The following is a 70,673-nucleotide window of genomic DNA, read 5'->3' on the forward strand; positions in this document are numbered from 1 at the left end:
AATGTTTTAATCGTTGCTATGGGAACGACATCTTCAATGCACGTTCTAATGAACTCGCACACCGAATCAGCGTATTCGTCAATGTTGTTGTCTGACGCAATACGAAACATGTCCCAGTCCACGTGATGGAAGCAGTCTTGGAGTGTGGAGTCAGCTTGGTCGGACCAGCGTTGGACAGACCTCAGCGTGGGAGCCTCTTGTTTTAGTTTCTGTCTGTAGGCAGGGATCAACAAAATTGAGTCGTGGTCAGCTTTTCCGAAAGGGGGGCGTGGCAGGGCCTTATATGCGTCGCGGAAGTTAGAGTAACAATGATCCAAGGTCTTTCCACCCCTGGTTGCGCAATCAATATGCTGATAAAATTTAGGGAGTCTTGTACATGTAGACTATAGCCTGTTTTAGAGAAATGTAATCATCAAATATTGTAAGAGCTTTCATTGTCTGCTTATATGCAGTTATGACTTGGTGTACAGGGAGAATACTGTAAGAATGGCCCATGTTCAAAATTCTGTCGCTGTACATTTCAAAAGTGCTGAACAAATAGTTATATTGACGACGTCCATCCTAGGTCTCTCATTGTCTTAATCTAAATTACAGATATCCTGTAGTCCACTCGTTGTCCCCTTATGCCATAGTTTGTACATCTCAATTGTCAGTAGAAACCACATTTGTTTAAGCAAGTCAGCCATATCAGCTATGTTTTTTAAAAAGGATTCTCTCCATGGTGCTGAAAAGAAAGCTCTGCTATTGGGACAGCTTTATGTCGACCCTAACAGTTTGTGGGCACCGTTTGTTAAATTTATAGTGCAATTAATGTATTGTTTAGCGTTGTGTTGTGTAGTGGCTTTGCTGGCATTCATCTAAAACATTTTGGGGAAGTTTTCCCCACCAAGATGTACATGCTGCAATCACCACTGGGTGGGTGAATTATAACACATCAACCCTGTTACCTATAGATAGACAGTCTAGACATGTTTAAACTATTTACATGTGTTTGGTAAGCTTGCATTCCATTCCCCCTGTCACATGGGGATCTATGGTTGATTCTAGATGAAATAGTCAACTCTGTTACAGTCAACCCTGTCACTTTATTTGACACTTAATAGGCACTTACTATAGTATGTATTTGTTACTTTGAGATGGAAAACATGTTTTTTATTAAGTTGAACATGTGCTCCTTATGACAGAATGTTAGAATTAGGTGAAATATAAAGTTACACCCCCCAAAAGGTACTCAATTGGTACTGAACTGGAGGAGTACTGAACTGGAGGTGGGAGAGCTAACGATGCTTCTACTGTTGCTCTCTCCTCAGATTCTTAGAGAAGCTATTTCAATCTGATATTTCTCCTATGGTCTAAAATAGATGTGTATAGAGGACTCCTCTCTAATATAACATGTCACACATTGTATCAAACTGATGGAATGTTAGGTGTCTCATTGAAAGTCTAACATCTACCATGACTACTGGATGTTTCAATTCTAATAAATAACAAAACAATCCACACCGTAACAACAATATTGCTTTTTTACTAAATGCTTTTATCAAAGAATAAAACTTTGCAAACAAAAAGGACATCATCAAACATCACTGGCCTGACTTGAGCAGCTCTGTCCGGGGATGGAGCCAGCAACTTAGCTGCTACCGGTCCGGTCCAGGCTACCTGCAGACCTCCTCCCAGACCTCCTTTTCAGCACCTCCCCTTAACAGGAGAGGTGGTGGAAATGATCAGAGTTGCATTCAACTTTATTAAAGATGAGAAACTCTGGTCTGTGGAGCCACTGGTCTGAGGGGAGGACTTCTGTTGAAACCATTTCCATTTTTGGGATATTTTCTAGGACTGTAGAGGTGGTGATCAGAGATGAATTTAACTTGAATAAAGATGAGAGTCTCTGTTCTTGGGAGGAGGGTCACTGACCTTCGATGGTTTGTTGCCTGATAAAGAGGATACTTGCTGGCTTGAGGAGACTATAATGTTTTGAGGAAGAAATGTGGCTTGATGACTTAAAGAGGAGGAATTATTGGGCGACACTTTTAATTACCAACGTAACCTCAGTGGAACTGTGGCTTCATCGAGTTCCAGCTCTAGGCAGACAGCACGTCAGGAAGGCTGTAAGACATCACAGAGACAGGTAAGTATCTATATATTTACATGTGTGTTGCATGTACACTAAACCCTCACATTTGGATAATGTCACTTTTTAAAGTGATGACATGTATATTAACAGTGTAAAACATGAATAGATGTTTAAACATTCTTTACCTCATCCTAATTTTCTTCCAGATGCTTGGCTTTTTCTTTGTCTTGGATATTCGCTCTGATGTTTCAACCTCTTCTGGAGCTTCTAGCTTCTGGCTGTCTGGCCCCCCCTGATGGTTCTCTGGCCCCTCCTGCTGGTTCTCTGAACTCCCCTCCTGGTTCTCTGCCCATGCCTGTTGCCTCCTTGGCCTTTCCTGGTGGCCATCAGCAGATCCAGTGGGCTCTTGGCTTACTCGTTGGCCATTGGCCCACCCGGGCAACTCCTGACCGTGGTTGTAATCGTGGCTGTGTTGGGTGGTTAGACACCGGGTGTTGATTTGAGCATCAGCCTCCAGATTCATCTGCTCCAGGTAGTTTTCCTTCCTCTTCTCCCTCTCTCTCTCTGCCCGGGTCATGGTGGATGTTAGCCTTGTGTGTCCAGGGATGGCTGGGAGGGGAGAAGAAGTAGAGTTTACATTCAACTTAGTAGATCTGGTATCAACTTAAATGTAATGGACACAGGGAATGAAGAATAGAAAACACAATTGGATCTCAATTATTCTTTACTCTTTTCAGTTGAGCAAGGCATGGAATTTGTCAATAAAGTGCAATAATTCCCATCCCGAATTGACCTGGCCCTAAGTTGAACATGAGTCCAGAATGGCACCTATTCTTTGTATAGTGCCAGGGCATATGTGATCGCTTAGCGCCGCATGGCCACTAGTAGCCCCCGGATCCCCCCAAAACACGTTTTTGTGTGTGTGTTTTTAGGAACTCTTTCTGGGTCTCTACTTAGTCTTGAGAGTTAGACTAGTAGATGACACAAGGTACCATTTAAAAACGTGGTTGTTATCAGCAGTATTTTTCTTGTTATGTCAGTCAGTCACTCAATGAGCCATGTCAGCTAACATATTCTTTGGACAGTAGTTTTATATTGAAACAATGATGCAACATGATGACTGGTGTGGAACAAATGTGTGTAGAGGAGACTAAAGAGGATAATGTCATAAGTAGAGGGAAAACAGGTCTTACCTATGTGGACGATCTTATGGCCCTCCTCAGCCTCTCTCTGATACGTTCTCTCTATCTTTCTGAGGTTCCTCTTCTCCCATTTTTTATTCACCCAGCCCACAGCTCTCCTTCGGATACTTTTATCAGGTGAGAGCATGTCCTCCTTGTCATCTTCCTTCTCCTCCTCCTCTAAGTCACCCCTCTTGTACTCAAGGATCTCCCTTCTTTCCTCTTCCACCATCTCCTCTCTTTTTTTTGCCTGTATTATTTCTTCTCTCTCTCTGATTAAAGATAAAAGGCATTTAATGGCTTTCTTTCGCTCCTCCTCTCTCTCTTCCTCTCTCTGCCTCTCCTCCTCTCTTAGTCTCAACATTTCTTTCTGTCTAGCAATTTCAATCTCTCGTTTTTTATCCTGCTCCTCTTGTTGTCTTGCCCTCTCCTGTTTTCTTTCCATCTCCAGCCGTCTTTCCTCCTTCTCCCTCCTGATTTGTTGTCCTCTTTCTATGTGTTCTCGTTCCCCCTTCAACACTTCTAACCTCCTCTCTTTACGCCTATTGAAGACTTCCCGTGCTTTTGCTTTAACATTAACTACTACATGTTTCTTCATGCTTACTTCCTTTCCTCTCTCTTCTCTTTCCCTGTACTCTTCCTCTGCTTCCTTAATCACTTCCTGCTTTTCTTCCATCTCTCTCTCCTGTTCTATCTCCAGTTCATTCTGTCCCTCAATTTCCCCCAAAATATTTTTCTGCCCTTCCTTTCTTCTTCCTGCTTCCTCCCTTTCTCTCATAATCATCTTTTCTTTCTCCATCTCTTTCTGTTGCTGATCTTTTAATTCCATCTCTCTCTGATTGTCATTGTCTTTCTCCCTTTCTTTCTCCTTCTCCATTTGTTTCTGTCTCTCCTCTTGTTGTTGTCGTCTGTGTATCTCTTCTATCTCTCTCTGTCTCTTGTTCTCCCTCTCTCTTCCCTCCTCCATGTCAATTTGCTTCTGTTTCCATATATTTTCTTCTTCTTGATCTCTCTCAAACATTATCTTTCTCTCCTCTTGTTGTTGTCGTCTTTCTTTCTCTCCAATCTCTCTCTGTCTCTCTTTCTCTTCGATCGCTCTCTGTCTCTCTTCTTCTCTTTCTTTCTCTTCCATCTCTATTTTCTTCTGTTTACATCTTTCTTCTTCATTCTCTCTTTCAATCTCTTTCTGTCTCTCTTCTTCTCTTCCGATATGTTTTTGTCTCTTTTCCATGATCTTTCTTTTGATCTCTCTCTGTCTCTCTTTCTCATTCTCTTGTACTTCCTCTTCCATCTCTTTTTGCTTCTGTTTACACATTTCTTCATCATTCTCTCTTTTGATCTCTCTCTGTCTCTCTTCTTCTCTTTCTTCCTCTTCCATCTCTATTTGCTTCTGTTTAAATAGTTGTTCTTCATTCTCTCTTTCAATCTCTTTCTGTCTCACTTCTCTTTCCATGTTTTTCTGTCTCTTCTCCATTCTCTTTCTTTTGATCTCTCTCTGTCTCTCTTTCTCCCTCTCTCGTTCTTCCTCTTCCATCTCTATTTGCTTCTGTTTACATCTTTCTTCTTCGTGCTCTCTTTCAATCTCTTTCTGTCTCTCTTCTTCTCTTTCAATATGTTTTTGTCTCTTTTCCATTATCTTTCTTTTGATCTCTCTCTGTCTCTCTTTCTCCCTCTCTCGTTCTTCCTCTTCCATCTCTATTTGCTTCTGTTTACATCTTTCTTCTTCGTGCTCTCTTTCAATCTCTCTCTGTCTCTCTTCTTCTCTTTCAATATGTTTTTGTCTCTTTTCCATTATCTTTCTTTTGATCTCTCTCTGTCTCTCTTTCTCCCTCTCTCGTTCTTCCTCTTCCATCTCTATTTGCTTCTGTTTACATCTTTCTTCTTCACGCTCTCTTTCAATCTCTCTCTGTCTCTCTTCTTCTCTTTCTTTCTCTTCCATCTCTATTTTCTTCTGTTTACATCTTTCTTCTTCGTGCTCTCTTTCAATCTCTTTCTGTCTCTCTTCTTCTCTTTCGATATGTTTTTGTCTCTTTTCCATTATCTTTCTTTTGATCTCTCTCTGTCTCTCTTTCTCCCTCTCTCGTTCTTCCTCTTCCATCTCTATTTGCTTCTGTTTACATCTTTCTTCTTCAATCTCTCTTTGAATCTCTCTCTGTCTCTCTTCTTCTCTTTCCATAATTTTCTGTCTCTTCTCCATTCTCTTCCTTTTGATCTCTCTCTGTCTCTCTTTCTCCCTTTCTCGTTCTTCCTCTTCCATCTCTATTTGCTTCTGTTTACATCTTTCTTCTTCAATCTCTCTTTCAATCTCTCTCTGTCTCTCTTCTTCTCTTTCCATAATTTTCTGTCTCTTCTCCATTCTCTTCCTTTTGATCTGTCTCTGTCTCTCTTTCTCCCTCTCTCTTTCTTCCTCTTCCATCTCTATGTGCTTCTGTTTGCGTCTCTCCTCTTCTTCTTCTCTCTCCATCTCCTTCTTCTTCTCATCTTCTTCTTGTCTCTGTTTTGGTATTTTCTCCATTCTCTTTCTTTCTACCTCTTTCTGTTTGTTGTGCTCACCCTCCATCTTCTCCTCCATGTCCATTTGGTTCTGTTTCCATTTATATTTGTCTGTTTCCATATTTTCTAATTCTATCTGCTGTTCCTTGATTTTCTTGAAGACTTCCTCCAATTCAGACGTATTTTTGTCATTGATGAGGGCTGTCTCCATCTCCATCTCTCTCTCCATTCTATTTTTCAACTCCTCTTCACTTCGTCTCCAATCATTTTCTCTCTCTCTGTCTCTATCAAATGTTCTCTCTGGTTCAGTCTCGTCTTTCAATCTAATCTCTTCTTTCATTCTCACAACCTCTCTGTCTAACACTAGTACATTTTGGTTAACCTGTTTCACTCTCTCATTCTGTCTTCTAAACGCTTCTTTCGCTCTTTCAAATTTGATTTTGTATTGAATCTCTTTTGTTGTCATATCTTCTTTCAGTCTCTCAACCTCTCTCTCTAACTCTTTTACCTTTTCGTTGACCAGTTTGACTTTCTCATTCTCTGCAATACGCATGTCTCTTTCTCTTTCAAATATGATTTCCTTCTCAATCTCTTTCAATCTCTCAATCTCTCGTTCTAATGATTTTATTGTTTCTTCTGCCTGTTCCACTTTCTTCTTCATTTCTTGTCTTTCCAATTCTGCTTTTCTCTTCCTTTCCATCTCCCTTTCTCTCTCTTTTTCCCTCTCTCTTTCCCTCTCTCTTCCTGTTTCAATAGGTTTGTTGTTCCAGGCCAGTCTTGGTCGCTGCTCCTCCATGACTTTCTGCCATAGCCTCAATCTCTCAATCTCTTGCTTCATTTTAAAAGGTTAAATTAGTGATAATCTATTACCAAGACATACTTTCAAAGGATTTGCAGAGAATGATACACAGAAATACAATCTAGAGCTAGGTAATTGAATCAAACACTGGACAACATCAATAGCAGGGTCATGTTGATCAATTCATCTGGACAATTCATTGTCAATTAATGTATTGACATGGTTTGAAAAAATTATGAGACATTTTATGGAATCAATTATGTCCAAAATGTGTACAAATACAAACACACAACCTTCTTGCCCATTCAGTTAGGGGTTTGAGAAATTCCTGTTACAATTTGTGTGATGTTACAACAATGTTGCCTCTGATGTTTATGCTTGTAGAAATTACTCCTACAAATGATGCTTCACTAATGCAACTATTTACAACCTGCACAGATACAGTTATCAACAACAACAACAGTAATGACGTTAATAAGGAAGTGGATATTCAACCGGCAGAAGAAAGGCATAGGGGTTGAGATAAATGAAGGTTAGGTTCAGGACCTAGGGTTGGGTTAAGGTAAAGGTTAGGTATAGTTTCAGTGAGGTTAAGGTAAGGGTTAAGGAAAGGAATAAAAGTTAACATTGGGTTAGCGTACCGCTGTCTGCCACTATTCATTTTCAGCTGGGTAAATATACACTGCCTTTTAATAATAACAATGACATGTCTTACGTGGGCCAGTTGTAGGTCCACCATCAGTAGATCCAGCAGTTGTTTGAGTCTGTGGATCTCCTGCAGTTTTCTCTGGTACTCCATTGCTTCTGTGGCTCTATCTGCTTCCCTCTGTCTCTCTGCTTCCCTCTGTCTCTCTGCTTCTCTCTGTCTCTCTGCCTCCCTCTGTCTCTCTGCCTCCCTCTGTCTCTCTGCTTCTCTCTGTCTCTCTGCCTCTCTCTCTGCATCTCTCTCTCTCTCTGCCTCTCTATGGCTCTCTTCCTCTCTCTGGCTCTCTGCCTCCCTCTGGCTCTCTGCCTCCCTCTGGCTTTCTGCCTCCCTCAGTCTCAGGATCCCAGCCTTCCACTCTTTCATGATACCCCTTTCTACTCTTCTTCTCCTCCTTTCGTCTTTTAAAAGGGCTCGGAGATGGTCTGTCTCAGACTCTAATTGTTCAATGATCTTGTCCTTCTCTGTTCCACCATTCCTCTTCTTCTTTTCCTCCTCCCAGAGGCACACTTGAAGTCTGCCCATCTCCTTCTTCTGATTTCGGATCGTTCGATCCTTCCCCATCAACTCAAGCATGTGGGCTTCCTTCTCTGTATAGGTCTTCTTCTCTTCTCTCGGGAAGTAAACCTCCATCTCTGCCTGCTTGTAGCTGGGAGCAAAGGAATGTCAACACATTATTTAGGAAGTGAACTCAGACAATTTACTACAATATTAAAATAATAATTTAACTTCTGCTCAATTAATAATACTTTAATACTTTAATAATAATCAATTAATACTTTAATAACACAAATCACACAACTGTGACTTACAGTACGTGAATGTGATGAGTTGACTGTCCATGATGGCCAGAGGTGGGTAATGTGTCACTCTGGTCCAGGGCGTTACGTACAGCTTGCAGACACTGAGCCTTCCTTCAGCAAGCCGCACATAATGCCCTGGACCAGAGCTAGGTTATGTGATGAATGACTTACAGACTGTTCCACATGATAGGAGGGGGTAAGAAGACAGTCCCAGTAGGAGACGGAGATCGTCCAGAAGAAGAAGAGGTGTCCATCTCCTCAGAGACTGCAGGAAAGGTCTACACGTTTTATTTCTGGAAAATAAAGAGATGCCTTCGTTCAGCAACAATGTGTGTTTCTATGTTTCTGTCACTAGATGGTGCCATTGTACACAACATTTACTCACCAGGTCAGTGAATTCAGAAACAGTCTTCAGAGTTGAGTCCTCAAGCTCTAGCCTACAACCCATCATGCATCAGCACAACTAATATAATAATATCTCATCACAGTACACCTGGATTGTGTTCACAAAGTGTTTCAGGGTAGGAGTGCTGATCTAGGATCAGGTTGCCTCCTGTCCATCAAAATGTATTCAGTTTATTTTAAAAGACCAAACTGATTATTAATCAGCACTCCTTCTATGAGACTTTGTGAATATGAGCCTTTGTGAAAGAACCTTTCTGGCATATGGTGGCTAGACAGTACACAGACAATTCAGATAGTCCGACAGACAGACAGAAGAGTAGATACAGATGGAGTGATTGATAGCAACAGAAATAACGAAGCGGATGGTTAATGTATTGTAAACTTTTGTAAATATTTGACTCACCTCAAATCACACGTGTCAAACCTCCGTTTTAGTGTTGAACCGAATAATATCCTCGGCATTAACTTTCTCTGGTCTGGAGCTGTATTGTTGCGTCATTTGGAACGCTTGAGCGTCATAATCCGTTCACCGCGCCTGCTTGATTGACAGCTAGGGGTTCTCCTGCGCATCAGTGTCCAAAAGTCGATAATGTTTAGCTACTCATAATTGATAAAGTCATTTATAACTATTTTCACTTGACTTTTATTTCGTGTATTTTTGCCTAAGGTTATTTTGAATTATATGTTGTGTGATTTGTCTTTGTATGGGCCTAAAGTTCAATGAAATACAAACAGCAACCATAGCCTACAAACATTTCCCACACAAATACAAATGTGGGTGTTTAGTGAGAACACAAAATAACATTACAGCCATAACTGTACAAACAAACATACAATCACAACTCTCTCCCCACTATTTATTGTTTCTGCAGTGAGGATTCACCCCCTTTAGATAATGATGTTGTAATTTATCTACAGAAAAACGTTGTTCTGAGCTCAACAAGCAGTAGTAGCAGTTTGCAAATCATAGAGCCAGATGAATGGCTCTTTCACCGATGCAATTCGGTTCCCGAGGTTCAACAAAAAGATCCGTTCAAAACAGCCGTTCGTTCGTGAACGACACATCACCACACTGTAGTTCTCCACCATTTCGTATCGTGAGCTGGAGGAGCGTTCGTCCAACTTCTCATCCAAGTAAATGGCAGAGGCGCATCATCCATCCGCTGAAATCCCAAGGGACTGGGAGGATAGTTCACGATGCAACAAGCGTTTGGGGAGGACATTCATTGTAACGCAATGACTGTTTTTAAATTCTTGAGGGACTCTTGCTCCAGGGGAAATCTCAGCAGTGATGTCTCTGCTGTGCGTCAGAGGTGGGATCTTTTCCTTCTTCACTATGCTTATTATACTGTACATATCGGTCACATTAATGACATTGCACTCAGGAAAGTTTTCTGTAGGCTATTGGGGAGATGCGCATAGCCCGTTGAGTTGTCACGTTCCAGTCCAAACATGACCTGGGAAGTGAGAAGGGAGCTATTCTATAACACATGTAGATGACATGTTGTCTTTATATGTAGATTATATTTTGGTTTTATATTTCATATTTGATTGATGATTAGGCCTATAACTTTTGATTCCACTTTGGCTACCTTGCACCATATTGTCCTCTCTTGCTATATCTTAAACTTTATGCCCTTGTGCAGATCTTCTCTCTAAACAATATTCATGATAGTTTGAATGAGTTGAGTAAACTACACTGTTGTTAGCTTCTCAGTCTGTACTGTACTGTCCCTGGAAGACTCTCCACATAGTTCTCCTAGATCCAGTCCACTTTGTTCCACTGGTCAACTAATCATCCAAACCTCTGATTAGTGAATCAGGTGTGCTGGTGGTGGAATACATGATATGAGCTGGTTAGGGGGAGGACAGGTTTGAGAAGGGAAAGACGAAATGGACTTTTCTGACCAACATCCCTTTGACAGCCTGTCTGGCCAAAACTTAAAACGGACTCTAACCTTAACCTTAACATTAACCAAACCCTTAAGCCTTAAAGGTAGTCTCATCAGTCATCAGACTGTAGTTTCTCCCTGTGTGTCCAGTAAACCTCCTCTCATCATGGGTGTGATTCAGCCTGTAGTTTCTCCCTGTGTGTCCAGTAAACCTCCTCTCATCATGGGTATGATTCAGACTCTAGTTTCTCCCTGTGTGTCCAGTAAACCTCCTCTCATCATGGGTGTGATTCAGACTGTAGTTTCTCCCTGTGTGTCCAGTAAACCTCCTCTCATCATGGGTGTGATTCAGACTGTAGTTTCTCCCTGTGTTTCTCCCTGTGTGTCCAGTAAACCTCCTCTTATCATGGGTGGGATTTAGACTGTAGTTTCTCCCTGTGTGTCCAGTAAACCTCCTCTTATCATGGGTGGGATTCAGACTGTAGTTTCTCCCTGTGTGTCCAGTAAACCTCCTCTCATCATGGGTGTGATTCAGACTGTAGTTTCTCCCTGTGTGTCCAGTAAACCTCCTCTCATCATGGGTGTGATTCAGACTGTAGTTTCTCCCTGTGTATCCAGTAAACCTCCTCTCATCATGGGTGTGATTCAGACTGTAGTTTCTCCCTGTGTGTCCAGTAAACCTCTCATCATGGGTGTGATTCAGACTGTAGTTTCTCCCTGTGTGTCCAGTAAACCTCCTCTCATCATGGGTGTGATTCAGCCTGTAGTTTCTCTCTGTGTGTCCAGGAAACCTCCTCTCATCATGGGTGTGATTCAGCCTGTAGTTTCTCTCTGTGTGTCCAGTAAACCTCCTCTCATCATGGGTGTGATTCAGCCTGTAGTTTCTCTCTGTGTGTCCAGTAAACCTCTCATCATGGGTGTGATTCAGACTGTAGTTTCTCCCTGTGTGTCCAGTAAACCTCCTCTCATCATGGGTGTGATTCAGCCTGTAGTTTCTCCCTGTGTGTCCAGTAAACCTCCTCTAATCATGGGTGGGATTCAGGCTGAAGCTGGAGAGGCCAGTAGCAACCAGCCCGACCACTTTATTACTAGTTGGGGATGGATAGTATCTCTAGAGGTACAGTAGGGCATTTCCATGTGAAAGGATTGTCTATTAGGTATTTGTTGTGAAATTGTTAGATATTACTTGTTAAATATTACTGCACTGTCGGAACTAGAAGCACAAGCATTTCGCTACAGTCACAATAACATCTACTAACCATGTGTTGTGACCAATACAATTTGATTTTGATTTGAGCACCAATTATAATGTTCATAAGAGCATGTGTAATTGGGTGTTAAATGTAATTCTAGATACATTTTTCAACCAGTGAAGGCTTTGATTTCTGGGTAAACAGATGGAAAAGGGATCTTAGAAAACATCACCAGAAAAAGTCTTAAAAGGTCCAATATCAGAACTACATAAAACCAGAATCATGTTGACATAAAGACCCCTGACTACTATTATCAACACTTACATTTGGGTTTGGAGAAATCGTTTTGGTAATATTGTCTTGTGCCTTGTAATTCCGTTACCAAAACCCCACATAACTTCAAGATATTTTCACATTTGTCTTTGTGAGGAGGGGGGATAATGAAAGTTCACAGAAGTAACAAGTAGTGGTGGAGCTAACAATTAGTTCTAGTGATTTTTCTGATGTGTATTTTGTTTGTGAATTATTAAGTGATTACAACTCATAATTCCGTTGCCAAATTGGTCGCTGCATCAAAACCAAGTATCCATTATAACTCTATTGTTGCATTACATCTCCACATTTCATATTCCAGTATCAAAAAAATAAAAGGTCTGAGGTTAAAATACTATCACCACACATCTACACATTCACATTATATATAACTCACTGTACTATCAGTGTCAATTTGGAAAAAGCTATACATTACTGAAGGCCTGTGCTAAACGGTGCTACAACCATTATATTATAAACTACTAACATGTAAGCTATCAGACTGAGATAAACTAGCCTAGAGCTAGCTAGTGCTTAGCCAAGCTAAATATGGTTAGCATCAAGCTAGCGAACTGTTAAATGCTATTTTTGTAGAAATATCAACAAATTTTATCGAGACATCACATATTTACATATATTACCTGAACTAAACTGAGTCTTTGATAGAAAATAAAACAAATAGGATCTAAAACGTTGTTGAAAAAAATTACAGAAAGTTCAGACGCTATCTTGATCCCTTCTCTTACATGTAAACCATTAGCAACCTAGCCAACCTCCATTACTTACAATGGGGAAAATACCAACCAGTTTATCACTCTGTTAAAACTCCCTTCAATTGCCTTCAAACGTGACCAAACTCATGGACTATGTAGTTAACCATGTTACCTCAATATGCTGAGAGTCATATTGCACTTTTGCACATTTCGTAACTGAATTAATAGGGTAAAATGATGAGACGGAGAAACGTTATTAGTTTTCAGTAGTAGGCATTCTCCAAGATTGAAGAAGAAACCTCTAAGACCTCACGATCTCACTAACGTTCCCCATTGACGTCACAGCTCCCCCTAGCAGCAGTAATCATATACATTACTTTAAATGCAAATACCTGGGAGGCCTAGAAAATGATACAAGGGATGGATCCATCACATAACAAATGAAATAAAACATAAAGAATATGACCATACATATTTGTGTGTGGCACATATACACATGGCATATGCTTGGGTGCCACCTTGACATCTCTGATCTGCTGCCTCAGTGGTGGAAAAAGTACTCAATAGTCATACTTGAGTAAAAGTAAAGATACCTTAATAGAAAATGACCCAAGTAAAAGTGAGAGTCACCCAGTGAAATACTACTTGAGTAAAAGTCTAAAAGTACTTGGTTTTAAATGTTTTTGGTTTTAAATGTTTTAAATGAAGTATCAAAAGTAAATGGAATATCTCAAATGTAGTATCAAGTATCAAAAGTACAAGTGTAAACCATTTCAAATTCCTTATATTAAGCAAACCAGATGGTACAAATGTCTTTTCTTTTTAAAATGTATTTGCGGATAGCCAGGGGCACACTCCAACACTCAGATATAATTTACAAACGAAGCCTCTGTGTTTAGTGAGTCCGCCAGATCAGAGGTAGTAGGGGTGACCAGGGATGTTCTCTGTTTAGTGAGTCCTCCAGATCAGAGGCAGTAGGGGTGACCAGGGATGTTCTCTGTTTAGTGAGTCCTCCAGATCAGAGGCAGTAGGGGTGACCAGGGATGTTCTCTGTTTAGTGAGTCCACCAGATCAGAGGCAGTAGGGGTGACCAGGGATGTTCTCTGTTTAGTGAGTCCTCCAGATCAGAGGCAGTAGGGGTGACCAGGGATGTTCTCTGTTTAGTGAGTCCTCCAGATCAGAGGCAGTAGGGATGACCAGGGATGTTCTCTGTTTAGTGAGTCCTCCAGATCAGAGGCAGTAGGGGTGACCAGGGATGTTCTCTGTTTAGTGAGTCCACCAGATCAGAGGCAGTAGGGGTGACCAGGGATGTTCTCTGTTTAGTGAGTCCACCAGATCAGAGGCAGTAGGGGTGACCAGGGATGTTCTCTGTTTAGTGAGTCCTCCAGATCAGAGGCAGTAGGGGTGACCAGGGATGTTCTCTGTTTAGTGAGTCCACCAGATCAGAGGCAGTAGGGGTGACCAGGGATGTTCTCTGTTTAGTGAGTCCTCCAGATCAGAGGCAGTAAGGGTGACCAGGGATGTTCTCTTGATAATTGTGTAAATTGGACCATTTTCCTGTCAAAATGTAACAAGTACTTTTTGATGTCAGGGAAAATGTCTGGAGTAAAAAGTACATTATTTTCTTTAGGAATGTAGGGAAGTAAAAGTAAAAGTTGGCAACAATATAAATAGTAAAACACAGTACAGATACAAAAGCGACTTAAGAAGTACTTTAAAGTAGTTGTACTTAAGTACTTTATACCACTGGCTATCTTCAATAAATGAATGCTAGAACATTGGTAGCCAGGATTAGCTGTTTGTATCTAGTCTCTTAATAATTGCATAACGGTGCAAGTTAGACACGTTATCTTTTGTTTACATGTGAGCATGTCTTTTTCTGTCAATGTTGAGTGATCACACATGCCTCAGCACACTTAGGAGGTTACTTTGCCTGCTTGGTAATGTGGGCTAAAAGTGGGGATGTTTCATATTATTTCAGATCATCTTAACTCCCCACCACCAATGAACCATTTATTTTATTACAGAAAACCACTGAACCACCACTGCAATATAGACCTACACTAAGAACAAGGTGCTTTCTACAACCTAAAAGGATTATTCCTCTGTCCCCATAGGAGAACCCTTTTTGGTTCCAGGTAGAACCCCTTCTGTGCCGAGGTAGAACACTTTTGGGCTCCATTCCACAGAGGGTTCTACCTGGAACCAAAAAATATTTTCCTTTGGTGACAGCCAAGAACCCTGTTGGAACCCCTTTTTAGAAGAGTGTCCTCAACAAGTTCAACCTGTTAAGTTTACACCATTTCATTCTGTCCTCAAACTGCTGATTGATATTCAAGATAACATGCAACATAGCACCACCACCGTTGAAGGTTTTCATCAACCTCTTAAATAGCAGTGTTCCAAGATCCTCCACCAGGGGTGACTGTAGTATCCTCAAACGGACAGAAAGGAGACACAAGAGGCCCCCCACACTCATTTTAGATCCCAAGGGGTCTTTATTTTCATACTGGATGTTCTCAACCTCATCACTATCTCCTTTGTCATCTTCCATTCATGGCATTTCAACATTAAAACAGAGGGGCACATCACACTCATGTCTTTTTTTGGAACTCAAACCACACACACTATTATAGCATCCTGTTTACATTTCTCACATTGTAGGTGTCCGGCTGAGGCCCTGGATGGACCATATTGCAATGAGATGGGCACAGGGGTATGTACAGTTGATGAAGGGAGTTTACATACACCTTAGCCAAATACATTTAAACATAGTTTTTCACAATTCGTGACATTTAATCCAAGTAAAGATTCCCTGTCTTAGGTCAGTTAGGATCACCACTTTCTTTTAAGAATGTGAAATGTCAGAATAATAGGACAGAGAATGATTTATTTCAGCTTTTATTTCTTTCATCACATTCCTAGTGGGTCAGAAGTTTAAATACACTCAATTAGTATTTGGTTGCATTCCCTTTAAATTGTTTAACTTGGGTCAAACGTTTCAGGTGGCCTTCCACAAGCTTCCCACAATAAATTCGGTGAATTTTAGAAAAAAAATTGTTTCATCAGACCAGAGGACATTTCTCCAAAAAGTACGATCTTTGTCTACATGTGCAGTTGCAAACCGTTGTCTGGCTTTTCTATGGTGGTTTTGGAGCAGTGGCTTCTTCCTTGCTGAGGGCCTTTCAGGTTATGTCGATATAGGACTCGTTTTACTGTGGATAAAGATATTTTTGTACCGGTTTCCTCCAGCTACGTCACAAGGTCCTTTGCTGTTGTTCTGGGATTGATTTGCACTTTTTGCACCAAAGTACGTTCATCTCTAGGAGACAGAGCACGTCTCCTTCCTGAGCAGTATGACAGCTGCGTGGTGCCATGGTGTTTATACTTGCGTACTATTGTGTGTACAGATGAATGTGGTACCTTCAGGCGTTTGGAACTTGCTCCCAAGGATGAACCAGACTTGTGGGGGTCTACAATTTTTCCTGAGGTCTTGGCTGATTTCTTTCGATTTTCCCCATGATGTCAAACAAAGAGGCACTGAGTTTTAAGGTATGCCTTGAAATACAGTGCCTTGCGAAAGTATTCGGCCCCCTTGAACTTTGAAGACCTTTTGCCACATTTCAGGCTTCAAACATAAAGATATAAAACTGTATTTTTTTGTGAAGAATCAACAACAAGTGGGACACAATCATGAAGTGGAACGACATTTATTGGATATTTCAAACTTTAAAAAAAAATCAAAAACTGAAAAATTGGGCGTGCAAAATTATTCAGCCCCTTTACTTTCAGTGCAGCAAACTCTCTCCAGAAGTACAGTGAGGATCTCTGAATGATCCAATGTTGACCTAAATGACTAATGATGATAAATACAATCCACCTGTGTGTAATCAAGTCTCCGTATAAATGCACCTGCACTGTGATAGTCTCAGAGGTCCGTTAAAAGCGCAGAGAGCATCATGAAGAACAAGGAACACACCAGGCAGGTCCGAGATACTGTTGTGAAGAAGTTTATAGCCGTATTTGGATACAAAAAGATTTCCCAAGCTTTAAACATCCCAAGGAGCACTGTGCAAGCGATAATATTGAATTGGAACGAGTATCAGACCACTGCAAATCTACCAAGACCTGGCCGTCCCTCTAAACTTTCAGCTCATACAAGGAGAAGACTGATCAGAGATGCAGCCAAGAGGCCCGTGATCACTCTGGATGAACTGCAGAGATCTACAGCTGAGGTGGGAGACTCTGTCCATAGGACAACAATCAGTCGTATATTGCACAAATCTGGCCTTTATGGAAGAGTGGCAAGAAGAAAGCCATTTCTTAAAGATATCCATAAAAAGTGTTGTTTAAAGTTTGCCACAAGCCACCTGGGAGACACACCAAACATGTGGAAGAAGGTGCTCTGGTCAGATGAAACCAAAATTGAACTTTTTGGCAACAATGCAAATCGTTATTTTTTGCGTAAAAGCAACACAGCTGAACACACCATCCCCACTGTCAAACATGGTGGTGGCAGCATCATGGTTTGGGCCTGCTTTTCTTCAGCAGGGACAGGGAAGATGGTTAAAATTGACGGGAAGATGGATGGAGCCAAATACAGGACCATTCTGGAAGAAAACCTAATGGAGTCTGCAAAAGACCTGAGACTGGGACGGAGATTTGTCTTCCAACAAGACAATGATCCAAAACATAAAGCAAAATCTACAATGGAATGGTTCAAAAATAAACATATCCAGGTGTTAGAATGGCCAAGTCAAAGTCCAGACCTGAATCCAATCGAGAATCTGTGGAAAGAACTGAAAACTGCTGTTCACAAATGCTCTCCATCCAACCTCACTGAGCTCGAGCTGTTTTGCAAGGAGGAATGGGAAAAAATGTCAATCTCTCGATGTGCAAAACTGATAGAGACATACCCCAAGCTGCTTACAGCTGTAATCGCAGCAAAAGGTGGCGCTACAAAGTATTAACTTAAGGGGGCTGAATAATTTTGCACGCCCAATTTTTCAGTTTTTGATTTGTTAAAAAAGTTTGAAATATCCATTAAATGTTGTTCCACTTCATGATTGTGTCCCACTTGTTGTTGATTCTTCACCAAAAAATGCAGTTTTATATCTTTATGTTTGAAGCCTGAAATGTGGCAAAAGGTCGCAAAGTTCAAGGAGGCCGAATACTTTCGCAAGGCACTGTACATCCACAGGTACACATCCAATTGCCTCAAATGATGTCAATTAGCCTATCAGAAGCTTCTAAAGCCATGACATCATTTTCTGGAATTTTCCAAGCTGTTTAAATGCACATTAAACTTAGTTTATGTAATCTTCTGACCCACTGAAATTGTGATACAGTTAATCATAAGTGAAATAATCTGTCGGCACATTTTTTGGGAAAAAATAACTTTAGATGTCCTAAACATCTTGCCAAAACTATAGTTTGTTAACAAGAAATTTGTGGAGTGGTTGAAAAATTAGTTTTAACGACTCCAACCTAAGTGTATGTAAACTACTGACTTCAACTGTATGTACAGTCCTTTCTAGTGTGGCGGCAAATGAGTTGAACAGGAGAAGAGGATGAGGTTGGTGGTGGAGGATGAGCAGTGGGGGTGGTGGGTAGAACAGCTGCAGTGACGTTGATTGGTTGCTCTGGCTCATCACTTGTTGACTAAAAGAAAGAAAGATTTAGACATTTGTTGGACATTGCCATAGTTCAACAGCTGAAAAGCCTTCATTAACATACTCCCAGAGATAGAAAGACATCCAGAATTCACTGAATGCAGGAGGTGTGGTGGTGGTAGGGATGGTAGGTGTGATAGGTGTGGGGATGGTAGCGATGGTAGGTGTGGTGATTGTAGGTGTGGTGATTGTAGGTATGGTAGGTGTGATTATGGTAGATGTGATGATGGTAGGTGTGGTGATGGTAGGTGAGGTGATTGTAGGTGTGGTGACGGTAGGTGTTGTGAAGGTAGGTATGGTAGGTGTGGTTATGGTAGATGTGATGATGGTAGGTGTGGTGATGGTAGGTGAGATAGTTGTGTTAGTTTTGGTAGGTTGGTGTGGTGGTTGTGGTGATTAGGGTTGGGAGGTATCCATATTTTCATATTGTCATACCATCCTTCTCTCATACCGGGATTTACAGTATTACCGGCATAGCACATGAGGGGGTGCTAAAAACACAAGAAAAACCTATTGCCCTCTATTTCCAGAATGCTAACAAATTAGCACAAACTGATAGTAAATTCCCAAAGACACTGTTAGCTAAATGCTAACAACTGAAAACGAACAAACTAATTGCAAAGCAGTGGAGGCTGCTGAGGGGAAGACAGCTCATAATAATGTCTGGAATGAAGTCAATTGAGTGGTATCAAACACATGGAAACATCTTTAATGTGGTTGATACCACTCCATTGACTCCATTCCAACCATTATTATGAGCCGTCGTCTCCTCAGCAGCTTCCACTGTTGCAAAGAAAGGCAAATCCAGCTCATAAAGTGATGTAAGGGATAATCAACGAGGGACTATGAGTTCTATGGTAAATAATGAACACTGTGGAACTGACCTTCCATGGACTTGCATTATTTTCCAGAGAACCATAAAGCCCTGAGTTGATTATCCCTTTTATACCATGGCTATAATTTAACACATTTGCCGGTAGAAATGTGTTCAACATCCATTGAAGTAGCTAGCAAGTTTACTAGATAGCAACAGTAGTTGCCTTGGTAACAAACCAACATACTTGCTAGTTTAGATAACCAAACCATCAGTCCTAGCTTGCTATTATGAAAACCTAATTCAACAACACCAATAATGTTTTCAATTTGACTTCATTTGTAATGTCCAAAAGTCCAAACGTAATTACCGTGGATTGGAGGGAAGAGGTCTGTGAACCAATATCAGTTTGTTGTATTCATAAACGTGGAAGCTACTGAAGTTTTAGGGAAGCATTTTTCAGGTAAAGTCCATTCAAATTCATTAAAAATACAAAAAGTTATTTATATTTATTAGTGGGATGAGGTTCCTGAACCAATGATAGTTGTTTGTATTCATTAAAGTAATATGGGGTGGAAGCTATTGGCGTTTTAAGAAAGTATCTTTACTGTAAAGTCAATTTAAGTTGGTAGAATATCACCAAAGTCAAGAAATACAAAAGTAATTGCTATTGATTACAGGGATGACGTCCCTGAACCAATCACAGTTAGTTTAACTCATGAATGTCACATGGGGTGGAATCTATTGACATGTTAAAGTATTATTCATGCAAATTTAATGAATGTTTGTAAAAAAGTATCCAAAGTCAACAAATACAACACAAATTGCTGTTGATTGGAGGGATGACGTCCCTGAACCAATAACAGTTGGTTGTTTTCATGAAAGTCTAATGGGGTGGAAGATATTGATTTTGAGATATGTATACTGTAGATAAGAAAGTAATACTAAGTGTATGTTGTGTAGTAAGCTGTTAGGAGCCCATGTGCCTCACCCTAATAATGTTGTCCCTTTCTCCTCTCATAACTTAGCCTACTGCTCTGACTTGATGGTGCACATGTAGACTATAGCCTGTTTTAGAGATATGTAATCATCAAATATTGTAAGAGCTTTCATTGTCTGCTTATATGCAGTTATGACTTGGTGTACAGGGAGAATACTGTAAGAATGGCCCATGTTCAAAATTCTGTCGCTGTACATTTCAAAAGTGCTGAACAAATGGTTATATTGACGACGTTCATCCTAGCTCTCTCATTGTCTTAATCTAAATTACAGATATCCTGTAGTCCACTCGTTATCCCCTTGTGCCATAGTTTGTACATCTCAATTGTCAGTAGAAACCACATTTGTTTAAGCAAGTCAGCCATATCAGCTATGTTTTTTAAAGGATTCTCTCCATGGTGCTGAAATGAAAGCTCTGCTGTTGGGACAGCTTTATGTCGACCCTAACAGTTTGTGGGCACCGTTTGTTAAAGTTATAGTGCAATTAATGTATTGTTTAGTGTTGTGTTGTGTAATGGCTTTGCTGGTATTCATCTAAAACATTTTGGGGGAGTTTTCCCCACCAAGATGTACATGCTGCAATCACCACTGGGTGGGTGAATTACAACACACCAACCCTGTTACCTATAGATAGACAGTCTAGACATGTTTAAACTATTTACATGTGTTTGGTAAGCTTGCATTCCATTCCCCCTGTCACATGGGGATCTATGGTTGATTCTAGATGAAATAGTCAACTCTGTTACAGTCAACCCTGTCACTTTATTTGGCACTTAATAGGCACTTACTATAGTATGTATTTGTTACTTTGAGATGGAAAACATGTTTTATATTAAGTTGAACATGTGCTCTTTATGGCAGAATGTTAGAATTAGGTGAAATATAAAGTTACACTCCCCAAAAGGTACTCAATTGGTGGAATGACCCGAGTACTGAACTGGAGGTGGGAGAGCTAACGATGCTTCTACTGTTGCTCTCTCCTCAGATTCTTAGAGAAGCTATTTCAATCTGATATTTCTCCTATGGTCTAAAATAGATGTGTATAGAGGACTCCTCTCTAATATAACATGTCACACATTGTATCAAACTGATGGAATGTTAGGTGTCTCATTGAAAGTCTAACATCTACCATGACTACTGGATGTTTCAATTCTAATAAATAACAAAACAATCCACACCGTAACAACAATATTGCTTTTTTACTAAATGCTTTTATTAAAGAATAAAACTTTGCAAACAAAAAGGACATCATCAAACATCACTGGCCTGACTTGAGCAGCTCTGCCCGGGGATGGAGCCAGCAACTTAGCTGCTACCGGTCCGGTCCAGGCTACCTGCAGACCTCCTCCCAGACCTCCTTTTCAGCACCTCCCCTTAACAGGAGAGGTGGTGGAAATGATCAGAGTTGCATTCAACTTGAATAAAGATGAGAAACTCTGGTCTGTGGAGCCACTGGTCTGAGGGGAGGACTTCTGTTGAAACCATTTCCATTTTTGGGATATTTTCTAGGACTGTAGAGGAGGTAAGCAGAGATGAATTTAACTTGGATACAGATGAGAGTCTCTGTTCTTGGGAGGAGGGTCACTGACCTTCGATGGTTTGTTGCCTGATAAAGAGGATACTTGCTGGCTTGAGGAGACTATAATGTTTTGAGGAGGACATGTGGCTCGATGACTTAAAGAGGAGGAGGAATTATTGGGCGACACTTTTAATTACCAACGTAACCTCAGTGGAACTGTGGCTTCATCGAGTTCCAGCTCTAGGCAGACAGCACGTCAGGAAGGCTGTAAGACATCACAGAGACAGGTAAGTATCTATATATTTACATGTGTGTTGCATGTACACTAAACCCTCACAGTTGGATAATGTCACTTTTTAAAGTGATGACATGTATATTAACAGTGTAAAACATGAATAGATGTTTAAACATTCTTTACCTCATCCTAATTTTCTTCCAGATGCTTGGCTTTTTCTTTGTCTTGGAGATTGGCTCTGATGTTTCAGCCTCTTCTGGAGCTTCTAGCTGCTGGCTGTCTGGCCCCTCCTGCTGGTTCTCTGAACTCCCCTCCTGGTTCTCTGCCCATGCCTGTTGCCTCCTTGGCCTTTCCTGGTGGCCATCAGCAGATCCAGTGGGCTCTTGGCTTACTTGTTGGCCATTGGCCCACCCGGGCAACTCCTGACCGTGGTTGTAATCGTGGCTGTGTTGGGTGGTTAGACACCGGTTGTTGATTTGAGCATCAGCCTCCAGATTCATCTGATCCAGGTAGTTTTCCTTCATCCTCTCCCTCTCCTCCTTCAGTTGTTGATGAGTCTGTTTTTTAAGCAGGGACCGCTCTCTCCACTGCTTATTGAAATCCTCCATCTTCTTCCTTCTCTCTTCTGCCTTCAGCAGCTCCTTCCTCTTCTCCCTCTCTCTCTCTGCCCGGGTCATGGTGGATGTTAGCCTTGTGTGTCCAGGGATGGCTGGGAGGGGAGAAGAAGTAGAGTTTACATTCATCTTAGTGGATCTGGTATCAACTTAAATGTAATGGACACAGGGAATGAAGAATAGAAAACACAATTGGATCTCAATGATTCTTTACTCTTTTCAGTTGAGCAAGGCATGGAATTTGTCAATAAAGTGCAATAATTCCCATCCCGAATTGACCTGGCCCTAAGTTGAACATGAGTCCAGAATGGCACCTATTCTTTGTATAGTGCCAGGGCATATGTGATCACTTAGGGCCCCATGGCCACTAGTAGCCCCCGGATCCCCCCAAAACATGTTTTTGTGTGTGTGTTTTTAGGAACTCTTTCTGGGTCTCTACTTAGTCTTGAGAGTTAGACTAGTAGATGACACAAGGTACCATTTAAAAACGTGGTTGTTATCAGCAGTATTTTTCTTGTTATGTCAGTCAGTCACTCAATGAGCCATGTCAGCTAACATATTCTTTGGACAGTAGTTTTATATTGAAACAATGATGCAACATGATGACTGGTGTGGAACGTATGTGTGTAGAGGAGACTAAAGAGGATGATGTCATAAGTAGAGGGAAAACAGGTCTTACCTATGTGGACGATCTTATGGCCCTCCTCAGCCTCTCTCTGATACGTTCTCTCTATCTTTCTGATGTTCCTCTTCTCCCACTTCTTGTTCACCCAGCCCACAGCTCTCCTTCGGATACTTTTATCGGGTGGGAGAATGTCCTCCTTGTCATCTTCCTTTTCCTCCTCCTCTAAGTCACCCCTCTTGTACTCAAGGATCTCCCTTCTTTCCTCTTCCACCATCTCTCTTTTTTTTGCCTGTATTATTTCTTCTCTCTCTCTGATTAAAGATAAAAGGCATTTAATGGCTTTCTTTCTCTCCTCTCTCTCTTCCTCTCTCTGCCTCTCCTCCTCTCTTAGTCTCAACATTTCTTTCTGTCTAGCAATTTCAATCTCTCGTTTTTTATCCTGCTCCTCTTGTTGTCTTGCCCTCTCCTGTTTTCTTTCCATCTCCAGCCGTCTTTCCTCCTTCTCCCTCCTGATTTGTTGTCCTCTTTCTATGTGTTCTCGTTCCCCCTTCAACACTTCTAACCTCCTCTCTTTACGCCTATTGAAGACTTCCCGTGCTTTTGCTTTAACATTAACTACTACATGTTTCTTCATGCTTACTTCCTTTCCTCTCTCTTCTCTTTCCCTGTACTCTTCCTCTGCTTCCTTAATCACTTCCTGCTTTTCTTCCATCTCTCTCTCCTGTTCTATCTCCAGTTCATTCTGTCCCTCAATTTCCCCCAAAATATTTTTCTGCCCTTCCTTTCTTCTTCCTGCTTCCTCCCTTTCTCTCATAATCATCTTTTCTTTCTCCATCTCTTTCTGTTGCTGATCTTTTAATTCCATCTCTCTCTGATTGTCATTGTCTTTCTCCCTTTCTTTCTCCTTCTCCTTTTGTTTCTGTCTCTCCTCTTGTTGTTGTCGTCTGTGTATCTCTTCTATCTCTCTCTGTCTCTTGTTCTCCCTCTCTCTTCCCTCCTCCATGTCAATTTGCTTCTGTTTCCATATATTTTCTTCTTCTTGATCTCTCTCAAACATTATCTTTCTCTCCTCTTGTTGTCGTCTTTCTTTCTCTCCAATCTCTCTCTGTCTCTCTTTCTCTTCGATCGCTCTCTGTCTCTCTTCTTCTCTTTCTTCCTCTTCCATCTCTATTTGCTTCTGTTTAAATAGTTGTTCTTCATTCTCTCTTTCAATCTCTTTATGTCTCTCTTCTTCTCTTTCTTTCTCTTCCATCTCTATTTTCTTCTGTTTACATCTTTCTTCTTCATTCTCTCTTTCAATCTCTTTCTGTCTCTCTTCTTCTCTTCCGATATGTTTTTGTCTCTTTTCCATGATCTTTCTTTTGATCTCTCTCTGTCTCTCTTTCTCCTTCTCTTGTACTTCCTCTTCCATCTCTTTTTGCTTCTGTTTAAACATTTCTTCATCATTCTCTCTTTTGATCTCTCTCTGTCTCTCTTCTTCTCTTTCTTCCTCTTCCATCTCTATTTGCTTCTGTTTAAATAGTTGTTCTTCATTCTCTCTTTCAATCTCTTTCTGTCTCACTTCTCTTTCCATGTTTTTCTGTCTCTTCTCCATTCTCTTTCTTTTGATCTCTTTCTGTCTCTCTTTCTCCCTCTCTCGTTCTTCCTCTTCCATCTCTATTTGCTTCTGTTTACATCTTTCTTCTTCGTGCTCTCTTTCAATCTCTTTCTGTCTCTCTTCTTCTCTTTCGATATATTTTTGTCTCTTTTCCATTATCTTTCTTTTGATCTCTCTCTGTCTCTCTTTCTCCCTCTCTCGTTCTTCCTCTTCCATCTCTATTTGCTTCTGTTTACATCTTTCTTCTTCGTGCTCTCTTTCAATCTCTCTCTGTCTCTCTTCTTCTCTTTCTTTCTCTTCCATCTCTATTTGCTTCTGTTTACATCTTTCTTCTTCGTGCTCTCTTTCAATCTCTTTCTGTCTCTCTTCTTCTCTTTCGATATGTTTTTGTCTCTTTTCCATTATCTTTCTTTTGATCTCTCTCTGTCTCTCTTTCTCCCTCTCTCTTTCTTCCTCTTCCATCTCTATTTGCTTCTGTTTACATCTTTCTTCTTCAATCTCTCTTTGAATCTCTCTCTGTCTCTCTTCTTCTCTTTCCATAATTTTCTGTCTCTTCTCCATTCTCTTCCTTTTGATCTCTCTCTGTCTCTCTTTCTCCCTTTCTCGTTCTTCCTCTTCCATCTCTATTTGCTTCTGTTTACATCTTTCTTCTTCAATCTCTCTTTCAATCTCTCTCTGTCTCTCTTCTTCTCTTTCCATAATTTTCTGTCTCTTCTCCATTCTCTTCCTTTTGATCTCTCTCTGTCTCTCTTTCTCCCTCTCTCTTTCTTCCTCTTCCATCTCTATGTGCTTCTGTTTGCGTCTCTCCTCTTCTTCTTCTCTCTCCATCTCCTTCTTCTTCTCATCTTCTTCTTGTCTCTGTTTTGGTATTTTCTCCATTCTCTTTCTTTCTACCTCTTTCTGGTTGTTGTGCTCACCCTCCATCTTCTCCTCCATGTCCATTTGGTTCTGTTTCCATTTATATTTGTCTGTTTCCATATTTTCTAATTCTATCTGCTGTTCCTTGATTTTCTTGAAGACTTCCTCCAATTCAGACGTCTTTTTGTCATTGATGAGGGCTGTCTCCATCTCCATCTCTCTCTCAACTCTATTTTTCAACTCCTCTTCACTTCGTCTCCAATCATTTTCTCTCTCTCTGTCTCTATCAAATGTTCTCTCTGGTTCAGTCTCGTTTTTCAATCTAATCTCTTCTTTCATTCTCACAACCTCTCTGTCTAACACTAGTACATTTTGGTTAACCTGTTTCACTCTCTCATTCTGTCTTCTAAATGCTTCTTTCGCTCTTTCAAATTTGATTTTGTATTGAATCTCTTTTGTTGTCATATCTTCTTTCAGTCTCTCAACCTCTCTCTCTAACTCTTTTACCTTTTCGTTGACCAGTTTGACTTTCTCATTCTCTGCAATACGCACGTCTCTTTCTCTTTCAAATATGATTTCCTTCTCAATCTCTTTCAATCTCTCAATCTCTCGTTCTAATGATTTTATCGTTTCTTCTGCCTGTTCCACTTTCTTCTTCATTTCTTGTCTTTCCAATTCTGCTTTATTCTCACTTTCCATCTCCCTTTCTCTCTCTTTTTCCCTCTCTCTTTCCCTCTCTCTTCCTGTTTCAATAGGTTTGTTGTTCCAGGCCAGTCTTGGTCGCTGCTCCTCCATGACTTTCTGCCATAGCCTCAATCTCTCAATCTCTTGCTTCATTTTAAAAGGTTAAATTAGTGATAATCTATTACCAAGACATACTTTCAAAGGATTTGCAGAGAATGATACACAGAAATACAATCTAGAGCTAGGTAATTGAATCAAACACTGGACAACATCAATAGCAGGGTCATGTTGATCAATTCATCTGGACAATTCATTGTCAATTAATGTATTGACATGGTTTGAAAAAATTATGAGACATTTTATGGAATCAATTATGTCCAAAATGTGTACAAATACAAACACACAACCTTCTTGCCCATTCAGTTAGGGGTTTGAGAAATTCCTGTTACAATTTGTGTGATGTTACAACAATGTTGCCTCTGATGTTTATGCTTGTAGAAATTACTCCTACAAATGATGCTTCACTAATGCAACTATTTACAACCTGCACAGATACAGTTATCAACAACAACAACAGTAATGACGTTAATAAGGAAGTGTATATTCAACCGGCAGAAGAAAGGCATAGGGGTTGAGATAAATGAAGGTTAGGTTCAGGACCTAGGGTTGGGTTAAGGTAAAGGTTAGGTATAGTTTCAGTGAGGTTAAGGTAAGGGTTAAGGAAAGGAATAAAAGTTAACATTGGGTTAGCGTACCGCTGTCTGCCACTATTCATTTTCAGCTGGGTAAATATACACTGCCTTTTAATAATAACAATGACATGTCTTACGTGGGCCAGTTGTAGGTCCACCATCAGTAGATCCAGCAGTTGTTTGAGTCTGTGGATCTCCTGCAGTTTTCTCTGGTACTCCATTGCTTCTGTGGCTCTCTCTGCTTCCCTCTGTCTCTCTGCTTCTCTCTGTCTCTCTGCTTCTCTCTGTCTCTCTGCCTCTCTCTGTCTCTCTGCCTCCCTCTGTCTCTCTGCCTCCCTCTGTCTCTCTGCTTCTCTCTGTCTCTCTGCTTCTCTCTGTCTCTCTGCCTCTCTCTCTGCATCTCTCTCTCTCTCTGCCTCTCTCTGGCTCTCTTCCTCTCTCTGGCTCTCTGCCTCCCTCTGGCTCTCTGCCTCCCTCTGGCTCTCTGCCTCCCTCAGTCTCAGGATCTCAGCCTTCCACTCTTTCATGATACCCCTTTCTACTCTTCTTCTCCTCTTTTCGTCTTTTAAAAGGGCTCTGAGATGGTCTGTCTCAGACTCTAATTGTTCAATGATCTTGTCCTTCTCTGTTCCACCATTCCTCTTCTTTTTTTCCTCCTCCCAGAGGCACACTTGGAGTCTGTCCATCTCCTTCTTCTGATTTCGGATCGTTCGATCCTTCCCCATCAACTCAAGCATGTGGGCTTCCTTCTCTGTATAGGTCTTCTTCTCTTCTCTCGGGAAGTAAACCTCCATCTCTGCCTGCTTGTAGCTGGGAGCAAAGGAATGTCAACACATTATTTAGGAAGTGAACTCAGACAATTTACTACAATATTAAAATAATAATTTAACTTCTGCTCAATTAATAATACTTTAATACTTTAATAATAATCAATTAATACTTTAATAACACAAATCACACAACTGTGACTTACAGTACGTGAATGTGATGAGTTGACTGTCCATGATGGCCAGAGGTGGGTAATGTGTCACTCTGGTCCAGGGCGTTACGTACAGCTTGCAGACACTGAGCCTTCCTTCAGCAAGCCGCACATAATGCCCTGGACCAGAGCTAGGTTATGTGATGAAGGACTTACAGACTGTTCCACATGATAGGAGGGGGTAAGAAGACAGTCCCAGTAGGAGACGGAGATCGTCCAGAAGAAGAAGAGGTGTCCATCTCGTCAGAGACTGCAGGAAAGGTCTACACGTTTTATTTCTGGAAAATAAAGAGATGCCTTCGTTCAGCAACAATGTGTGTTTCTATGTTTCTGTCACTAGATGGTGCCATTGTACACAACATTTACTCACCAGGTCAGTGAATTCAGAAACAGTCTTCAGAGTTGAGTCCTCAAGCTCTAGCCTACAACCCATCATGCATCAGCACAACTAATATAATAATATCTCATCACAGTACACCTGAATTGTGTTCACAAAGTGTTTCAGGGTAGGAGTGCTGATCTAGGATCAGGTCGCCTCCTGTCCATCAAAATGTATTCAGTTTAATTTAAAAGACCAAACTGATTATTGATCAGCACTCCTTCTATGAGACTTTGTGAATATGAGCCTATGTGAAAGAACCTTTCTGGCATATGGTGGCTAGACAGTACACAGACAATTCAGATAGTCCGACAGACAGACAGAAGAGTAGATACAGATGGAGTGATTGATAGCAACAGAAATAACGAAGCGGATGGTTAATGTATTGTAAACTTTTGTAAATATTTGACTCACCTCAAATCACACGTGTCAAACCTCAGTTTTAGTGTTGAACCGAATAATATCCTCGGCATTAACTTTCTCTGGTCTGGAGCTGTATTGTTGCGTCATTTGGAACGCTTGAGCGTCATAATCCGTTCACCGCGCCTGCTTGATTGACAGCTAGGGGTTCTCCTGCGCATCAGTGTCCAAAAGTCGATAATGTTTAGCTACTCATAATTGATAAAGTCATTTATAACTATTTTCACTTGACTTTTATTTCGTGTATTTTTGCCTAAGGTTATTTTGAATTCTATGTTGTGTGATTTGTCTTTGTATGGGCCTAAAGTTCAATGAAATACAAACAGCAACCATAGCCTACAAACATTTCCCACACAAATACAAATGTGGGTGTTTAGTGAGAACACAAAATAATAACATTACAGCCATAACTGTACAAACAAACATACAATCACAACTCTCTCCCCACTATTTATTGTTTCTGCAGTGAGGATTCACCCCCTTTAGAGAATGATGTTGTAATTTATCTACAGAAAAACGTTGTTCTGAGCTCAACAAGCAGTAGTAGCAGTTTGCAAATCATAGAGCCAGATGAATGGCTCTTTCACCGATGCAATTCGGTTCCCGAGGTTCAACAAAAAGATCCGTTCAAAAAGAGCCGTTCGTTCGTGAACGACACATCACCACACTGTAGTTCTCCACCATTTCGTATCGTGAGCTGGAGGAGCGTTCGTCCAACTTCTCATCCAAGTAAATGGCAGCGGCGCATCATCCATCCGATGAACTCCCAAGGGACTGGGAGGATAGTTCACGATGCAACAAGCGTTTGGGGAGGACATCCATTGTAACGCAATTACTGTTTTTAAATTCTTGAGGGATTCTTGCTCCAGGGGAAATCTCAGCAGTGATGTCTCTGCTGTGCGTCAGAGGTGGGATCTTTTCCTTCTTCACTATGCTTATTATACTGTACATATCGGTCACATTAATGACATTGCACTCAGGAAAATTTTCTGTAGGCTATTGGGGAGATGCGCATAGCCCGTTGAGTTGTCACGTTCCAGTCCAAACATGACCTGGGATGTGAGAAGGGAGCTATTCTATAACACATGTAGATGACATGTTGTCTTTATATGTAGATTATATTTTGGTTTTATATTTCATATTTGATTGATGATTAGGCCTATAACTTTTGATTCCACTTTGGCAACCTTGCACCATATTGTCCTCTCTTGCTATATCTTAAACTTTATGCCCTTGTGCAGATCTTCTCTCTAAACAATAGTCATGATAGTTTGAATGAGTTGAGTAAACTACACTGTTGTTAGCTTCTCAGTCTGTACTGTACTGTCCCTGGAAGACTCTCCACATAGTTCACCTAGATCCAGTCCACTTTGTACCACTGGTCAACTAATCATCCAAACCTCTGATTAGTGAATCAGGTGTGCTGGTGGTGGAATACATGATATGAGCTGGTTAGGGGGAGGACAGGTTTGAGAAGGGAAAGACGAAATTGACTTTTCTGACCAACATCCCATTGACAGCCCATCTGGCCAAAACTTAAAACGGACTCTAACCTTAACCCTAACATGAACCCTAACATGAACCCTGACATGAACCCTAACATTAACCCTAACATTAACCAAACCCTTAAGCCTTAAAGGTAGTCTCATCAGTCATCAGACTGTAGTTTCTCCCTGTGTGTCCAGTAAACCTCCTCTCATCATGGGTGTGATTCAGACTGTAGTTTCTCCCTGTGTGTCCAGTAAACCTCCTCTCATCATGGGTGTGATTCAGCCTGTTGTTTCTCCCTGTGTGTCCAGTAAACCTCCTCTCATCATGGGTGTGATTCAGACTGTAGTTTCTCCCTGTGTGTCCAGTAAACCTCCTCTCATCATGGGTGGGATTCAGACTGTAGTTTCTCCCTGTGTGTCCAGTAAACCTCCTCTCATCGTGGGTGGGATTCAGACTGCAGTTTCTCTCTGTATGTCCAGTAAACCTCCTCTCATCATGGGTGGGATTCAGACTGTAGTTTCTCCCTGTGTGTCCAGTAAACCTCCTCTCATCATGGGTGGGATTCAGACTGTAGTTTCTCCCTGTATGTCCAGTAAACCTCCTCTCATCATGGGTGTGATTCAACCTGAAGCTGGAGAGGCCAGTAGCAACCAGCCCGACCACTTTATTACTAGTTGGGGATGGATAGTATCTCTAGAGGTACAGTAGGGCATTTCCATGTGAAAGGATTGTCTATTAGGTATTTGTTGTGAAATGGTTAGATATTACTTGTTAGATAATACTGCACTGTCGGAACTAGAAGCACAAGCATTTCGCTACAGTCACAATAACATCTACTAACCATGTGTTGTGACGAGTAAAATTAGATTTGATTTGAGCACCAATTATAATTTTCATAAGAGCATGTGTAATTTGGGTGTGAAATGAAATCTAAGAGTGTATATTTTTGGTAAATGTAATTCTAGATACATTTTTCAACCAGTGAAGGCTTTGATTTCTGGGTAAACAGATGGAAAAGGGATCTTAGAAAAGATTAGCAGAAAAAGTCTTAAGAGGTCCAATATCAGAACTACATAAAAACAGAATCATGTTGACATAAAGACCCCTGACTACTAATATCAACACTTACATTTGGGTTTGGAGAAATCGTTTTGGTAATATTGTCTTGTGCCTTGTAATTCCGTTACCAAAAACCCACATAACTTCAAGATATTTTCACATTTGTCTTTGTGAGGAGGGGGGATAATGAAAGTTCACAGAAGTAACAAGTAGTGGTGGAGCTAACAATTAGTTCTAGTGATTTTTCTGATGTGTATTTTGTTTGTGAATTATTAAGTGATTACAACTCATAATTCCGTTGCCAAATTGGTCGCTGCATCAAAACCAAGTATCCATTACAACTCTATTGTTGCATTACATCTCCACATTTCATATTCCAGTATCAAAAAAATAAAAGGTCTGAGGTTAAAATACTATCACCACACATCTACACATTCACATTATATATAACTCACTGTACTATCAGTGTCAATTTGGAAAAAGCTATACATTACTGGAGGCCTGTGCTAAACGGTGCTACAACCATTATATTATAAACCACTAACATGTAAGCTGATGTTGACTGAAATCAACTAACCTAGAGCTAGCTAGCGCTTAGCCACGCTAAATATGGTTAGCATCAAGCTAGAGAACTGTTAAATGCTATTTTTGTAGAAATATCAACACATTTTATCGAGACATCACATATTTACATATATTACCTGAACTAAACTGAGTCTTTGATAGAAAATAAAACAAATAGGATCTAAAACTTTGTTGAAACAAAGTACAGAAAGTTCAGACGCCATCTTGTTCCCTTCTCTTACATGTAAACCATTAGCAACCTAGCCAACCTCCATTACTTACAATGGGAAAATACCAACCGGTTTATCACTCTGTTAAAACTCCCTTCAATTGCCTTCAAATGTGACCAAACTCATGGACTATGTAGTTAACCATGTTACCTCAATGTACTGATAGTCATATTGGACTTTTGCACATTACGTAACTGAATTAATAGGGTAAAATGATGAGACGGAGAAATGTTATTAGTTTTCAGTAGTAGGCATTCTCCAAGATTGAAGAAGAAACCTCTAAGACCTCACGATCTCACTAACGCCCCCCATTGACGTCACAGCTCCCCCTAGCAGCAGTAATCATATACATTACTTTAAATGCAAATACCTGGGAGGCCTAGAAAATGATACAAGGGATGGATCCATCAGATAACAAATGAAATAAAACATAAAGAATATGACCATACAAATTTGTGTGTTGCACATATACACATGGCATATGCTTGGGTGCCACCTTGACATCTCTGATCTGCTTGCCTCAGTGGTGGAAAAAGTACTCAATTGTCATACTTGAGTAAAAGTAAAGATACCTTAATAGAAAATGACCCAAGTAAAAGTGAGAGTCACCCAGTGAAATACTACTTGAGTAAAAGTAAAGATACCTTAATAGAAAATGACCCAAGTAAAAGTGAGAGTCCCCCAGTGAAATACTACTTGAGTAAAAGTCTAAAAGTATTTCATTTTAAATATACTGAAGTATCAAAAGTAAAAGTACATTTAAAAATCCTTATATTAATCAAACCAGACGGTACAATTTTCTTTTTTTAAAATGTATTTGCTGATAGCCAGAGGAACACTCCAACACTCAGATATAATTTACAAACGAAGCTTCTGTGTTTAGTGAGTCCTCCAGATCAGAGGCAGTAGGGATGACCAGGGATGTTCTCTGTTTAGTGAGTCCTCCAGATCAGAGGCAGTAGGGATGACCAGGGATGTTCTCTGTTTAGTGAGTCCTCCAGATCAGAGGCAGTAGGGGTGACCAGGGATGTTCTCTGTTTAGTGAGTCCTCCAGATCAGAGGCAGTGCTAAAAGTGTTTCATATTATTTCAGATCATCTTAACTCCCCACCACCAATGAACCATTTATTTTATTACAGAAAACCACTGAACCACCACTGCAATATAGACCTACACTAAGAACAAGGTGCTTTCTACAACCTAAAAGGATTATTCCTCTGTCCCCATAGGAGAACCCTTTTTGGTTCCAGGTAGAACCCCTTCTGTGTCTAGGTAGAACACTTTTGGGCTCCATTCCACAGAGGGTTCTACCTGGAACCAAAAAATATTTTCCTTTGGTGACAGCCAAGAACCCTGTTGGAACCCCTTTTTAGAAGAGTGTCCTCAACAAGTTCAACCTGTTAAGTTTACACCATTTCATTCTGTCCTCAAACTGCTGATTGGTATTCAAGATAACATGCAACATAGCACCACCACCGTTGAAGGTTTTCATCAACCTCTTAAATAGCAGTGTTCCAAGATCCTCCACCAGGGGTGACTGTAGTATCCTCAAATGGACAGAAAGGAGACACAAGAGGGCCCCCACACTCATTTTAGATCCCAAGGGGTCTTTATTTTCATACTGGATGTTCTCAACCTCATCACTATCTCCTTTGTCATCTTCCATTCATGGCATTTCAACATTAAAACAGAGGGGCACATCACACTCATGTCTTTTTTTGGAACTCAAACCACACACACACTATTATAGCATCTTGTTTACATTTCTCACATTGTAGGCATCCAGCTGAGGCCCTGGATGGACCATATTGCAATGAGATGGGCACAGGGGTATGTACAGTTAATGTCGGGAGTTTACACACACCTTAGCCAAATACATTTAAACAGAGTTTTTCACAATTCCTGACATTTAATCCAAGTAAAGATTCCCCGTCTTAGGTCAGTTAAGATCACCACTTTCTTTTAAGAATGTGAATTGTCAGAATAATAGGACAGAGAATGATTTATTTCAGCTTTTATTTCTTTCATCACATTCCTAGTGGGTCATAAGTTTAAATACACTCAATTAGTATTTAGTAGCATTCCCTTTAAATTGTTTAACTTGTGTCAAACGTTTTGGGTAGCCTTCCACAAGCTTCCCACAATAAATTTGGTGAATTTTAGATTTTTTTTTGTTTCATCAGACCAGAGGACATTTCTCCAAAAAGTACGATCTTTGTCTACATGTGCAGTTGCAAACCATTGTCTGGCTTTTCTATGGTGGTTTTGGAGCAGTGGCTTCTTCCTTGCTGAGGGCCTTTCAGGTTATGTCGACTCGTTTTACTGTGGATAAAGATATTTCTGTACCTGTTTCCTCCAGCTACGTCACAAGGTCCTTTGCTGTTGTTCTGGGATTGATTTTCACTTTTTGCACCAAAGTACGTTCATCTCTAGGAGACAGAACGCGTCTCCTTCCTGAGTGGTATGACAGCTGCGTGGTCCCATGGTGTTTATACTTGCGTACTATTGTTTGTACAGATGAATGTGGTACCTTCAGGCGTTTGGAACTTGCTCCCAAGGATGAACCAGACTTGTGGAGGTCTACAATTGTTTTTCCTGAGGTCTTGGCTGATTTCTTTCGATTTTCTCATGATGTCAAGCAAAGAGGCACTGAGTTTTTAAGGTATGCCTTGAAATATATCCACAGGTACACCTCCAATTGCCTCAAATTATGTCAATTAGCCTATCAGAAGCTTCTAAAGCCATGACATCATTTTCTGGAATTTTCCAAGCTGTTTAAATGCACATTAAACTTAGTTTATGTAAACTTCTGACCCACTGAAATTGTGATACAGTTAATCATAAGTGAAATAATCTGTTGGCACATTTTTGGGGAAAAAATAACTTTAGATGTCCTAAACATCTTGCCAAAACTATAGTTTGTTAACAAGAAATGTGTGGAGTGGTTGAAAAATTAGTTTTAACGACCTAAGTGTATGTAAACTTCCGACATCAACTGTATGCACTAGTCCTTTCTAGTGGGGCGACAAATGAGTTGAACAGGAGAAGAGGATGAGGTTGGTGGTGGAGGAAGAGCAGTGGGGGTGGTGGGTAGAACAGCTGCAGTGACGTTGATTGGTTGCTCTGGCTCATCACTTGTTGACTAAAAGAAAGAAAGATTTAGACATTTGTTGGACATTGCCATAGTTCAACAGCTGAAAAGCCTTCATTAACATACTCCCAGAGATAGAAAGACATCCAGTATTCACTGAATGAAGGAGCCTATTTACAATTTCATTCATCAATTAAATAAATGATACTATAGTACATTCAATGACGTTATTATTGTAGACTATAGGCTACTCCTGTATCTACCTTCTACAATACCGTCATCATTGAATGAAGCAGCATACCCATCCACATTTATAATGGTAGTTGTGGTGTTGGTAGGGATGGTAAGTGTGATAGGTCTGGTGATGGTAGGGATACTAGGTGTAATGATGGTAGGTGTGGTGATGGTAGGTGTGGTGACAGTAGGTGTTGTGATGGTAGGTGTGGTTATGGTAGATATGATGATGGTATTTGTGGTGATGGTATGTATGATGGTAGGTGTGATAGGTGTGGTGATGGTAGGTATGGTGGGTGTGGTGATGGTAGGTGTGATGGTAGGTATGGTGATGGTAGGTATGGTGATGGTAGGTGTGGTGATGGTAGGTGTGATGTAGGTGTGACAGCTGTGGTAGGTAGGTGTGATAGTTGTGGTAGGTAGATAGGTAGGTGTGGTGATGGTAGGTGAGGTAGCTGTGGTGATGGTAGGTGTAGTGATGGTAGGTGTGATAGGTGTGGTGATGGATGGTTTGGTGAAGGTAGGTATGGTAGGTGTGGTGATGGTCGGTGTGGTAGGTGTGGTGGTAGTTGTAGTAGGTACATTTGGTAAGTGTGGTGATGATAGATATGGTAGGTATGGTGATGATAGGTGTGGTAGTTTGGGTAGGTAGTTGTGGTAGGTAGGTGGGGTAGGTTTGATGATAGTAGAAGTGATAGTTGTGGTATTTGTGGATTGTAGGTGTGTTGATGGTAGGTGTGATAGTTGTGGTAGGTCGATGTGGTAGTTGTGGTAGGTAGGTGTGGTAGTTGTGTTAGGTAGGTGTGGCAGTTTTGGTAGGTAGGTGTGGTCGTTGTGGTACATACGTGTGGTGGTTGTGTTAGGTAGGTTAGGTGATGGTATGGTTTTGTAGTTGTGGTGATGATAGGTGTGGTATGTGTGGTAGTTGTGTTAGTTTTGGTAGGTTGGTGTGGTGGTTGTGGTACATAGGCATGGTAGTTGTGGTAGTTGTGATAAGTAGGTGTGGTAGTTGTGATAGCTAGTTGTGGTGATTAGGCTTGGGCAGTATCCAGATTTTCATATTGTCATACCATCCTTCTCTCATACCGGGGTTTACAGTATTACCGGCATAGCACATGAGGGGGTGCTAAAAACACAAGAAAAACCTATTGCACTCTATTACCAGAATGCTAACAAATTAGCACAAACTGATAACAGATTCACATAGACGCTGTTAGCTAAATGCTAACAACTGAAAACGAACAAACTAATTGCAAAGCAGTGGAGGCTGCTGAGGGGAAGACAGCTCATAATAATGTCTGGAATGAAGTCAATTGAGTGGTATCAAACACATGGAAACCACATCTTTATTATGAGCCGTCGTCTCCTCAGCAGCTTCCACTGTTGCAAAGAAAGGCAAATCCAGCTCATAAAGTGATGTAAGGGATAATCAACGAGGGACTATGAGTTCTATGGTAAATAATGAACACTGTGGAACTGACTTTCCATGGACTTGCATTATTTTCCAGAGAACCATAAAGCCCTGAGGTGATTATCCCTTTTATACCATGGCTATAATTTAACACATTTGCCGGTAGAAATGTGTTCAACATCCATTGAAGTAGCTAGCAAGTTTACTAGATAGCTACAGTAGTTGCCTTGGTAACAAACCAACATACTTGCTAGTTTAGATAACCAAACCATCAGTCCTAGATTGCTATTATGAAATGATCAAAAGTCCAAACGTGATTCATTAAAAAAATATAAAGTAAAAAAAAAAATACAGAAAGTGATTGACGTTTATTAGTGGGATGAGGTTCCTGAACCAATGATAGCCAGCAGCATACCACCCTGCATACCACTGCTGGCTTGCTTCTGAAGTTAAGCAGGGTTGGTCTAGGTCAGTCCCTGGATGGGAGACCAGATGCTGTTGGAGGGCCAGTAGGAGGCACTCTTTCCTAAAAGAGTAAAAAAATATCCCAATACGCCAGGACACTGCCCTGTGTAGGGTGTTGTCTTTTGGCTGGGATGTTAAACAGGTGTCCTGACTCTCTGAGGTCATTAAAGATCCCATGACACTGATCGTAAGAGTAAAGGTGTTAACCCCGGTGTCCTGGCTAAATTCCCAATCTGTCCCTCAAACCATCTCAGTGACTTAATAATCCCCAGTTTACAATTGGCTCATTCATCCCCTCCTCTCCCCTGTAACTATTCCCCAGGTCGGTGCTGTAAATGAGAACGTATTCTCAGTCAATTTACCTGGTAAAATAACAGATGAATAAATATAAATAAAAAATGTATTCATTAAAGTAATATGGGGTGGAAGTTATTGACGTTTTAAGAAAGTATTTTTAATATAAAGTCAATTTAAGTTGGTAGAATATCACCAAAGTCAAAAAATACAAAAGTTATTGCTATTGATTGGAGGCATGAGGTCCCTGAACCAATAACAGTTGGTTGTATTCATGAAAGTTATATGGAGGGGAAGATATTGATGTTTTTTTGAAGTACTTTTATGTAAAGTGATTTATTTTACATTTTGTAGATTTTACAGAAGTAAAATAATGTAACTAATTGCATTTGAGAAAAGAGGTCTCTTAACAGTGTCAAATTTGTTTGAGATCTCTATGTCATGTCGTTGAGAAGGTATTGATATTTTTCATTTACAGACAATTGTATGCGATGCAGTTTTAAGACGGTTCCTTAACCCTCTGAGCAGAGGATGGCACATTTTTAGCTACATTTCACCTCCAAAAAGTGAATATGACACCGAATGGTAAAAACAAGTTGTTTAACTTATTCACTATCATCAGCTGATTTAGAATATTACATTAATATATATATTTTTTTCATTTAACCTTTATTTAACTAGGTAATTCAGTTAAGAACAAATTAGTATTTACAACGACGGCCTACAAACAGTAGGTTAACTGCCGTGTTCAGGGGAGGAATGACAGATTTTTACCTTGTCAGCTCGGGGATTCTATCCAGCAACCTTTCGGTTACTGACCCAACACTCTAACCACTAGGATACCTGCCGCCCCCGGTAGCCTAGTCAACCTTGCATGTTCCGTTGAAGAGGTTTGAAGAGCAAAGTCTGAATCTTTAATATAAAGCTAACTTCACCACTGTAAAACACTGTATGATTAAATCATTCAATATTGATTGACCAATAAAAACGTTGAGCTCATCTTTTAATAATAATGTATTCATCATAGAATCATCTTTGATTATATTGTTGTCAGTGGCGAGCCGTCATTTAGGGCAGGTGGGGCGGAGCCACACCCGTTTTGAGCCCCACGTGTTTAACAACAATATAAATATTTATATGTTGCCTGCTTTGCATGTTATTTTGGCAATGTCTACTTTTTAAAAAATCATTGAGTTAATAAAGCTGCACAATGTTCTCTGGTTGCGCCGTGATTGGTTCAACATCATATTTTCAAAATCATAGCTACCAAGCTAGCAGTCATCATCATGCATCCAGTCAACAATCTACTGGCAAATCCTTTTCAATCCTTGTCATATGAAGATAAATTATAGATAAAAAGTATCAGTGGTCATCAACCTTTCCAAATAAACACAAAAAGTTGAAAATCGCAAATTCAACAATGAGTGGTTTGGAAGGAATCAGTGGCTAACTGCAAGCTAAGCTAAAGCTTAACAAAGCAATCACTAGCCTGCTATTCAGCATGATTCCTGAGTGGTTGGAAGCTTCTCTATAAATGATGTAATATGCCAGGGAGTGTCATGTTCTGACCTTAGTTCCTTTATTATGTCATATTGTTAGTTTGGTCAGGGCGTGAGTTGGGGTGGGGAGTCTATGTTATTTTTTCTATGTAGTATTTATGTGTTTGGCCTGGTATGGTTCTCAATCAGAGACAGATGTCGTTCGTTGTCTCTGATTGAGAATCATACTGTTTTCCCCATTTTAGAGGTGGGTGATTGTTTTCTGTCTCTGTGTATTCACCAGACAGATCTGTTTTGTTTTCGTTCGTTGTCCTTGTTATTTTGTTTTTTGTGTTCAATGTTAATAAATGATCAACATGGACACGTATCACGCTGCATATTGGTCCGATCCTTCATACTCCTCGTCAGAGGAAGACGAATATCGTTACAGGGAAATATGTATACTGTATCTAAGAAAGTAATACTAAGTGTATGTTGTGTAGTAAGCTGTTAGTAGCCCATGTGCCTCACCCTAATAATTTTGTCCCTTTCCCCTCTCATAACTTAGCCTACTGCTCTGACTTGATGATGCACATGTAGACTATAGCCTGTTTAAGAGAAATGTAATCATTGAATATTGTACGAGCTTTCATTGTCTGCTTATATGCAGTTATGACTTGGTGTACAGGGAGAATACTGTAAGAATGGCCCATGTTCAAAATTCTGTCGCTGTACATTTCAAAAGTGCTGAACAAATGGTTATATTGACGACGTCCATCCTAGGTCTCTCATTGTCTTAATCTAAATTACAGATATCCTGTAGTCCACTCGTTGTCCCCTTATGCCATAGTTTGTACATCTCAATTATCAGCAGAATCCACGTTTGTTTAAGCAAGTCAGCCATATCAGCTATGGTTTTAAAAAATGATTATCTCCATGGTGCTGAAAAGAAAGCTCTGCTTTTGGGACAGCTTTATGTCGACCCTAACAGTTTGTGGGCACCGTTTGTTAAAGTTATAGTGCAATTAATGTATTGTTTAGTGTTGTGTTGTGTAGTGGCTTTGCTGGCATTAATCTAAAACATTTTGGGGGAGTTTTCCCCACCAAGATGTACATGCTGCAATCACCACTGGGTGGGTGAATTATAACACACCAACCCTGTTACCTATAGATAGACAGTCTAGAAATGTTTAAACTATTTACATGTGTTTGGTAAGCTTGCATTCCATTCCCCCTGTGTTGTAATAACATATTAAAACATGTAATGACGCATTCACGGACTGTTGTTAAACACACTGATAACCCATGAATATACACTGCTCCAAACCCTTTGGGATGGGCTACAAAGACAAAGAACTCTGTCAAGAACCAATGGGATACTGACAACAGGCTGGAGAGGACTGTCTATCACCTACGAACAACCAACCAGGAGCCAGGACTACTAGAATCTACCTACGTCATTTCAATGTATAAATGTACTGCCCAAATATGTGTTACGCCCTCTTTTTCCGAAACCTCCCTAAGAGTGGACGATAGGAGCCGTGCTTATGCTAGATTAAAGTGCCTCAAATATACCGTATCCGCCTTGTCCAGAGTCTCATCTTGGTCTTGTTTCTCCTATAACTAATCATTGACAAATTGGTAGCAGAGGATGGTTGAAATCCATGAATTCGGTCCATAGATTTGATGAGAGAAAAGACAAGTTGACGACAGATTCTAGAAGGACGGGCGACCTGTCTACAGGAGCCATCGGGGATTCAACTCGCCTCAGGAAACTGACCAAAGAGCTCGACATTATAAAGGTACGCAGAACCGGTTTAATCGAATTCTGCATATTATAGTATAATCAATATCCAAATTATGGTCAGAAGTACTGAGTGCGTGAGTATGAATTGCCGTTAAATTTATGAAAATTGTTCCGATAACCAAAGGCATTTGCATAATGATATCTGTGTAAATATATTGTTCAAATCTGATTCAAATAGTCCTGCAACAGTAATAAAATTACTGGGTGTCGTGGTGAGGAATTGGAGGACAGAATGTGATATGATGTGATATATTGTTTAAAATTTAATCCAAATAGGCTGGCAGTAGTTGATATGTAAATCGACTAGGTGTTACGGTGAAGGATTTGATAACAGAATTTGATGGAATGTGATGCACTGTTTTAATCGGGTCCAGATAGTCTGGCAATTTTCGATGTGGCAATCGTTTAGGTGTTACGGTGAGGGATTCGATAACTCAGTGAAATGAAATATGAATGAGATGATGAAATGTTTTGTTAATTGATCGAGACGTATATTTAAGACTGTAACTAGTGGAGTAGCATCCCACTAGGAGCAACAGTTAACAAGCTAAATAATTGGACTAGGAGTGAAGGAATTAAACCTGATCTCTCCAGATTAATGTCACTGATTCACCGTTCCATGAGACCGAGGGATACTGACCACCGGCTCTAAATTTGACCGCCGAGTCAAAAGCTTGGGCGGGGCTGTGCGGCCGCCGTGCCGTGTAACGAATTGATTTCTGTTCTCTTTGTGCTGTTGGGGTTGCCTAGAATTAATTTGACAAATATTATAGAAGGCATTTGAATGCATTGACATTGACCCAAAAGTAGGTGTTTGGGACACTAACATTTCGCCAGGCAGTAGAAATGTGTGAACCTGTAAAATTACTCCAGTAAAATACCCTAGACGCATAATTATCTCGCGAATATCCCTTTGCGATATTCTAGTACAGCAATTCTACAAAACTCTGTGTGCACGAGGGTGAGACACGAGAGATAAGTCTGTGTGGGCACCAGGGATACATCGCTGGTTTCGACCAAGTGACGGGCTAAGTGCACATAGTTGCGGAGGGCCATAGTGCAATGTGCAACATTTAGTTGTTTTTAATTGTTTTACATAATTTTTTATCGGACCCAGACATAGTGAATCGTCAATATGGCCTCAATTACCGTTCCCAAACTCAAATTCAATGAATATTTAGATCAGAAAATACAGGAAAGGGCAGGAGGAAAACAGGAATATAAAACAATAAAGAAGATATGGGGGGAAATTAGGCTAAGATGGACCCAGGCAGGTTACATTGGTGGAGTTGCCCCATCCAGGGAACAACTCAGCACTATGGAAAGAGAATTAGAGGAGGCAGTCAGGCACGGGAGAGAGAGTGAGGCAGAAAAGAATAGCAGCCATTTTTTTTCAAGAAAAAAGGAACGAAGGAGAGAGAGAGAGCGGAGGCGGAGCTGAGAATAGGGACATGGGCAATAGAGGAGACAAAAAGGACACGCCCACAAAAGAAACCTGATATGATGGGGGTGCTTGCTGGGGCCTTAGATGACGTCAGAGAAGGCACAAACAACAACCACAACACACCACCACCCACCGTGACCACCCCATCGGCCCCGCTCTCTCTATACCCGCAACTGCCACAGGAAGAGAAGACTGAAGTGCCACCTCCCTATTCACAAAATCCATTCGCATACCTCCCACACAACCCATTTAAAAACCCACACCACACCAGCAGCCATACAGGCCCCGGTCTTCATGGTGAAGGGAGGACAGCTAAAAGGGAACATGACTGTGGGGATTCAAGAAGGCCACCTCGTCTGTGAAGAAAGGCCCGATTGCTCAAGCCCCACAGCACTACAAGGCCCAGGTGGGTCCCTGCTGAACTACCCACAAGGAAGGGAAGGTGGATCTCAACCGGGCCTCCTAAAGAGAGAAGGCCACGATCTTATTCAGTTCTCCTCTACTCCAAACACAGACAATTAGCTGAATTCATAGGCTTGACACAAGCACTGAAAGGAGAAGGAAGGGGCCTACCAACTTCCCCTACGCCCAGCAGTTGATCCACGCTTCGTTGAGTACCAGCCTGGGAAGACCGCCTTGATGGGACAGATGCCCAGCCTACATGGAGGAGCCTCTACATGGATACACTAACTGCAATGAAAATACTACTACCCAAAGCCACGAACACAGGATGAGGAGGAGGAGGAAGAGGACCCCCTCCTCTACAATACAACCACCCAGGGCCCAGCCACATGCAGCAGCAACAGCAAGATTACAACCAACCACAGTTTCAAGGTATGGCAGGGAACACCATGCCCTGGCCATAAAAGATGCCCACACTGTCTGAAACCCCAGAAGTGTACTGGCCAAAATGCCTACCCAACAGGGCCTGCCACCCCTCACATCCAGTTTAAGTTCAACCAACTGAAAGCTCAAATCTACACTGCACCCATATAAGACTCCCCAAGCTGAGATCCATTGCACACTCAATGCAACAGAAACCGATGACTGCCTCTACACTGCAGACTGGGACGAAGACAGGATGCACCTGACCCCTCCTATCAGGTGTTGTACCATTGTGTGTGGCCCAGAGGGGGTGGCAGCACCGGTCATCCTACGATCAAGGAACCTCCATGCACCCCTGGCCTGGACGGCTGAAGCATCAACAGCCATAGCACTCCTGAAAACAGATCTATCAGCGGCAGCAGCTCTGACTGCACCTGACTACAAGAACAAGTTCCATTTGGATGTTTCTGAAAGGGAAGGATTTACCTCATCCGTCCTATTCCAGAAACAAGAGGGGGAGAGAAGGGTCTTGATGTACTACTCTTCAAACTTGACCACATTGAGGTAGGACAGTCAACATGCTCCAGATACGTTGCTGCAGTAGCAAAAGCTATTGAAAAAACAGCTCACCTCGTGATGTCACCCTTCAATCAGCCATCATCCCTCAACCAGCATCGGCCAAATTAGCTGAAATCATCGGATTGACGCAGGCCCTCATCAGAGGAAAAGGAAAGACTGAATATCTATAGAGACTCAGCCCATGCCCATGAAGCAGTCCACACTGATGGACCCAGAACTTTTATGAGAAGCACATGGCCCCACACACGAAGGCAAACTAAAGACCCTCCAAAAGACCCTCACATAAAAAATATGACTGACTTATTTATTTTATGATTTATTTTGTGACGAATGCAATATTTGTGACAGACACAACCCAAAGAAACCATATCGAACACCAATGGGCTCATACCCATTACCTAATGCATGATTTCAGGTTATTAGCATAGAATACACAGACATGGGGGCGGATAAGGTGGTTAATGGGAAACAATACCTATTAGTGATGGTGGATAGGTTTTCCAAATGGGTAGAGGCAACTCCAACGGCGGGGGAGGATGTGAGGTCAGTTATAGGCCACAATCCCAAGATCTCATGGAACGCGCAAGTCAAACGTATGTGCCGGGTCGAAGTTGAAATGGGTCGAAGCCCTGCCCCTGGCGTTGATGGCCATGAGAGCCTCACCAGGATCAGGCACCCATCTCTCTCCTCATGAGATAATGACTGGTAGAGTCATGCCTGGCCCACCAAGGGAGGGAGGTCATATGCCCGCCCTTGATGTGCAATAAATTGTAATGTCTAATTATGTGAAAAAACTGACGGTTCTCTCTGCAGCACTCTCTACCCAGGTTCAAAAGGTCCCGGAGGGGGAGCTGCCGGGGGACACGCCACCACTGAAGGTAAAACTTGGAGACTGGGTAAGGGGAAAGGTCCACAAGAGAAAGTGGCTGGAACCCAGGTGGACTGGTCTGTACGAAGTGAAGGAGGTTACTTCACACTCAGTCCAGGTCAAAGGTAAATTGGGCGCACCTTGGCACCACCTCACACATTGTACACCAGCTCCAACCCCTTCCCGCACACTGACGGAAGTCAGAACCGACCTAAGTGGTCTACATTCGGCCCCAAATCTTGCACCTCCTTAGTCAGGGAAAATGGGAGGTTCAGCCCCATATTCACTGACTAAGTCACACCGTACTCCTTGGGAACGGTTGGGGATCTCCGGACCCCTGTTTGTTATTTTTCTTCTCATGGGAGGAGTCACTGTATGTACACTCACATGGCTTATAAACCAACAGATGCACCCACTACAGACTCACACACTGAATTCTACTCTGCCAGGTGAAACTAACTCTCTCTCTTTTCCCTCTTATCTACCACAAGACCATACCGTTTCTAGGCGTGAGGTGGGAGTCACTAAGTGCACCCCCCAGGAGTTGAAGAGCACCACCTTGTGTTTGCCTTTCAATGCCACCACCACCGTTTACCTGCCTTGGGGCCTTTTGGGTCATGCGAAAAATAGTTTGGGGCTACCTGCATGGACCTATTCCAGTTTTAACTGGTATATAACCAAAGGGGGATATGGTGAGTGGTCTTGAAAAAACTTGGTGGCAGAAACAGGGCATGACTGGTCCAGCTATTCCAAGGGACGGGTTGTTCTTGCCTGGCGCAAACGGCTTACATTTTCACGCACTGGTTTTCAACTAAAGCTGATTGTACGACCTGGGACCACTATGGGGTGTCAGGTTTTTACGTTGGCCCCATATGTATATACCGACAGGGCTGAAGTCCATTTCACACTATATATCTGTGTTACGCCAGAACCACAGCCTACTTCTGTGACGGTGCGTGACGATATGGCAAAGCCACATACCCTGCCCCAGCACAGGGATGGGTGGGGTTCTGCTGTTTTAGTGGTCACCACCCCTACCCCAGATGAGAACATTCGGGTTGCTACAGGTATCTCAGGTTTGTCTAACAATTGGCTATTATTGACCGAACAAGCAGCCAATACAACCCCCACTAGTTGTGTAGTTTGCATGGGTGCCCGACCATTGCTCCGCATTGTCCCGGCTACTGTCGAGATCGGATGTTTAATGCCCCTTATGGACCAAGACAATCCGACTGGTAATTGTTTCTTGTGGGATGCAGTTTACCCTGTTGTCTCCGCTACGGACAGGGCACCAGTATTTTCCTCTGATGTTGCCAGGGCCGAATTCTCCTGTATTAACATGACAGGGGGTATACTACAGTTAGGTTTGCTCCCTGTTGGTTGGTGTACAAATACTATCGTAGTAGTTGGTGTTTTTAAGCCAGTGATCAGGGCTGACATCTGGTGGTGGTGTGGGGGACCTCGGCTTTTTGACAGACCTCCCAATAAGGCTACGGGTACTTGTGCGCTTGTAACACTTCTACTGCCTATCTCTGTTTACCCTATAGGTGTGGGTGATTTGGTGACCCGGATACAGGCTGTGGACCCACAGTTTCTGCCTACCAGAACCAAGCGGGAAGCAGCCCTGACTGTTGGGGATCCCACGTATATTGATGCTATAGGTGTTCCTAGTGGGGTCCCTGATGAGTACAAGCTGGTGGACCAGGTCGCCGCAGGTTTTGAATCATCTCTCTGCTGGTGGTGCACTGTGAATAAAAATGTTGACCGCATTAACTATATACATTTCAATGTCCAAAAATTAGGGAACTGGACTCAACAAGGTTTTGAGGCCGTACATGGTCAACTGGCGGCTACCTCCCTTATGGCTTTTCAAAATCGCATTGCCGTTGACATGTTGCTGGCTGAGAAGGGTGGGATATGTTTTATGTTTGGGGAGCAATGTTGCACATTTATCCCCAATAACACAGCCTCTGATGGCAGTCTCACTGTTGCGTTAGAAGGACTACGTACCCTGAATGGTAAAATGAAATCCCACTCTGGGGTTGATACCAGCACGTGGGACTCCTGGATGGATGCATTTGGTAAATATAAGGTCCTGGTCTCTTCTATTCTGGTCTCTATCTCTGTGTTTGTTGCAATATTAACCCTCTGTGGCTGTTGTTGCATCCCATGTGCCCGCTCCCTGTTTTCTCGAGTCATTACTTCTGCTATTGCACCAAATAATGACCCTGCACTGATGTTCCCCCTCCTACAACAGGAGGATCCTCTGGTGGAGTTTGAAACATGCACATATGAGTAATTTTCACGTCTCTTTGGAGACGTGAAGAGGGGGACTACAAATTTCCTAAAATGTCCTATTCTATTTTTCTTACTTTTAGTTTTTGTCACGTCTAATAGACGTGAAGAGGGGGTGTTGTAATAACATATTAAAACATGTAATGACGCATTCACGGACTGTTGTTAAACACACTGATAACCCATGAATATACACTGCTCCAAACCCTTTGGGATGGGCGACAAAGACAAAGAACTCTGTCAAGAACCAATGGGATACTGACAACAGGCTGGAGAGGACTGTCTATCACCTACGAACAACCAACCAGGAGCCAGGACTACTAGAATCTACCTACGTCATTTCAATGTATAAATGTACTGCCCAAATATGTGTTACGCCCTCTTTTTCCGAAAGCTCCCTAAGAGTGGACGATAGGAGCCGTGCTGCACGTTTGCCAGATATCACTATGCTTGATTAAAAGGCCTCGAATATACCGTATCCGCCTTGTCCAGAGTCTCATCTTGGTCTTGTTTCTCCTATAACTAATCATTGACACCTGTCACATGGGGATCTATGGTTGATTCTAGATGAAATAGTCAACTCTGTTACAGTCAACCCTGTCACTTTATTTGGCACTTAATAGGCACTTACTATAGTATGTATTTGTTACTTTGAGATGGGAAACATGTTTTATATTAAGTTGAACATGTGCTCTTTATGACAGAATGTTAGAATTAGGTGAAATATAAAGTTACACTCCCCAAAAGGTACTCAATTGGTGGAATGACCCGAGTACTGAACTGGAGGTGGGAGAGCTAACGATGCGTCTACTGTTGCTCTCTCCTCAGATTCTTAGAGAAGCTATTTCAATCTGATATTTCTCCTATGGTCTAAAATAGATGTGTATAGAGGACTCCTCTCTAATATAACATGTCACACATTGTATCAAACTGATGGAATGTTAGGTGTCTCATTGAAAGTCTAACATCTACCATGACTACTGGATGTTTCAATTCTAATAAATAACAAAACAATCCACACCGTAACAACAATATTGCTTTTTTACTAAATGCTTTTATTAAAGAATAAAACTTTGCTAACAAAAATGACATCATCAAACATCACTGGCCTGACTTGAGCAGCTCTGCCCGGGGATGGAGCCAGCAACTTAGCTGCTACCGGTCCGGTCCAGGCTACCTGCAGACCTCCTCCCAGACCTCCTTTTCAGCACCTCCCCTTAACAGGAGAGGTGGTGGAAATGATCAGAGTTGCATTCAACTTGAATAAAGATGAGAAACTCTGGTCTGTGGAGCCACTGGTCTGAGGGGAGGACTTCTGTTGAAACCATTTCCATTTTTGGGATATTTTCTAGGACTGTAGAGGTGGTAAGCAGAGATGAATTTAACTAGGATACAGATGAGAGTCTCTGTTCTTGGGAGGAGGGTCACTGACCTTCGATGGTTTGTTGCCTGATAAAGAGGATACTTGCTGGCTTGAGGAGACTATAATGTTTTGAGGAGGAAATGTGGCTCGATGACTTAAAGAGGAGGAGGAATTATTGGGCGACACTTTTAATTACCAACGTAACCTCAGTGGAACTGTGGCTTCATCGAGTTCCAGCTCTAGGCAGACAGCACGTCAGGAAGGCTGTAAGACATCACAGAGACAGGTAAGTATCTATATATTTACATGTGTGATGCATGTACACTAAACCCTCACATTTGGATAATGTCACTTTTTAAAGTGATGACATGTATATTAACAGTGTAAAACATGAATAGATGTTTAAACATTCTTTACCTCATCTTAATTTTCTTCCAGATGCTTGGCTTTTTCTTTGTCTTGGATATTCGCTCTGATGTTTCAGCCTCTTCTGGAGCTTCTAGCTGCTGGCTGTCTGGCCCCCCCTGATGGTTCTCTGGCCCCTCCTGCTGGTTCTCTGAACTCCCCTCCTGATGCTCTGCCCATGCCTGTTGCCTCCTTGGCCTTTCCTGGTGGCCATCAGCAGATCCAGTGGGCTCTTGGCTTACTTGTTGGCCTGTGGCCCAGCAGGGCAACTCCTGACCGTGGTTGTAATCGTGGCTGTGTTGGGTGGTTAGACACCGGTTGTTGATTTGAGCATCAGCCTCCAGATTCATCTGCTCCAGGTAGTTTTCCTTCATCCTCTCCCTCTCCTCCTTCAGTTGTTGATGAGTCTGTTTTTTAAGCAGGGACCGCTCTCTCCACTGCTTATTGAAATCCTCCATCTTCTTCCTTCTCTCCTCAGCCTTCAGCAGCTCCTTCCTCTTCTCCCTCTCTCTCTCTGCCCGGGTCATGGTGGATGTTAGCCTTGTGTGTCCAGGGATGGCTGGGAGGGGAGAAGAAGTAGAGTTTACATTCAACTTAGTGGATCTGGTATCAACTTAAATGTAATGGACACAGGGAATGAAGAATAGAAAACACAATTGGATCTCAATGATTCTTTACTCTTTTCAGTTGAGCAAGGCATGGAATTTGTCAATAAAGTGCCATAATTCCCATCCCGAATTGACCTGGCCCTAAGTTGAACATGAGTCCAGAATGGCACCTATTCTTTGTATAGTGCCAGGGCATATGTGATCGCTTAGCGCCGCATGGCCACTAGTAGCCCCCGGATCCCCCCAAAACACGTTTTTGTGTGTGTGTTTTTAGGAACTCTTTCTGGGTCTCTACTTAGTCTTGAGAGTTAGACTAGTAGATGACACAAGGTACCATTTAAAAACGTGGTTGTTATCAGCAGTATTTTTCTTGTTATGTCAGTCAGTCACTCAATGAGCCATGTCAGCTAACATATTCTTTGGACAGTAGTTTTATATTGAAACAATGATGCAACATGATGACTGGTGTGGAACAAATGTGTGTAGAGGAGACTAAAGAGGATAATGTCATAAGTAGAGGGAAAACAGGTCTTACCTATGTGGACGATCTTATGGCCCTCCTCAGCCTCTCTCTGATACGTTCTCTCTATCTTTCTGAGGTTCCTCTTCTCCCACTTCTTGTTTACCCAGCCCACAGCTCTCCTTCGGATACTTTTATCAGGTGAGAGCATGTCCTCCTTGTCATCTTCTTTTTCCTCCTCCTCTAAGTCACCCCTCTTGTACTCAAGGATCTCCCTTCTTTCCTCTTCCACCATCTCCTCTCTTTTTTTTGCCTGTATTATTTCTTCTCTCTCTCTGATTAAAGATAAAAGGCATTTAATGGCTTTCTTTCTCTCCTCCTCTCTCTCTTCCTCTCTCTGCCTCTCCTCCTCTCTTAGTCTCAACATTTCTTTCTGTCTAGCAATTTCAATCTCTCGTTTTTTATCCTGCTCCTCTTGTTGTCTTGCCCTCTCCTGTTTTCTTTCCATCTCCAGCCGTCTTTCCTCCTTCTCCCTCCTGATTTGTTGTCCTCTTTCTATGTGTTCTCGCTCCCCCTTCAACACTTCTAACCTCCTCTCTTTACGCCTATTGAAGACTTCCCGTGCTTTTGCTTTAACATTAACTACTACATGTTTCTTCATGCTTACTTCCTTTCCTCTCTCTTCTCTTTCCCTGTACTCTTCCTCTGCTTCCTTAATCACTTCCTGCTTTTCTTCCATCTCTCTCTCCTGTTCTATCTCCAGTTCATTCTGTCCCTCAATTTCCCCCAAAATATTTTTCTGCCCTTCCTTTCTTCTTCCTGCTTCCTCCCTTTCTCTCATAATCATCTTTTCTTTCTCCATCTCTTTCTGTTGCAGATATTTTAATTCCATCTCTCTCTGATTGTCATTGTCTTTCTCCCTTTCTTTCTCCTTCTCCATTTGTTTCTGTCTCTCCTCTTGTTGTTGTCGTCTGTGTATCTCTTCTATCTCTCTCTGTCTCTTGTTCTCCCTCTCTCTTCCCTCCTTCTCCATGTCAATTTGCTTCTGTTTCCATATATTTTCTTCTTCTTGATCTCTCTCAAACATTATCTTTCTCTCCTCTTGTTGTTGTCGTCTTTCTTTCTCTCCCATCTCTCTCTGTCTCTCTTTCTCTTCGATCGCTCTCTGTCTCTCTTCTTCTCTTTCTTCCTCTTCCATCTCTATTTGCTTCTGTTGACATCTTTCTTCTTCATTCTCTCTTTCAATCTCTTTCTGTCTCTCTTCTTCTCTTCCGATATGTTTTTGTCTCTTTTCCATTATCTTTCTTTTGATCTCTCTCTGTCTCTCTTTCTCCTTCTCTTGTACTTCCTCTTCCATCTCTTTTTGCTTCTGTTTACATATTTCTTCATCATTCTCTCTTTTGATCTCTCTCTGTCTCTCTTCTTCTCTTTCTTCCTCTTCCATCTCTATTTGCTTCTGTTTAAATAGTTGTTCTTCATTCTCTCTTTCAATTTCTTTCTGTCTCACTTCTCTTTCCATGTTTTTCTGTCTCTTCTCCATTCTCTTTCTTTCAATCTCTCTCTGTCTCTCTTCTTCTCTTTCTTTCTCTTCCATCTCTATTTTCTTCTGTTTACATCTTTCTTCTTCATGCTCTCTTTCAATCTCTTTCTGTCTCTCTTCTTCTCTTTCGATATGTTTTTGTCTCCTTTCCATTATCTTTCTTTTGATCTCTCTCTGTCTCTCTTTCTCCCTCTCTCGTTCTTCCTCTTCCATCTCTATTTGCTTCTGTTTACATCTTTCTTCTTCGTGCTCTCTTTCAATCTCTCTCTGTCTCTCTTCTTCTCTTTCCATAATTTTCTGTCTCTTCTCCATTCTCTTCCTTTTGATCTCTCTCTGTCTCTCTTTCTCCCTCTCTCTTTCTTCCTCTTCCATCTCTATTTGCTTCTGTTTACATCTTTCTTCTTCAATCTCTCTCTGTCTCTCTTCTTCTCTTTCCATAATTTTCTGTCTCTTCTCCATTCTCTTCCTTTTGATCTCTCTCTGTCTCTCTTTCTCCCTTTCTCGTTCTTCCTCTTCCATCTCTATTTGCTTCTGTTTACATCTTTCTTCTTCAATCTCTCTTTCAATCTCTCTCTGTCTCTCTTCTTCTCTTTCCATAATTTTCTGTCTCTTCTCCATTCTCTTCCTTTTGATCTGTCTCTGTCTCTCTTTCTCCCTCTCTCTTTCTTCCTCTTCCATCTCTATGTGCTTCTGTTTGCGTCTCTCCTCTTCTTCTTCTCTCTCCATCTCCTTCTTCTTCTCATCTTCTTCTTGTCTCTGTTTTGGTATTTTCTCCATTCTCTTTCTTTCTACCTCTTTCTGTTTGTTGTGCTCACCCTCCATCTTCTCCTCCATGTCCATTTGGTTCTGTTTCCATTTATATTTGTCTGTTTCCATATTTTCTAATTCTATCTGCTGTTCCTTGATTTTCTTGAAGACTTCCTCCAATTCAGACGTATTTTTGTCATTGATGAGGGCTGTCTCCATCTCCATCTCTCTCTCCACTCTATTTTTCAACTCCTCTTCACTTCGTCTCCAATCATTTTCTCTCTCTCTGTCTCTATCAAATGTTCTCTCTGGTTCAGTCTCGTCTTTCAATCTAATCTCTTCTTTCATTCTCACAACCTCTCTGTCTAACACTAGTACATTTTGGTTAACCTGTTTCACTCTCTCATTCTGTCTTCTAAACGCTTCTTTCGCTCTTTCAAATTTGATTTTGTATTGAATCTCTTTTGTTGTCATATCTTCTTTCAGTCTCTCAACCTCTCTCTCCAACTCTTTTACCTTTTCGTTGACCAGTTTGACTTTCTCATTCTCTGCAATACGCATGTCTCTTTCTCTTTCAAATATGATTTCCTTCTCAATCTCTTTCAATCTCTCAATCTCTCGTTCTAACGCTTTTATCGTTTCTTCTGCCTGTTCCACTTTCTTCTTCATTTCTTGACTTTCCAATTCTGCTTTTCTCTTCCTTTCCATCTCCCTTTCTCTCTCTTTTTCCCTCTCTCTTTCCCTCTCTCTTCCTGTTTCAATAGGTTTGTTCTTCCAGGCCAGTCTTGGTCGCTGATCCTCCATGACTTTCTGCCATAGCCTCAATCTCTCAATCTCTTGCTTCATTTTAAAAGGTTAAATTAGTGATAATCTATTACCAAGACATACTTTCAAAGGATTTGCAGAGAATGATACACAGAAATACAACCTAGAGCTAGGTAATTGAATCAAACACTGGACAACATCAATAGCAGGGTCATTTTGATCAATTCATCTGGACAATTCATTGTCAATTAATGTATTATCATGGTTTGAAAAAATTATGAGACATTTTATGGAATCAATAATGTCCAAAATGTGTTCAAATACAAACACACAACCTTCTTGCCCATTCAGTTAGGGGTTTGAGAAATTCCTGTTACAATTTGTGTGATGTTACAACAATGTTGCCTCTGATGTTTATGCTTGTAGAAATTACTCCTACAAATGATGCTTCACTAATGCAGCTATTTACAACCTTCACAGATACAGTTATCAACAACAACAACAGTAATGACGTTAATAAGGAAGTGGATATTCAACCGGCAGAAGAAAGGCATAGGGGTTGAGATAAATGAAGGTTAGGTTCAGGACCTAGGGTTGGGTTAAGGTAAAGGTTAGGTATAGTTTCAGTGAGGTTAAGGTAAGGGTTAAGGAAAGGAATAAAAGTTAACACTGGGTTAGCGTACCGCTGTCTGCCACTATTCATTTTCAGCTGGGTAAATATACACTGCCTTATAACTAATAACAATGACATGTCTTACGTGGGCCAGTTGTAGGTCCACCATCAGTAGATCCAGCAGTTGTTTGAGTCTGTGGATCTCCTGCAGTTTTCTCTGGTGCTCCATTGCTTCTGTGGCTCTCTCTGCTTCCCTCTGTCTCGCTGCTTCCCTCTCTCTCTCTGCCTCCCTCTGTCTCTCTGCTTCTCTCTGTCTCTCTGCTTCTCTCTGTCTCTCTGCTTCTCTCTGTCTCTCTGCTTCTCTCTGTCTTTCTGCATCTCTCTGGCTCTCTGCCTCCCTCTGACTCTCTGCCTCCCTCTGGCTCTCTGCCTCCCTCTGGCTCTCTGCCTCCCTCAGTCTCAGGATCTCAGCCTTCCACTCTTCCATGATACCCCTTTCTACTCTACTTCTCCTCCTTTCATCTTTTAAAAGGGCTCGGAGATGGTCTGTCTCAAACTGTAATTGTTCAATGATCTTGTCCTTCTCCGTTGCACCATTCCTCTTCTTCTTTTCCTCCTCCCAGAGGCACACTTGGAGTCTGTCCATCTCCTTCTTCTGATTTCGGATTGTTCGATTCTTCCCCCTCAACTCAAGCATGTGGGCTTCCTTCTCTGTATAGGTCTTCTTCTCTTCTCTCGGGAAGTGAACCTCCATCTCTGCCTGCTTGTAGCTGGGAGCAAAGGAATGTCAACACATTATTTAGGAAGTGAACTCAGACAATTTACTACAATATTAAAATAATAATTCAACTTCTGCTCAATTTAACTGTCTTTAATAACACAAATCACACAACTGTGACTTACAGTACGTGAATGTGATGAGTTGACTGTCCATGATGGCCAGAGGTGGGTAATGTGTCACTCTGGTCCAGGGCGTTACGTACAGCTTGCAGACACTGAGCCTTCCTTCAGCAAGCCGCACATAATGCCCTGGACCAGAGCTAGGTTATGTGATGAATGACTTACAGACTGTTCCACATGATAGGAGGGGGTAAGAAGACAGTCCCAGTAGGAGACGGAGATCGTCCAGAAGAAGAAGAGGTGTCCATCTCCTCAGAGACTGCAGGAAAGGTCTACAAGTTTTATTTCTGGAAAATAAAGAGATGCCTTCATTTAGCAACAATCTGTGTTTCTATGTTTCTGTCACTAGATGATGCCATTGTACACAACATTTACTCACCAGGTCAGTGAATTCAGAAACAGTCTTCAGAGTTGAGTCCTCAAGCTCTAGCCTACAACCCATCATGCATCAGCACAACTAATATAATAATACCTCATCACAACTTCATAATCACAGTACACCTGGATTGTGTTCACAAAGTGTTTCAGGGTAGGAGTGCTGATCTAGGATCAGGTCGACCTCCTGTCCATCAAAACGTATTCAGTTTAATTTAAAAGACCTAACTGATTATTGATCAGCACTCCTTCTATGAGACTTTGTGAATATGAGCCTTTGTGAAAGAACCTTTCTGGCATATGCTGGCTAGACAGTACACAGACAATTCAGATAGTCCGACAGACAGAAAGAAGAGTAGATACAGATGGAGTGATTGATAGCAACAGAAATAACGAAGCGGATGGTTAATGTATTGTAAACTTTTGTAAATATTTGACTCACCTCAAATCACACGTGTCAAACCTCAGTTTTAGTGTTGAACCGAATAATATCCTCGGCATTAACTTTCTCTGGTCTGGAGCTGTATTGTTGCGTCATTTGGAACGCTTGAGCGTCATAATCCGTTCACCGCGCCTGCTTGATTGACAGCTAGGGGTTCTCCTGCGCATCAGTGTCCAAAGGTCGATAATGTTTAGCTACTCATAATTATGAAGACATTTATAACTATTTTCACTTGACTTTTATTTCGTGTATTTTTGCCAAAAGTTATTTGGAATTCTATGTTGTGTGATTTGTCTTTGTATGGGCCTAAAGTTCAATGAAATACAAACAGCAACCATAGCCTACAAACATTTCCCACACAAATACAAATGTGGGTGTTTAGTGAGAACACAAAATAATAACATTACAGCCATAACTGTACAAACAAACATACAATCACAACTCTCTCCCCACTATTTATTATTTCTGCAGTGAGGATTCACCCCCTTTAGATAATGATGTTGTAATTTATCTACAGAAAAACGTTGTTCTGAGCTCAACAAGCAGTAGTAGCAGTTTGCAAATCATAGAGCCAGATGAATGGCTCTTTCACCGATGCAATTCGGTTCCCGAGGTTCAACAAAAAGATCCGTTCAAAAAGAGCCGTTCGTTCGTGAACGACACATCACCACACTGTAGTTCTCCACCATTTCGTATCGTGAGCTGGAGGAGCGTTCGTCCAACTTCTCATCCAAGTAAATGGCAGCGGCGCATCATCCATCCGATGAACTCCCAAGGGACTGGAAGGATAGTTCACGATGCAACAAGCGTTTGGGGAGGACATTCATTGTAACGCAATGACTGTTTTTAAATTCTTGAGGGACTCTTGCTCCAGGGGAAATCTCAGCAGTGATGTCTCTGCTGTGCGTCAGAGGTGGGATCTTTTCCTTCTTCACTATGCTTATTTTACTGTACATATCGGTCACATTAATGACATTGCACTCAGGAAAGTTGTCTGTAGGCTATTGGGGAGATGCGCATAGCCCGTTGAGTTGTCACGTTCCAGTCCAAACATGACCTGGGATGTGAGAAGGGAGCTATTCTATAACACATGTAGATGACATGTTGTCTTTATATGTAGATTATATTTTGGTTTTATATTTCATATTTGATTGATGATTAGGCCTATAACTTTTGATTCCACTTTGGCAACCTTGCACCATATTGTCCTCTCTTGCTATATCTTAAACTTTATGCCCTTGTGCAGATCTTCTCTATAAACATGACGCAATGACTGTTTTTAAATGGACTTTTCTGACCAACATCCCATTGACAGCCCGTCTGGCCAAAACATAAAACGGACTCTAACCTTAACCCTAACCCTAACCTTAACCCTAACATTAACCCTAACAATAACCAAACCCTTATGCCTTAAAGGTAATCTCATCATGGGTGTGATTCAGACTGTAGTTTCTCCCTGTGTGTCCAGTAAACCTCCTCTCATCATGGGTGGGATTCAGACTGTAGTTTCTCCCTGTATGTCCAGTAAACCTCCTCTCATCATGGGTGGGATTCAGACTGTAGTTTCTCCCTGTATGTCCAGTAAACCTCCTCTCATCATGGGTGGGATTCAGACTGTAGTTTCTCCCTGTATGTCCAGTAAACCTCCTCTCATCATGGGTGGGATTCAGACTGTAGTTTCTCCCTGTGTGTCCAGTAAACCTCCTCTCATCATGGGTGTGATTCAGCCTGAAGCTGGAGAGGCCAGTAGCAACCAGCCCGACCACTTTATTACTAGTTGGGGATGGATAGTATCTCTAGAGGTACAGTAGGGCATTTCCATGTAAAAGGATTGTCTATTAGGTATTTGTTGTGAAATGGTTAGATATTACTTGTTAGATAATACTGCACTGTCGGAACTAGAAGCACAAGCATTTCGCTACAGTCACAATAACATCTACTAACCATGTGTTGTGACGAGTAAAATTTGATTTGATTTAAGCACCAATTATAATGTTCATAAGAGCATGTGTAATTGGGTGTGAAATTAAATCTAAGAGTGTATATTTTTGGTAAATGTAATTCTAGAAACATTTTTCAACCAGTGAAGGCTTTGATTTCTGGGTCAACAGATGGAAAAGGGATCTTAGAAAAGATTAGCAGAAAAAGTCTTAAGAGGTCCAATATCAGAACTACATAAAAACAGAATCATGTTGACATAAAGACCCCTGACTACTAATATCAACACTTACATTTGGGTTTGGAGAAATCGTTTTGGTAATATTGTCTTGTGCCTTGTAATTCTGTTACCAAAACCCCACATAACTTCAAGATATTTTCACATTTGTCTTTGTGAGGAGGGGGGATAATGAAAGTTCACAGAAGTAACAAGTAGTGGTGGAGCTAATAATTAGTTCTAGTGATTTTTCTGATGTGTATTTTGTTTGTGAATTATTAAGTGATTACAACTCATAATTCCGTTGCCAAATTGGTCGCTGCATCAAAACCAAGTATCCATTACAACTCTATTGTTGCATTACATCTCCACATTTCATATTCCAGTATCAAAAAAATAAAAGGTCTGAGGTTAAAATACTATCACCACACATCTACACATTGACATTATATATAACTCACTGTACTATCAGTGTCAATTTGGAAAAAGCTATACATTACTGGAGACCTGTGCTAAACGGTGATACAACCATTATATTATAAACCACTAACATGTAAGCTGATGTTGACTGAAATCAACTAACCTAGAGCTAGCTAGCGCTTAGCCACGCTAAATATGGTTAGCATCAAGCTAGAGAACTGTTAAATGCTATTTTTGTAGAAATATCAACACATTTTATCGAGACATCACATATTTACATATATTACCTGAACTAAACTGAGTCTTTGATAGAAAATAAAACAAATAGGATCTAAAACTTTGTTGAAACAAAGTACAGAAAGTTCAGACGCCATCTTGTTCCCTTCTCTTACATGTAAACCATTAGCAACCTAGCCAACCTCCATTACTTACAATGGGGAAATACCAACCGGTTTATCACTCTGTTAAAACTCCCTTCAATTGCCTTCAAATGTGACCAAACTCATGGACTATGTAGTTAACCATGTTACCTCAATGTACTGATAGTCATATTGGACTTTTGCACATTTCGTAACTGAATTAATAGGGTAAAATGATGAGACGGAGAAATGTTATTAGTTTTCAGTAGTAGGCATTCTCCAAGATTGAAGAAGAAACCTCTAAGACCTCACGATCTCACTAACGCCCCCCATTGACGTCACAGCTCCCCCTAGCAGCAGTAATCATATACATTACTTTAAATGAAAATACCTGGGAGGCCTAGAAAATGATGCAAGGGATGGATCCATCAGATAACAAATGAAGTAAAACATAAAGAATATGACCGTACATATTTGTGTGTGGCACATATACACATGGCATATGCTTGGGTGCCACCTTGACATCTCTGATCTGCTTGCCTCAGTGGTGGAAAAAGTACTCAATTGTCATACTTGAGTAAAAGTAAAGATACCTTAATAGAAAATGACCCAAGTAAAAGTGAGAGTCACCCAGTGAAATACTACTTGAGTAAAAGTAAAGATACCTTAATAGAAAATGACCCAAGTAAAAGTGAGAGTCCCCCAGTGAAATACTACTTGAGTAAAAGTCTAAAAGTATTTCATTTTAAATATACTGAAGTATCAAAAGTAAAAGTACATTTAAAAATCCTTATATTAATCAAACCAGACGGTACAATTTTCTTTTTTTAAAATGTATTTGCTGATAGCCAGAGGCACACTCCAACACTCAGATATAATTTACAAACGAAGCTTCTGTGTTTAGTGAGTCCGCCAGATCAGAGGCAGTGCTAAAAGTGTTTCATATTATTTCAGATCATCTTAACTCCCCACCACCAATGAACCATTTATTTTATTACAGAAAACCACTGAACCACCACTGCAATATAGACCTACACTAAGAACAAGGTGCTTTCTACAACCTAAAAGGATTATTCCGCTGTCCCCATAGGAGAACCCTTTTTGGTTCCAGGTAGAACCCCTTCTGTGCCGAGGTAGAACACTTTTGGGCACCATTCCACAGAGTGTTCTACCTGGAACCAAAAAGGATGTTCCTTCGGTGACAGCCAAGAACCCTGTTGGAACCCCTTTTTAGAAGAGTGTCCTCAACAAGTTCAACCTGTTAAGTTTACACCATTTCATTCTGTCCTCAAACTGCTGATTGGTATTCAAGATAACATGCAACATAGCACCACCACCGTTGAAGGTTTTCATCAACCTCTTAAATAGCAGTGTTCCAAGATCCTCCACCAGGGGTGACTGTAGTATCCTCAAACGGACAGAAAGGAGACACAAGAGGCCCCCACACTCATTTTAGATCCCAAGGGGTCTTTATTTTCATACTGGATGTTCTCAACCTCATCACTATCTCCTTTGTCATCTTCCATTCATGGCATTTCAACATTAAAACAGAGGGGCACATCACACTCATGTCTTTTTTTGGAACTCAAACCACACACACACACACACACACTATTATAGCATCTTGTTTACATTTCTCACATTGTAGGCGTCCAGCTGAGGCCCTGGATGGACCATCTTGCAATGAGATGGGCACAGGGGTATGTACAGTTGATGACGGGAGTTTACACACACCTTAGCCAAATACATTTAAACAGAGTTTTTCACAATTCCTGACATTTCATCCAAGTAAAGATTTCCCTGTCTTAGGTCAGTTAAGATCTTTCTTTTAAGAATGTGAATTGTCAGAATAATAGGACAGAGAATGATTTATTTCAGCTTTTATTTCTTTCATCACATTCCTAGTGGGTCATAAGTTTAAATACACTCAATTAGTATTTGGTAGCATTCCCTTTAAATTGTTTAACTTGGGTCAAACGTTTCGGGTAGCCTTCCACAAGCTTCCCGCAATAAATTTGGTGAATTTTAGAACAATGTTTGTTTCATCAGACCAGAGGACATTTCTCCAAAAAGTACGATCTTTGTCTACATGTGCAGTTGCAAACCGTTGTCTGGCTTTTCTATGGTGGTTTTGGAGCAGTGGCTTCTTCCTTGCTGAGGGCCTTTCAGGTTATCTCGACTCGTTTTACTGTGGATAAAGATATTGTTGTACCTGGTTCCTCCAGCTACTTCACAAGGTCCTTTGCTGTTGTTCTGGGATTGATTTGCACTTTTTGCACCAAAGTACGTTCATCTCTAGGAGACAGAGCACGTCTCCTTCCTGAGCGGTATGACAGCTGCGTGGTGCCATGGTGTTTATACTTGTGTACTATTGTTTGTACAGATGATTGTGGTACCTTCAGGCGTTTGGAACTTGCTCCCAAGGATGAACCAGACTTGTGGAGGTCTACAATTTTTTTCTGAGGTCTTGGCTGATTTAATTTGATTTTCCCATGACGTCAAGCAAAGAGGCACTGAGTTTTAAGGTAGGCCTTGAAATACATCCACAGGTACACATCCAATTGCCTCAAATTATGTCAATTAGCCTATCGGAAGCTTCTAAAGCCATGACATCTTTTTCTGGAATTTTCCAAGCTGTCTAAATACACATTCAACTTAGTTTATGTAAACTTCTGACCCACTGAAATTGTGAAACAGTTAATCATAAGTGAAATAATTTTTGGGGAAAAATAACTTGTTTCATGCACAAAGTAGATGTCCTAAACGACTTGCCAAACCTATAGTTTGTTAACAAGAAATGTGTGGAGTGGTTGAAAAATTTGTTTTAATGACTCCAACCTAAGTGTATGTAAACTTGCGACTTCAACTGTATGTCCAGTCCTTTCTAGTGTGGCGGCAAATGAGTTGAACAGGAGAAGAGGATGAGGTTGGTGGTGGAGGAAGAGCAGTGGGGGTGGTGGGTAGAACAACTGTAGTGACGTTGATTGGTTGTTCTGGCTCATCACTTGTTGACTAAAAGAAAGAAAGATTTAGACATTTGTTGGACATTGCCATAGTTCAACAGCTGAAAAGCCTTCATTAACATACTCCCAGAGATAGAAAGACATCCAGTATTCAATGAATGAAGGAGGTGTGGTGGTGGTAGGGATGGTAGGTGTGATAGGTGTGGGGATGGTAGCGATGGTAGGTGTAATGGTAAGTGGAGTGGTTGTAGGTGTGGTGATGGTAGGTGTGGTGACGGTAGGTATGGGAGGTGTGATTATGGTAGATGTGATGATGGTAGGTGAGGTGATGGTAAGTGTAGTGATGGTAGGTGTGGTGATTGTAGGTGTGGTGACGGTAGGTGTTGTGAAGGTAGGTATGGTAGGTGTGGTTATGGTAGATGTGATGATGGTAGGTGTGGTGAAGTAATTATGGTATGGTTTTTGTGGTGAGATAGGTGTGGTGATGGTAGGTGTATGGATGGTAGGTATGGTGGGTGTGGTGATGGTAGGTGTAATGGTAGGTATGGTGATGGTAAGTGTATTTATGTTAGGTGTGATAGTTTTGGTAGGTAGGTAGGTTTGGTGATGGTACGTGAGGTAGCTGTGGTTATGGTAGGTGTGGTGATGGTAGGTGTGATAGGTGTGGTGATGGATGTTTGGTGAAGGTAGGTATGGTAGGTGTGTTAGGTTTTGTGATGTAGGTGTGAGAGAAGTGGTGATGGTAGGTAAGTTTGGTAGGTTTGGTGATGATAGATATGGTAGGTATGGTGATTATAGGTGTGGTAGTTTGGGTAGGTAGTTGTGGTAGGTGTGGTGGGTAGGTGTGGTGATGGTCAGTTTGATGATAATAGATGTGATAGTTGTAGTATTGGTGGATTGTAGATGTGTTAATGTTAGGTGTGATAGTTGTGGTAGGTCGATGTGGTAGTTGTGGTAGGTAGGTTTGGTAGTTGTGTTTGGTAGGTGTGGCAGTTTTGGTAGTTGTGGTACATATGTGTGGTGGTTGTGTTAGGTAGGTTTGGTGATGGTAGGTTTTGTAGTTGTGGTGATGATAGGTGTGGCAGTTGTGTTAGTTTTGGTAGGTTGGTGTGGTGGTTGTGGTACATAGGGGTGGTAGTTGTGGTAGGTAGATGTGGTAGTTGGGATAAGTAGGTGTGGTAGTTGTGGTAGGTAGCTGTGGTAGTTGTGGTGATTAGGGTTGGGAGGTATCCATATTTTCATATTGTCATACCATCCTTCTCTCATACCGAGATTTACAGTATTACCGGCATAGCACATGAGGGGGTGCTAAAAACACAAGAAAAACCTATTGCCCTCTATTTCCTGAATGCTAACAAATTAGCACAAACTGATAGTAAATTCCCAAAGACACTGTTAGCTAAATGCTAACAACTGAAAACGAACAAACTAATTGCAAAGCAGTGGAGGCTGCTGAGGGGAAGACAGCTCATAATAATGTCTGGAATGAAGTCAATTGAGTGGTATCAAACACATGGAAACATCTTTAATGTGGTTGATACCACTCCATTGACTCCATTCCAACCATTATTATGAGCCGTCGTCTCCTCAGCAGCTTCCACTGTTGCAAAGAAAGGCAAATCCAGCTCATAAAGTGATGTAAGGGATAATCAACGAGGGACTATGAGTTCTATGGTAAATAATGAACACTGTGGAACTGACCTTCCATGGACTTGCATTATTTTCCAGAGAACCATAAAGCCCTGAGTTGATTATCCCTTTTATACCATGGCTATAATTTAACACATTTGCCGGTAGAAATGTGTTCAACATCCATTGAAGTAGCTAGCAAGTTTACTAGATAGCAACAGTAGTTGCCTTGGTAACAAACCAACATACTTGCTAGTTTAGATAACCAAACCATCAGTCCTAGCTTGCTATTATGAAAACCTAATTCAACAACACCAATAATGTTTTCAATTTGACTTCATTTGTAATGTCCAAAAGTCCAAACGTAATTACCGTGGATTGGAGGGAAGATGTCTGTGAACCAATATCAGTTTGTTGTATTCATAAACGTGGAAGCTACTGAAGTTTTAGGGAAGCATTTTTCAGGTAAAGTCCATTCAAATTCATTAAAAATACAAAAAGTTATTTATATTTATTAGTGGGATGAGGTTCCTGAACCAATGATAGTTGTTTGTATTCATTAAAGTAATATGGGGTGGAAGCTATTGGCGTTTTAAGAAAGTATCTTTACTGTAAAGTCAATTTAAGTTGGTAGAATATCACCAAAGTCAAGAAATACAAAAGTAATTGCTATTGATTACAGGGATGACGTCCCTGAACCAATCACAGTCATGAATGTCACATGGGTTGGAATCTATTGACATGTTAAAGTATTATTCATGCAAATGTAATGAATGTTTGTCAAAAAGTATCCAAAGCCAACAAATACAAACACAAATTGCTGTTGATTGGAGGGATGACGTCCCTCAACCAATAACAGTTGGTTGTTTTCATGAAAGCCTAATGGGGTGGAAGATATTGATTTTTTAAAAGTATTTTTATGTAAAGTAACTTGTTTTACTTTTAGTAGATTTTATAGAACTTTAAAATAATGTAACTAATTGCATTCGAGAAAAGAGGTCTCTTATCAGTGTCAAATTTGTTTGAGATCTCTATGTCATGTCGTTGAGAAGGTATTGATATTTTTCATTTACAGGCAATTGTATGCGATGCAGTTTTAAGACGGTTCCTTAACCCTCTGAGCAGAGAATGGCACATTTTTAGCTACATTTCACCTCCAAAAAGTGAATATGACACCGAATGGTAAAAACAAGGGGTTTAACTTATTCACTATCATCAGCCAATTTAAAATATTACATTAATATATATATATTTTTCATTTAACCTTTATTTAACTAGGCAATTCAGTTAAGAACAAATTCGTATTTACAACGACGGCCTACGAACAGTAGGTTAACTGCCGTGTTCAGGGGAGGAATGACAGATTTTTACCTTGTCAGCTCGGGGATTCAATCCAGCAACCTTTCGGTTACTGACCCAACACTCTAACCACTAGGATACCTGCCGCCCCCGGTAGCCTAGTCAACCTTGCATGTTCCGTTGAAGAGGTTTGAAGAGCAAAGTCTGAATCTTTAATATAAAGCTAACTTCACCACTGTAAAACACTGTATGATTAAATCATTCAATTTTGATTCACCAATAAAAACGTTGAGCTCATCTTTTAATAATAATGTATTCATCATAGAATCATCTTTGATTATAGTGTTGTCAGTGGCGAGCCGTCATTTAGGGCAGGTGGGGCGGAGCCACACCCGTTTTGAGCCCCACGTGTTTAACAACAATATATATATATATGTTGCCTGCTTTGCATGTTATTTTGGCATTAATATGTGTCACATATCAGTTTGCAAACAATGTCTACTTTTTAAAAAAATCATTGAGTTAATAAAGCTGCATACCTTCTCTTTTTTGCTTTCTTGAGGAAGGCAGCTCATAAATGCAGGTGTTTCAGCCCAGCTTAGTGCTTTCTGTGGTGGTGGGGCAGCCAGCGAGAAATACGGAGCGTAGGGGTTGGTAATGTTCTCTGGTTGCGCCGTGATTGGTTCAACATCATATTTTCAAAATCATAGCTACCAAGCTAGCAGTCATCATCATGCATCCAGTCAACAATCTACTGGCAAATCCTTTTCAATCCTTGTCATATGAAGAGAAATTATAGATAAAAAGTATCAGTGCTCATCAACCTTTCCAAATAAACACAAAAAGTTGGAAATCGCAAATTCAACAATGAGTGGTTTGGAAGGAATCAGTGGCTAACTTCAAGCTTAACAAAGCAATAACTAGCCTGCTATTCAGCATGACTCCTGAGTGGTTGGAAGCTTCTCTATAAATGATGTAATATGCCTGGGAGTGTCACGTTCTGACCTTAGTTCCTTTATTATGTCTTTGTGTTAGTTTGGTCAGGGCGTGAGTTGGGGTGGGTAGTCTATGTTATTTTTTCTATGTAGTATTTATGTGTTTGGCCTGGTATGGTTCTCAATCAGAGACAGATGTCGTTCATTGTCTCTGATTGAGAATCATACTTAGGTAGCCTGTTATTCCCATTTTAGTGGTGGGTGATTGTTTTTTGTCTCTGTGTCTTCACCAGACAGATCTGTTTTGTTTTCGTTCGTTGTCCTTGTTATTTTGTTTTTTGTGTTCAATGTTAATAAATGATCACATGGACACGTATCACGCTGCATATTGGTCCGATCCTTCATACTCCTCGTCAGAGGAAGACGAATATCGTTACAGGGAGATATGTATACTGTATCTAAGAAGGTAATACTAAGTGTATGTTGTGTAGTAAGCTGTTAGTAGCCCATGTGCCTCACCCTAATAATTTTGTCCCTTTCCCCTCTCATAACTTAGCCTACTGCTCTGACTTGATGGTGCACATGTAGACTATAGCCTGTTTTAGAGAAATGTAATCATCGAATATTGTACGAGCTTTCATTGTCTGCTTATATGCAGTTATGACTTGGTGTACAGGGAGAATACTGTAAGAATGGCCCATGTTCAAAATTCTGTCGCTGTACATTTCAAAAGTGCTGAACAAGTAGTTATATTGACGACGTTCATCCTAGCTCTCTCATTGTCTTAATCTAAATTACAGATATCCTATAGTCCACTCGTTGTCCCCTTGTGCCATAGTTTGTACATCTCAATTGTCAGTAGAAACCACATTTGTTTAAGCAAGTCAGCCATATCAGCTATGTTTTTTAAAGGATTCTCTCCATGGTGCTGAAAAGATAGCTCTGCTATTGGGACAGCTTTATGTCGACCCTAACAGTTTGTGGGCACCGTTTGTTAAAGTTATAGTGCAATTAATGTATTGTTTAGTGTTGTGTTGTGTAGTGGCTTTGCTGGCATTCATCTAAAACATTTTGGGGGAGTTTTCCCCACCAAGATGTACATGCTGCAATCACCACTGGGTGGGTGAATTATAACACACCAACCCTGTTACCTATAGATAGACAGTCTAGAAATGTTTAAACTATTTACATGTGTTTGGTAAGCTTGCATTCCATTCCCCCTGTCACATGGGGATCTATGGTTGATTCTAGATGAAATAGTCAACTCTGTTACAGTCAACCCTGTCACTTTATTTGGCACTTAATAGGCACTTACTATAGTATGTATTTGTTACTTTGAGATGGAAAACATGTTTTATATTAAGTTGAACATGTGCTCTTTATGACAGAATGTTAGAATTAGGTGAAATATAAAGTTACACTCCCCAAAAGGTACTCAATTGGTGGAATGACCCGAGTACTGAACTGGAGGTGGGAGAGCTAACGATGCGTCTACTGTTGCTCTCTCCTCAGATTCTTAGAGAAGCTATTTCAATCTGATATTTCTCCTATGGTCTAAAATAGATGTGTATAGAGGAGTCCTCTGTAATATAACATGTCACACATTGTATCAAACTGATGGAATGTTAGGTGTCTCATTGAAAGTCTAACATCTACCATGACTACTGGATGTTTCAATTCTAATAAATAACAAAACAATCCACACCGTAACAACAATATTGCTTTTTTACTAAATGCTTTTATTAAAGAATAAAACTTTGCAAACAAAAATGACATCATCAAACATCACTGGCCTGACTTGAGCAGCTCTGCCCGGGGATGGAGCCAGCAACTTAGCTGCTACCGGTCCGGTCCAGGCTACCTGCAGACCTCCTCCCAGACCTCCTTTTCAGAACCTCCCCTTAACAGGAGAGGTGGTGGAAATGATCAGAGTTGCATTCAACTTGAATAAAGATGAGAAACTCTGGTCTGTGGAGCCACTGGTCTGAGGGGAGGACTTCTGTTGAAACCATTTCCATTTTTGGGATATTTTCTAGGACTGTAGAGGTGGTAAGCAGAGATTAATTTAACTAGGATACAGATGAGAGTCTCTGTTCTTGGGAGGAGGGTCACTGACCTTCGATGGTTTGTTGCCTGATAAAGAGGATACTTGCTGGCTTGAGGAGACTATAATGTTTTGAGGAAGAAATGTGGCTCGATGACTTAAAGAGGAGGAGGAATTATTGGGCGACACTTTTAATTACCAACGTAACCTCAGTGGAACTGTGGCTTCATCGAGTTCCAGCTCTAGGCAGACAGCACGTCAGGAAGGCTGTAAGACATCACAGAGACAGGTAAGTATCTATATATTTACATGTGTGTTGCATGTACACTAAACCCTCACATTTGGATAATGTCACTTTTTAAAGTGATGACATGTATATTAACAGTGTAAAACATGAATAGATGTTTAAACATTCTTTACCTCATCCTAATTTTCTTCCAGATGCTTGGCTTTTTCTTTGTCTTGGAGATTGGCTCTGATGTTTCAACCTCTTCTGGAGCGTCTAGCTGCTGGCTGTCTGGCCCCCCCATCTCCTCTTTTTTCTTTACCTCTAAAATCTTCTCTCTCTCTCTGATTAAAGCTAAATGGCCTTCAATGGCTCTCTTTCTCTGCTCCTCTCTCTCTTCCTCTCTCTGCCTCTCCTCCTCTCTTAGTCTCAACATTTCTTTCTGTCTAGCAATTTCAATCTCTCGTTTTTTATCCTGCTCCTCTTGTTGTCTTGCCCTCTCCTGTTTTCTTTCCATCTCCAGCCGTCTTTCCTCCTTCTCCCTCCTGATTTGTTGTCCTCTTTCTATGTGTTCTCGCTCCCCCTTCAACACTTCTAACCTCCTCTCTTTACGCCTATTGAAGACTTCCCGTGCTTTTGCTTTAACATTAACTACTACATGTTTCTTCATGCTTACTTCCTTTCCTCTCTCTTCTCTTTCCCTGTACTCTTCCTCTGCTTCCTTAATCACTTCCTGCTTTTCTTCCATCTCTCTCTCCTGTTCTATCTCCAGTTCATTCTGTCCCTCAATTTCCCCCAAAATATTTTTCTGCCCTTCCTTTCTTCTTCCTGCTTCCTCCCTTTCTCTCATAATCATCTTTTCTTTCTCCATCTCTTTCTGTTGCTGATCTTTTAATTCCATCTCTCTCTGATTGTCATTGTCTTTCTCCCTTTCTTTCTCCTTCTCCATTTGTTTCTGTCTCTCCTCTTGTTGTTGTCGTCTGTGTATCTCTTCTATCTCTCTCTGTCTCTTGTTCTCCCTCTCTCTTCCCTCCTCCATGTCAATTTGCTTCTGTTTCCATATATTTTCTTCTTCTTGATCTCTCTCAAACATTATCTTTCTCTCCACTTGTTGTTGTCGTCTTTCTTTCTCTCCCATCTCTCTCTGTCTCTCTTTCTCTTCGATCGCTCTCTGTCTCTCTTCTTCTCTTTCTTCCTCTTCCATCTCTATTTGCTTCTGTTGACATCTTTCTTCATCATTCTCTCTTTTGATCTCTCTCTGTCTCTCTTCTTCTCTTTCTTCCTCTTCCATCTCTATTTGCTTCTGTTTAAATAGTTGTTCTTCATTCTCTCTTTCAATCTCTTTCTGTCTCTCTTCTTCTCTTTCTTTCTCTTCCATCTCTATTTTCTTCTGTTGACATCTTTCTTCTTCGTGCTCTCTTTCAATCTCTCTCTGTCTCTCTTCTTCTCTTTCTTTCTCTTCCATCTCTATTTGCTTCTGTTGACATCTTTCTTCTTCATTCTCTCTTTCAATCTCTTTCTGTCTCTCTTCTTCTCTTCCGATATGTTTTTGTCTCTTTTCCATGATCTTTCTTTTGATCTCTCTCTGTCTCTCTTTCTTCTTCTCTTGTACTTCCTCTTCCATCTCTTTTTGCTTCTGTTTACATATTTCTTCATCATTCTCTCTTTTGATCTCTCTCTGTCTCTCTTCTTCTCTTTCTTCCTCTTCCATCTCTATTTGCTTCTGTTTAAATAGTTGTTCTTCATTCTCTCTTTCAATCTCTTTCTGTCTCTCTTCTTCTCTTCCGATATGTTTTTGTCTCTTCTCCATTCTCTTTCTTTTGATCTCTCTCTGTCTCTCTTTCTCCCTCTCTCGTTCTTCCTCTTCCATCTCTATTTGCTTCTGTTTACATCTTTCTTCTTCGTGCTCTCTTTCAATCTCTTTCTGTCTCTCTTCTTTTCTTTCGATATGTTTTTGTCTCTTTTCCATTATCTTTCTTTTGATCTCTCTCTGTCTCTTCTCCCTCTCTCGTTCTTCCTCTTCCATCTCTATTTGCTTCTGTTTACATCTTTCTTCTTTGTGCTCTCTTTCAATCTCTCTCTGTCTCTCTTCTTCTCTTTCTTTCTCTTCCATCTCTATTTTCTTCTGTTTACATCTTTCTTCTTCGTGCTCTCTTTCAATCTCTTTCTGTCTCTCTTCTTCTCTTTCGATATGTTTTTGTCTCTTTTCCATTATCTTTCTTTTGATCTCTCTCTGTCTCTCTTTCTCCCTCTCTCTTTCTTCCTCTTCCATCTCTATTTGCTTCTGTATACATCTTTCTTCTTCAATCTCTCTTTCAATCTCTCTCTGTCTCTCTTCTTCTCTTTCCATAATTGTCTGTCTCTTCTCCATTCTCTTCCTTTTGATCTCTCTCTGTCTCTCTTTCTCCCTTTCTCGTTCTTCCTCTTCCATCTCTATTTGCTTCTGTTTACATCTTTCTTCTTCAATCTCTCTTTCAATCTCTCTCTGTCTCTCTTCTTCTCTTTCCATAATTGTCTGTCTCTTCTCCATTCTCTTCCTTTTGATCTGTCTCTGTCTCTCTTTCTCCCTCTCTCTTTCTTCCTCTTCCATCTCTATGTGCTTCTGTTTGCGTCTCTCCTCTTCTTCTTCTCTCTCCATCTCCTTCTTCTTCTCATCTTCTTCTTGTCTCTGTTTTGGTATTTTCTCCATTCTCTTTCTTTCTACCTCTTTCTGTTTGTTGTGCTCACCCTCCATCTTCTCCTCCATGTCCATTTGGTTCTGTTTCCATTTATATTTGTCTGTTTCCATATTTTCTAATTCTATCTGCTGTTCCTTGATTTTCTTGAAGACTTCCTCCAATTCAGACGTCTTTTTGTCATTGATGAGGGCTGTCTCCATCTCTCTCTCCACTCTATTTTTCAACTCCTCTTCACTTCGTCTCCAATCATTTTCTCTCTCTCTGTCTCTATCAAATGTTCTCTCTGGTTCAGTCTCGTCTTTCAATCTAATCTCTTCTTTCATTCTCACAACCTCTCTGTCTAACACTAGTACATTTTGGTTAACCTGTTTCACTCTCTCATTCTGTCTTCTAAATGCTTCTTTCGCTCTTTCAAATTTGATTTTGTATTGAATCTCTTTTGTTGTCATATCTTCTTTCAGTCTCTCAACCTCTCTCTCTAACTCTTTTACCTTTTCGTTGACCAGTTTGACTTTCTCATTCTCTGCAATACGCATGTCTCTTTCTCTTTCAAATATGATTTCCTTCTCAATCTCTTTCAATCTCTCAATCTCTCGTTCTAACGCTTTTATCGTTTCTTCTGCCTGTTCCACTTTCTTCTTCATTTCTTGTCTTTCCAATTCTGCTTTTCTCTTCCTTTCCATCTCCCTTTCTCTCTCTCTTTCCCTCTCTCTTCCTGTTTCAATAGGTTTGTTGTTCCAGGCCAGTCTTGGTCGCTGATCCTCCATGACTTTCTGCCATAGCCTCAATCTCTCAATCTCTTGCTTCATTTTAAAAGGTAAAATTAGTGATAATCTATTACCAAGACATACTTTCAAAGGATTTGCAGAGAACGATACACAGAAATACAACCTAGAGCTAGGTAATTGAATCAAACACTGGACAACATCAATAGCAGGGTCATGTTGATCAATTCATC

General features: G+C 41.0%; 6 protein-coding genes across 6 annotated transcripts; all 6 read right to left on the bottom strand.

Annotated features, from left to right (window-relative positions):
* Positions 1–3,078: 3,078 nt before the first annotated feature.
* Positions 3,079–6,586, bottom strand: LOC149982725 (uncharacterized). Its single transcript, XM_090236897.1, has one exon. The coding sequence runs from the start codon at positions 6,584–6,586 to the stop codon at positions 3,140–3,142; it is 3,447 nt and encodes a 1,148-aa protein (XP_090093023.1). The 3' UTR covers positions 3,079–3,139.
* A 451-nt stretch (positions 6,587–7,037) lies between these two features.
* On the bottom strand, positions 7,038–8,307 carry LOC149982726 (uncharacterized). Its single transcript, XM_090236906.1, has 2 exons — positions 8,225–8,307; positions 7,038–7,899 (listed from the first exon to the last, which is right to left on the bottom strand). Exons 1-2 carry the CDS (start codon positions 8,305–8,307, stop codon positions 7,038–7,040), a joined length of 945 nt encoding a protein of 314 aa, XP_090093032.1.
* A 13,505-nt stretch (positions 8,308–21,812) lies between these two features.
* LOC118964816 (uncharacterized) lies at positions 21,813–26,338 on the bottom strand. Its single transcript, XM_090236896.1, has 4 exons — positions 23,101–26,338; positions 22,235–22,516; positions 21,991–22,198; positions 21,813–21,837 (listed from the first exon to the last, which is right to left on the bottom strand). Exons 1-4 carry the CDS (start codon positions 26,336–26,338, stop codon positions 21,813–21,815), a joined length of 3,753 nt encoding a protein of 1,250 aa, XP_090093022.1.
* LOC149982727 (uncharacterized) lies at positions 25,419–28,095 on the bottom strand. The gene is made up of 2 exons (XM_090236903.1): positions 28,013–28,095; positions 25,419–27,687 (listed from the first exon to the last, which is right to left on the bottom strand). The coding sequence occupies exons 1-2, from the start codon at positions 28,093–28,095 to the stop codon at positions 26,790–26,792; spliced, it is 981 nt and encodes a 326-aa protein (XP_090093029.1). The 3' UTR covers positions 25,419–26,789.
* Positions 28,096–48,565: 20,470 nt separating this feature from the next.
* On the bottom strand, positions 48,566–52,758 carry LOC149982728 (uncharacterized). Its single transcript, XM_090239221.1, has 4 exons — positions 51,771–52,758; positions 49,701–50,780; positions 48,835–49,116; positions 48,566–48,798 (listed from the first exon to the last, which is right to left on the bottom strand). The coding sequence occupies exons 1-4, from the start codon at positions 52,756–52,758 to the stop codon at positions 48,566–48,568; spliced, it is 2,583 nt and encodes an 860-aa protein (XP_090095347.1).
* On the bottom strand, positions 51,896–54,056 carry LOC149982729 (uncharacterized). The gene has a single exon (XM_090236900.1). It carries the CDS (start codon positions 54,042–54,044, stop codon positions 53,373–53,375), a length of 672 nt encoding a protein of 223 aa, XP_090093026.1. The 5' UTR covers positions 54,045–54,056; the 3' UTR covers positions 51,896–53,372.
* Between the last annotated feature and the right edge of the window lie 16,617 nt (positions 54,057–70,673).

The sequence above is a fragment of the Oncorhynchus mykiss genome, chromosome 6 (genome assembly GCF_057628025.1).
Source record: "Oncorhynchus mykiss isolate SJ-2025 chromosome 6, ASM5762802v1, whole genome shotgun sequence".
Lineage (NCBI taxonomy): Eukaryota > Metazoa > Chordata > Actinopteri > Salmoniformes > Salmonidae > Oncorhynchus > Oncorhynchus mykiss.

What these genes read in the sequence shown, in the direction of transcription:
- LOC149982725 (XM_090236897.1), bottom strand. Translation starts at nt 6,586, where the DNA reads ATGAAGCAAGAGATTGAGAGATTGAGGCTATGGCAGAAAGTCATGGAG.
- LOC149982726 (XM_090236906.1), bottom strand. Translation starts at nt 8,307, where the DNA reads ATGGACACCTCTTCTTCTTCTGGACGATCTCCGTCTCCTACTGGGACT. An exon ending in CCTATCATGTGGAACAGTCT is followed by an intron (nt 7,900 to 8,224) that starts GTAAGTCATTCA and finishes CTTTGCTCCCAG; the next exon opens with CTACAAGCAGGCAGAGATGG.
- LOC118964816 (XM_090236896.1), bottom strand. Translation starts at nt 26,338, where the DNA reads ATGAAGCAAGAGATTGAGAGATTGAGGCTATGGCAGAAAGTCATGGAG. An exon ending in CAGCCACGATTACAACCACG is followed by an intron (nt 22,199 to 22,234) that starts GTCAGGAGTTGC and finishes ATGGCCAACAAG; the next exon opens with TAAGCCAAGAGCCCACTGGA. An exon ending in TGGAAGAAAATTAGGATGAG is followed by an intron (nt 21,838 to 21,990) that starts GTAAAGAATGTT and finishes GATGTCTTACAG; the next exon opens with CCTTCCTGACGTGCTGTCTG.
- LOC149982727 (XM_090236903.1), bottom strand. Translation starts at nt 28,095, where the DNA reads ATGGACACCTCTTCTTCTTCTGGACGATCTCCGTCTCCTACTGGGACT. An exon ending in CCTATCATGTGGAACAGTCT is followed by an intron (nt 27,688 to 28,012) that starts GTAAGTCCTTCA and finishes CTTTGCTCCCAG; the next exon opens with CTACAAGCAGGCAGAGATGG.
- LOC149982728 (XM_090239221.1), bottom strand. Translation starts at nt 52,758, where the DNA reads ATGAAGCAAGAGATTGAGAGATTGAGGCTATGGCAGAAAGTCATGGAG. An exon ending in CCATAAGATCGTCCACATAG is followed by an intron (nt 49,117 to 49,700) that starts GTAAGACCTGTT and finishes CTCCCCTCCCAG; the next exon opens with CCATCCCTGGACACACAAGG. An exon ending in CAGCCACGATTACAACCACG is followed by an intron (nt 48,799 to 48,834) that starts GTCAGGAGTTGC and finishes CAGGCCAACAAG; the next exon opens with TAAGCCAAGAGCCCACTGGA.
- LOC149982729 (XM_090236900.1), bottom strand. Translation starts at nt 54,044, where the DNA reads ATGGAGGTTCACTTCCCGAGAGAAGAGAAGAAGACCTATACAGAGAAG.